Genomic DNA, 58669 nt, shown 5'->3' with positions numbered 1-58669 from the left:
GCAAAAGAAATAGTCTCAGTAGACTCAGTAAACATTTTTGAAATCTAAATTCTTGAAATTGAACTATTTCCACATGCTGTACCAGATGGTTGAGCAGCTTTCTGTAGTGTGGAATCACAAAGCCAGACAAACTGTAATATGATCCAGAGGACGCTTCAGGGGCTGGAGGAATTAAAAACGTTCATATTTGATTATTGGGGTGATTTTGTTTTTTTAGCTGCATGGATTAGGGAATAATTTGTGTGGGAGCTTTATAACCGGTAAATAGATTTGATTCATAAGTGAAAAACAGAATGACATCTGCAGTGAATTAATACAGCTGGTCATATGTTCTTAAAATGACACCTTACAAGGACTTTGGTGTTGCAACAGATTACCATACCACAGAAACGCAAAGCCAAACAACCACCTGCAAAGTGTATTGAAGGAAATCAAAAACATTCATCCTTGATTTTGAACTGCTGTTTGTAAGCCAGAAGTGGATTTGTTTATCCTTCATCATGCATTTAATATTGCAGCTTTCTCAGGCAAATGGTGGCTTAAATGCTCATCTTTCCCCTCTGCAACATGTTAATGATCAGCTGCAGAGACCCAGAGGCAAAGAAACAGAAGCACATTATCAAACTTGAACTATCTCAGATGAGGCAGCATCGTCCAAGTGTGTTCAAAATAAAGACGGAGCTTATGAAAGCAGTCAACTCTTGAGAGGAATTAGAGAAGGGAGATTTGGATGACTTGAACCCAGCCAAGTAAAACATTAGACAAACACATGCAGTTCCACTGCCTCTGTGTGTGTTTGTGTGTGTGTGTGTGTGTGTGTGTGTGTGTGTGTGTGTGTGTGAATTCCCAGGGAACAAATTTCTGTTGGCATGGTTGTAGAAACAAAAAATGGTCGTAAACTGCTGCTGGAAGTTTAGGACAGTTTGAACACTGACACCTCCCACACATCCAGCAGTGAGCCATTGGAAAATGTTCAGCTAGTGTAGGCTTGTCTAAACAAGCAACTCAAAGAAGTTAAGCTGCTTTTTTAGTGGTAGTGTTGGGGAATGCCCTAGGACTCTTCTCATTCCTGCTCATAATGTGGGGAGCCTACTATAATCCGACATGTTTAAGGTTTGACTCTCAGTGACAGGGTGATAAAAAGTAAAAGATATTACCTTTATATTCATACAGTATTTCCCTATAAGGACTTTAAGTGAATGTTGTGGGGCCACTAGCCTCAGGTATACTGTCCAAACAGGTAATTTAACAGTTACAAGCTATTTTTTTTGTTTTTTATATAGTGAACATGGGAATGTCCTAGCTATTGTTCATTCAGTCATACTGTGGGAAGCTATTTAAGGTTCGTCTCACACAGACGATGTAATAAAAAGCACTCATTCTATAATATCCCCATAAGGACTCAAAAGTGTCTTTGTTATGAGTCCTCAGTCTCAACAAGTAATTCAAAAAAGGTAAACAACTTTTATGTAATGCTGACCTTTGGGAATGCCCTAGCTACTGGACATGTTTATTGAGTTATTGTGTGAGTCACAGAGACTTGGTAATAAAAACCATAAACAATATAACTTATCAGTATCATTCAACTCATATTCTTATGACGTGCCTATTATTGAGACTTGCAGTTGGAATGTAGCTCATGTGATTGTATGGTGTCCTTGTTAACTCTTCTGCCTTCTTTCATGAGGAAAATAATTCGTTTTTTTTTACAACTTAAATCCTCTGGGAAGGAGTCTTTTAAAGGTTGAGTATGGAGTCTAAAACCACTAACCAGCCTATTGAAACGTCACAGATGGAAAATTGTCTTCTTTGAAAAGACTCCCAAAACATGCAGATGTGAGCTGCAGGCTACGTGGTAGTGTGACACTGTACGTGATTGGCGGGGAGGGTGTGTGTGTGTGTGTGTCTGGGAACCTGCTACTGGTTTGGTTTCCCACCCACACACACACACAGCCGCAGTCAGACGGTCTCTCCGCAAAAACGGCAACAGGGGAAACTCTCTTCTCTCCGCTTACAAACCAACAACAACTGTCGCAGAAGTGAAGTCGACACGATGTTGAACACGAAAGGCTACCGTTTAGTCTGACAAGACACCCAACGACGCGGAAGAGGCTGCTGAAAGTGGCTGAAGTGTGACAGCAGTTGGAGAAATTAACCGAGGGAAATTGAGGAGAGCCGCACGTGGATAAACCGCTGCTGAACACATCGGTAAGTAACGCTAACTCCAACCTCTGCCTCCGTTTGTTTAGAAAATTAAATTCATACATTGATAGTTTTCCCAATGGAAAGGTTTAATTGTTGCAGGAAGTGTGGTTGTTACGTTAATGATTAGCTTCTACACTGGTCAACAACCACTTACAGGTTGGATTCGGAACAAGTGTGCGCGCGCCTTAGCTCATTAACAGTTTGTGCACGTGTGCTCGTGTTGTACTAAGACATTTACTGTAGAGCCTACTGTTTTCTTTTTCAAATTTGTGTAAACTAAGCGTTGTTTTACAACATTCCTCTTTGGGAAGCAAACTTGGCGATGACGTGTGGTTCCCTTTGCTTTGACAAAATTAGCAGAATTCCAGATTATTGACTTTATTTGTCATGTTTTTAGTTTTATGGTGTTCACGTACATGTTTGGTCATTACAAACTGTTCGCTGTCACATCGTCCAGTATTTGAACATAACAAGTTTGACTCACGTCTTCACGTTATTCGAAAGTGCAAATATTCCAGTGAATTTCCCGTCAGCCCAGGCAAGTGAATTTGGGTGTAGTCCACCTTGAATATGAGTATTATGATTATAGGCTGTGCTTCTGTGTTTGCTCATGAAGCAATATGAGACACCTTTTTTTCACAAGACCACAATTATCACTTATATGATTTTAAAATCCCCACATAATGACATTATGGTCACATGCTATCTACCAAGGAAATCTAATGATGGTAGTTTGTGCTGGTGCAAATGAACCACATGCACTGAAAGTGTTGTAGACATAAATAATCATCCCTGATCCTGGAGAAAACAGTTAATCAATATATTTGATCAACATTAAAAGTTGAGTATTAAATACCTGGATCATTGCTTTTTGGAATGTATGTTTACAGGTTAACCCCTTGCATTTCCAAAATGTCTTCTCTTTGGAAACATCTTTTTTTTTTGGATGCATGGGGCTATTATCATTCAAAGTGTCCTACAATATTTGAGCATCACTAAAATTGAAGAAGCAAGGCTTGAATCTTCACATTGACCATTCAATTTGGAAGTCCTATACTCTGTAATATCATTTAACATATTTTCTTTCTTTTATAATCTTTTTTTTTTCTTGTACATAGTTATTCTTAGGCTCCAAAATGCTTGGGCTTGCTCTTTGTTAATTCGAAAGATAGAAAACAAGAGAACTTCCGAAGACCAATTAGCACATGTCTCCACCGCTGCATCTCTGTGACAGGTTGAGACGTTTGGTTCACATTATCTATGAGGCTCCTAATCCTACCCCTGTGCCTCCCAATGGCGTTAAGTAACCCACTTACATTAACATATAGTTTCTTTGCTATGCAGGAGTTCAGGGCTTAATTTGCTCTGGCATGCCATAAAAGATAAGATTATATCCTCCCCCATACTTCACTGTCCAATTACAGTCAGCATAATGTAAACCGTCAAGCTGGCTCCCTTCCTGTGTGTCCACCACATCAGCGTGTGCTGTTGTTGGACAGATACCGTTGCAGGCATACGGACATAAAGCGCCCGGTTTCTTTAGTGGATCTTACAACGAAAAGTGGAACAAAAACCAGCCCGTCAGTGTTTCTGGTGAAATGACACTATGGAACCTGTATCCTCCCGATGACTGTGGTTTCTCTCCCTGCATGCTCTCTTTGCTATGATCATAAGCATCATCTCTATCATCCATATGTCATCCAAATCTATTATTCTGGCTATTACGTATACTGACGCAGTGCTGTTGCTTTTAGCTCATCCTTATGCAAACTAATTATACAGTCACCTTTTGTCCTGTGAAGGCCTCGAGCCATTGTCCCGGTATATAAATGAGTCATTGTGGTAAAGTAGAACCGCAGTTGCGTTTGAGGCATCTATTGGTAAGTGCTCTTCTATATTTGCTTTTTCGCTATTTACCTACGACGGTCCTGTCCCTCCCAAATGTTTATTGCCAAAAGGTCCTCTGCTATAAAGAATGAGCTCATTTGGGGGCCTGGCATGTCATTCATTGATTCACGGTTATATATACCTCCATGGCACTGTACAATCCTCACTAGCAGCTGAGGAAAATGGATAGTTCCTCCCATATCTTTCTTTTTGAGGGAAAAGAGTCTAGACATATTCAACCTGCTGCTTTGAGTTAGAGACTTTCTTTTTTGTGATGAATGGTTTCCATTATTTCTTAGAACATGAAATAGACATCAGCAGGATGTGCAGTATCTATTCTGTACATTTACCTTTTGTCCCACAGTATACAATGTACATTGCTTGCCTCGCATATTATGAAGAGAAAAAGTGCTGCTCACAGTAAAGACATTAATTACTGAGGCAGGATGGAAAAAAGTGAATGAAATTATGAGAAGGATCCTAATCCGAAAGTGTTTGAGCCTCTCGTCCCTGACACTCCTCCTCGAAAGTGCTCCCCTCTCTGAGAGCATTTCAAACGAATTGTAGTTATGCTCCCTCGAGAATAACGCAGCCTACAAATTACAGTAGTAGCGTCTCTCAGAATAGCCAGTTGTGGGTGCTGACATGGGTTTCCCTGTCTATTATCTAAAAATCAGTTTGATCCCTTTGCTGAGCACAAGCTTTTCAGCTGTGCAAAACCTAGAATCTCTTTAGAGATTTTTAATTAGACAAACTTCTTAACTGTGATTTCTTGTCTTGTCCAACGCTGGCACGCACATAGTAAACTGTGGGATTTGCGACACAAAACGATTCTATCTAAGGATTTGGTTGTGAGGCTCTGCTGTCTCCAAAACTAAATGAGGAAAAATGACTGTTTTTCACCTGAGTGCTAGAATGCAGCGTGAGGAGAGCGCAGCTCATTACCTCAGTGTCAACAAAGACAACGCTGCGCTAGTGGCTGAATTTGGAGAACGTGGTTGAGTTGAAATAACTTCTAATGATATTGTTTAGTTTTCCACTCCTTCAGCTCTGTGTACTTTACTTGTTTTCAAACCCAGTCCTTATGTACTAAAACCTCACCGCAGATTTGACAGAATTAAGCATATTTGAAGATTACTGGACGTCTGAGATGGAAGAAGAAGTGTGTTAATGAGCTTTGCTGACCGGCATGCGCATTGAGTTGGTTCTGATTGAGGGATTTTGGTCGTGGATCTCAAAACTCGGAGGGTCAAATAAGGCCCGAAGTCTTATCCAGCTCGATTCAGCTGTCCTAACTTTGTGCTTGTTTTTTAGACTCGGTAACTGCTGTTCTGTTGTGCACTTTGTACAAGGATATTTCTGACAAAAAAAAATCTATGACTTAATGTTTCACAATCCAGCCTCAAAGTAAAGCTACCACAGAGATTTTTAGATTCCCCAAGTGCAGGTTTGGAGTAGTACATGGCAGAACTACTACAAACATGATGGACTCTCTTTCACTGACTTTCATTCCTCATGAAATACCAGAGAGAGTTTTTCCTCAGCGTGAACTGGAATGTGTAGAACATAATTCTTGCTGTTACTGGCTCTCATCATCCAACATGATACTTGTTAGTGACCTGTGACGCATGTCAAGACTTTGTCTGGTTTTTACGTAGCGTTGGATTTTAATGCACCACTGACTGGCGTTGACACCAGAAAACCAGCAGGGTAGACGTTTTAATCTCTCAATTATTTTATGGGAGGTAGCATTCACCATCTGTTCATGTGGCGATGTTGGATACCACTCATTCACAGTGTCGTGTGACATCACTCTCTAAACAGATGAAACACATGGAAGATGTGCATGAGAAGCTGCAGACGAGGCAACGTGTTTCATTTCTTTCAGACATCTTTGTGCAATGTGTGGAATGAAAGAATCTACTTTTGTCTTTGAAAGTTTCCAAAGTCAGTCAATTGTGAGTAAGAGTGTTCAGGGGATTAAATGCTGCTAGAGGATTATTTTATCTGTTTGAGTTGGTTATCTTGCCAAATATCATTATGTTCCAAACCCTTCTTTTGTACAGCCAAGGTTTGGTCTACACTCCAACTGCAAGTCATCTCTAACATTGCTTTCCCTTATGTTCTCTGCAGTTGATAGACACACTGTAGTTCCTTGTCTTGTTCCCCCCCGAGGGAAAAAAATGCTTGTTGACACACCAGTGCAGTTCACTTGTCTGTGTTTGCTGAACTTTTGTGTACCATTGCTCTGAAATACTGCACATGGTGCTCCACAAATACACTGAACACATGTTTGTCAGAGTACTAGTAGGGCTATCATTTAGATTTGGATTCTAAATAAAAAATTGATCAGAATGAGCTTTCGACACTGCGTAGCCAACCGCTCTGCACCTGCACTTTTCAAGACACCACGCAAACCTGCTGAAAAAGCTCCAGTTTGTAGGTTGCAGAAGATTTAAGAGACTGCAGCAACACACGTATGTGTGAGCTTTCCCTATAGTTGAAGCCGTCAGAATCTAAAAGGTAAATCATACAACAAGTTGATACGTTCTAATTCCCATTCTGTGGTGAGCGTTCTGTGAGAACTAAAGATAAGGCAGAGCAATGTGTTTTCCCATGCTTGTGTGAGGAATTTTAAGTTTTAAAGCATTCCTAGTGCTGGATTGTCACTCTTTCTGATGCATGCGCACACATACATGTTTGAATGCTTAACCCCTGCCCCTACCTTAACCGAAACCTAATTCTGTTCTCAGTCTTATGGTCGTAATTAAACTAATTTGTCCTCGCAGAGATACTAAAAGCTCACACACAGACAAAACATACACGTCACTGTAGGTTTCAGTCGTCCTTCAGTATGCCTCAGCTCACTAGTCCACATCCTTACTGGTAGTTCATATCTATGTGATCAATGTCTACTGGCTCACACTGTCACACGCTGCTATCAATTTAATTTTATGAGCAGAAGAGTTGGCAGTTCCTCACCAGGTGGATTTGTTTGCGTGTGCCAGCTGAAGACAATTTACTATAGCACGTCTATAGTTTTCGTTTGGAGACGCATAAATTGTCAACGCCTTGGATTGAGTGTGATGAGGCCTGTTTCATCCACCTGTCCCTTTCCTCTGCTTGTGCACCTTCTGCTACAGCGCCAGGTCCCAACGGGCTGGAGAGCAGGACTGTGTTGATGCTCAAAGAAGTGGCTGTGCAGCTAACTCAAAGGACCCCGCTCCAGCGAGGTTCCGGGAGAGCCCTGAGCACCGACTCAACAGATTTCACATTAACACACACTGGGCAAGAGGGGCGCAGGGAAACAGGGCTGCTCCTTTTTGACTGCTTGGCAATACACCACAGCCACAGTTAATGAAGTGTTTTGAAAGGGGCTCTGCTTGGAAATGGGGCGATAAGCAGCCGTGAAATAAATGTACGTCGTTTTCACTGCCACAGCGGCTCCTCGGCTCCCTCCAGTACATCTACTCGGCTCTGCGTTGTGAGCATTGCATAAGACTGCTCAAAGTCAAACCAGAAGCTATGCATTGTAGTTGGCTACATTTCACTGCCTGGAGGCTCCTGTCTCCCTCCTCCTCCTCTTCCTCCTTGTTTTCTTCCTTGCATCCCCTTATCCCTCCTTGCTGTCATGGTTCAGCGGGCCACCTAAGGGGGGGGTATGTGCTCCCTTTTGCCTGGTGACAGCTTGCGGGGAGATGTGGGCAGGCTTCCTTCTGAGCTGGAGGAGCAAAGGGAAGAAGGAGAGATGTTATGGATTAGGGCTTCCACAGAGAGGAACTCCGCTGGGCTGATTTGTTCCAGAGAGCAACAAGACGAGTGGCTTTTAATCTTAATTTTTCTGGTTTTGTTTTCTTTATTGTACCATTCAGTAACTGAGAAGGGAAGAATATATTAACAGTGAGGGTGTGTGAATTTAGTTGCTGTGCAAATGTAAATGAGTATGAATACAGATGTGGACAGTATAGCTATAGGTTAGTTGATGCGTGATATAATGACGAATGCCCCTCAACAAGGAAATCCTAATCTGAAAAGAACAGTCTCTCCTTTCTTCAAATTGTGTTGAAGCGCTGAAAGCTCTGATGCACACAAGAGTTTAAACTGTCCTTGGTAAAGATGTAAATTCTGGTTTCATTCTAAGCTAACCTCAGAAATGTGTTAACCTTTATTTAGTCAGGTAATCTCATTGAGAGACACGGGGGCTCATTCTCAAGGGAGACCTGGTCACGACACAACAGGACTGTGTATGTGTGAGTCTGATTATTCAGAGGACGTGATGTCCAAGTCTTTTGAGAGCTGTACTGTTGCTGCCCTTTGAGGTTGGACTGGCACAGTACAGGTTTTACAGTCTCTCTCAGAGTTCAGTATGACATGCACACACACACAGCTGGAAGCTTAAAAGGCTCCGATTGAAAGAGAGGGTTGTGTGCAAAACAAATTTGTGCTTGAGCATGGGTGTCGTATTTTTATTGGAAGGTTTAGGTCTTTTTTCCTAGCCAAAATGTTGGGAAGTTGGGCATCCTTTAAATTCCAAAGGCATATTTATTAGCCTCTCTAATTACTTTCCACAAAATCTTGGCCTGGATTTTTGTTTACTGTGAAGTCTTGAATTGCTGAAAGAGCGCAGAGGAAGGGTGATGGATAGAAAGAGTAGATACTCAATTCGACCATAAAGTGACTAAAACAGAATCAGGTGCACATAACAAAGTTTGTAGTACTAATGGAGTGAGTCTTTTCTATGTCTATCTGGGTCTTTTTAAAGGTACATGAACATGGGGCTATTGATTATATTGCAGCCAAGGTAATGTGAAAAGCTTTTGTGTTCCACTGCGGTTCAAGTGTTCTGGCCTGACGTAATCCTACTTCAACAATGACCACCAGTCAACAATGGCCGCCTTTCAGCCGCTAAGTTTGGGGGCGGAGAAGTTGGCTTGTGCACTTTTTTTACTGTCCATGTAAACCTTGTACTGCTTTTAGGAGTACCAGTGAACAAAACTTGCTGCGCCGTTACAAAACAACTTTGTGTTTGTGTTATTTATTAGCGAGCCAGTTTGATGAGGGCATTTTTTGGAGTCTGGCTGGCTTTGCCTCACAGTAGAGCAAGTAATTGACTGGTTGAGACTGACGGATAGATCGGTTCCAAAGAGTGGCCTGTGCGGTATGTGGTTGTGAGTACTTGTGTGTCTCAATTGAATGTGTGTATGGCTGAGAAAATGATTAAGCTTCATCGTCCTCATGAGAGCATTTGGACCTAATTAACTCGCTTCTTTATGACTGTATCCCGCATTCAAGCCCAGTTTTCCCTGACACCGTCAGACACACTGCTGTGTCTCCCATGGTATACTCCCAGTCACCAGGAAATGAATTCCCTAGCAGACACCGGCTGGTAATAATAGAAACATGATTGCTGCTCTGTATCAGTGAGACTTTCTAGTACTTTTAACAGCTTAAGCTGAAGTCATTTCATCGCTGCGTGTGGCAGTGCTTCCAAGAGGAACATCGACAACACATTTAAAGAGATGTAGCATTGAGAGACGTAACCGTTCTCCATTTTGGAGCCCTTTAACTCCCTCTGTCATTACTTTTAACATGCTATACACTGTGAGCAGTGGAGAGTGTATGGATTTAGATTGGCTGTGTGTACTTTTGGAGGCCGAGGGGAGTGATTGGCCCCAGGCTGAGGATGTGAACACACAGCTTTCTCCTGCTCACTTCATGCTCTTCGTGTTATCTTTACACAAGTGTTGATTCAAAAACAAGGAAAAAAAAACTATATTCTGCTTTACTGTATACTTGATTGTCCACCAAGGGGAGATTTCTTTCCACAGCACTGTACACATCCGACAGCAGTACATACAACAACACACAGTAACAACATACAATGTTGGACAACTATACAAACTCAGGGCTATTCAGATAATCACAGAAGTTGTATATTTAAATGAACAAATGCACCCAAAACGGTCTGGCTGGCCAGTAGAGGCAAGTGTGAATGTGTTTTTTTGGAAGTGAGGTCAGACTTTTGGGTACAATCATGTAAGTAGTTAGTCTGGTCTATCATTTCTACTAATTTAGTTTGCTGTTCTCTCCCCCCCTTCAGGAAGAGTGGATCTTGTCCTCTCCACTTATACTGTTCGCCAGCTGTTAACCCCTGCTTACTTCAAAGATGAGTGCCAAGTCAGCCATCAACAAGGTGGTATTCACACCCCATGACGAGAAGATGCTTGCTGCTGTGCAGGTGAAACGGAGGACCAAGAAGAAGATCCCCTTCCTGGCCACTGGTGGGCAGGGAGACTACATGACCTTCATCTGTGTCTCAGGTAGGGGACGAATGAAACTCTCTTCTCTCTGCTTTACTCTGCTCTCTTTGTTTGAATGGCTTTTATGTGTTTGTCTATCTATATATGTGTGTGTGTGTGTGTGTTGCTCGTGCTGTTGCGAGTCAAAGTCCCATTTCAGCGCGTCTTCCTTAATTCTCCCACTAATGTTTACACTGACGAGTGTTAACGTTTCCTTTGCCAAAAGAATGACACGCTAAATCAAATTACTGCTGGGCTTTAGGTCAATCCTTTTTAGATTAGATTTACCCTGAAATAGAATAATTGTTTCACCAGAAATTGAGGTTTTAATTATTTTGTTTTTTTCTCCCCTTATTTGAATGTTAGCTGAGATATTGCTTGTTAATTGAATTAGCCATGCATATTATTCATGAGGAGAATGACTAGAGCATATTAACGTCGGTGCCAGCAGAACTGCTTATGAAGATCAATGGCATTTCTTAATCCCACCATTTTAATGTGTGGTAAACTGTGCTTTGGCAGCAGCAGATTCTATCACTTAAAAGTTCAAAGTTGTTTAATTGTGACTAGGAGGAGTATGTCAGTACAGCACAAAGGCCTGTACAAACTCTCTGTGCAGATTCAAATTCAAGGTTTTCCTCTGGTAGCTACTCAACACTGACCTCCTTACACACTCGGGCTCAAACACATAAAAGCCATTTGTATCAAGCGCAAGTCACAATTAACCACAGGTTTCTGAAAGTGCACACTTTTTTTCCCTGAGGGGTTCAGAATGAGTAATTTCTCCCTTGATGTGGAAATGAGTGTTGCTTGATTTTCACTTGTCGTTACACCAATCTCATCACGTCCCCCAGCAGCTTTCACCTTTGTGCCTAATTTCAGCTTTGCTGCTCTAAAATCTGTTAAAGTCCCCGGATATCCTATACTGCTTAGTCTGCATGACATAATTGAAATGCATAAATTATCTGATCTTCTAGCCTCCTTGATTTTTTTTGACATTATATGGATACATTTTGAGATTAATCTCGAGTGGAAAGCTGTTGACTTGACTAATTGTTTGTAATTTTATTTCTCTCTCCTTTCCTGAAGTCTACTCTTCACTTTTTAATAACGGCAATAAATTCCTCCAAAATGAATCAATTAATCTTATATAACTCCGGACATACAAATATAACACAAATAATGCAAAATATGTATTTATCTAGGATTGCCCGTTCTTTATTTGGTAATTACACCCATAACATCAGATTGTGTCAGTGGGTCTGCTCGTCCTTTAACGAGCTGTGGTGATGCTGAGCAGTTTAAGTGTGTGTGTGTCAGTGTAACCTGGAGAAGGAACAGAGCCAGGGTCAGTCTTAAATCCTCTGTGAAGCGTTGAAGGGGGCCAATTTAAACTGCCTTAAAGTTGCGTTCAGTGAAGGATTTATTCCTCAGGTCTCTGCGTCTTCTGTTTGGAGCACGATAAGTTTGCTACTGTCAGTGACTCCAGCCTTGCTGTAAGGATGGAGGGGCCTAATGTTGGACTGTGTGACTAAAGGGACTGTGGGCTGTTGCATTCTTACCCACTGGTACTTTTTATGTAACCCAGCTGAATAGGTACATTTTATGTTTTGGTCTATGGGGGATGTAAGTGGGAGTCAAGGCAATTTTTTTTCCATAATTCATTCATTGCCATCTTTGCTTACTGTGAGCAGAGACATCAGAATATTCATCCTTCTGCTGAAGAGCCTTTGTTGATTGTTCATCATTTTCAAAGGAGGAACATTTTGTCTCCCATTCTCCTTTTGAATTACATGCTGTAAGTGTGAATGGAGTTACATAACGTTTCTAAAACAAATCGAGAAATTGCCACTAAAAGCATCATCACAATCACCCAAGTTAATGTCCTGCGTTAGTTAGCCTATTAGAAGTTGTTCAGCTCTATGGTAACAGTCTTCTGACTAAGCTGCTGTTGTGTATCACATGTGGGAGCACAGTAGTGAAGGCAAGCACTGTTGTGTAGTTCACTTAGTCATGTGGCCTTTCTTTAAGCCAGCCAAGCATTGTTCTGAGTTGTGTGTGTGTTTGTTTGTGTTCCTGTGCATGTACTGTATATCCAACCATGAGTGTGAAACCAGGCTTTTTGCCTCCCAGCGTACTGGAGATACAAAGCTGGTGTGACTTTGAGTGCTCGGCATATGCGTAAACTATGTGGAAGCACTGTGTGTGTATAAAAAGGTGGGGGAAGGGGGTCGCTGACAGTCTCATGGCTACAGTAGCAGATAGCTGAGGGATGGAGGGCCATACAGTGGCATAGTTGTGTAATCTGTGGTATGTCACTAAAGGAAGCCTTGAGGATGTGGAGCTGCACTGTAGAGGCCGCCATGGTCATTTCCCTCTCAAGCAGGGGGCCAGGATGAAACACCAGGCCATCGCTGCTGCTGTAACTCAAGGATCATATCTATAGTACCGTCATAAGGTCTGACTGAATACAAGAAAAATATATTTTCAACTCGTATGACTTATACCGGAAATACAGAAAATGACTTTCATGCATTCCTTATCTGTTTGAATTGGCGGAACACATGGCTTTTTGTTAGGTAGAGAGCTACGTCCATCAGTTGAACAACAAGGCTTGGACAGCTGCCACTTGAAGAGGAAGACAAGACTGGTTTGGCTCACATAGCTAACCGTTGCTATCAGTTGTTTGTCAGCAATGTTGTGTCTCTGTGTGTGAGAGAGTGTATGTATATCAATACTGAATTTTTGAAACCATCTAATACAAATTTTTGTGATCTGCAGGCTATACTCGATCTAGCACAGTCTAGGGTTGGGCGGTATGACCAAAAATGTATATCACGGTATTTTGTAAGATTATACCGGTTTCACTGTATATCATGTTTTTTTGTTTTTTTTTGAGTTAATGCATTAACTAATTAATGCCAAAAATTCGATTATCGAGCATTTAATTATTAAGCGGACATTTTTAACACAAGAACCGGCCGAGCAGTGAACAGCTGTTTGTGTGGCGTGTCTTCCGTCTCTTCCTGCTTCCTTCACCTACATTCCCCTGGGTCCTAAGTCCCTCCCTGTACAGCTTCTTATCACCCTCTATGTACCAACCACATTTATAACAAATACCACACATATTACAGTCTAATCAGCGTTACATATGTGTCTAACCAAAATACCCCAAAAAGCAAAAAAAAAAATATTAAAATTATTTTTTTAGAGTTAAGTGTTTTTGTTTGTAATATGTATAATAAGCATATCATTTAGTTATCGCTACTGATAATTTAACAAAAATAAAAACATGACGTACATAGGTTTGCAGTTTTCAAGGTGTAAATGTCAGATTGCATCCATGACACACATGAAAATAACTCACGTTTTCTGCTGAGGTGATGTAAGTTGCTCGTGTTACCACCAGCGGCATCAACAGTGGCTCCAAACTCGGATTTTTTAAAACCAAAACACTTCCAAACAGCAGACACAGCTCCTCTCTTGGGCACAGACTCTATTGGTGCATCTCCAGTCTCTCTTTGCTCCTCCTGCATCGCTGTTTTCTGTTCTTTAAGTAACGCGACGGAGCCTCTCCCAGCAGTTAGCAGACTGTTGTGCTAACGGGCTAGCTACAGAGCTGTACCCAGCATGCTGTTCGGCGGTGAAATTTTATAAATGTACAATTATTAGTGTTACAAATTGTTTATGTGTCACAAACTGTTGTGTACCGTGGTGTTGCCCTGTTAAAGAGTATTAGTTGTGGGTTATTAATTGTTGTGTTTTAAACTTATAACCATAATTTAGGGGTCCCTCTCACAACATAAGTAGCTCCAACCGTAGCACTCTTCGCGGCGAACAATATATTTTGCTTCCTGTTGAAGAGTGACAGCAGTTGTTTTGGCTATACCGGTATGACGGTATTTGAAAAATTCTTATCATACGGGAAATTAAATCCGGTATACCGCCCAGCCCTAGCACAGTCCGTCAAGAACAGTTACGTAAGTGCATTTTGACTTGTTTGTCATAAGCCAGTGTGAACCCAAAGCAGACTAGAGCTTTAATGCAACAATTGGTGATTGGTTACACAGCCTAAAGCATTTAAATGAGTTGCGTATCATTTATTGTATTTTTCGTGGCATCAAATGAACTTTGTCCAATCTGACTTGTTGTACCAAGTGTACAAAACAAAAATTTCAGCAGCCTTGCTCTGGTTTCACTTCACCTCTGTGGCCATTACATGCTCCTAACATGTGCTGTGATGAGAATTTTATGACTTTGATCTTATACACACATGCGTTCACACAGAGTTGCTAACCTACACACAGAAACATATGTTGGCGCTTTCACAACAACAACAGGGGTCTGAATGACAAAGGGGTGTGCTGGAGCGAAGCCAGAAGCTCAACATGGACCAAGTTGGTTAGTGAGCTTTCTCTTTGATCACTGGTATTCATGCGGTGCCTTTATGGCTGGACCCCAGGCTGAAACACTGGACCGCCCCCAGAATGTTTGGCAGGAGAGATGTGAAAGTTCACTGGAGTAGCCTATTAGTCTACGCGGTTTGTATTTCATTTTTTTCTGACCTGAAAGGAAAACATATTTTCTTCCTTTCCCATCCCAGTTCTCCTTCTTTTGACCCTTGTTTACGTCTGTGTTTGTATGTGTAACTGCTACGTGTGTGTGTGTGTGTGTGTGTGTGTGTGTGTGTGTGTGTGGGTGTGTGGGTGTGTGGGTGGGTGGGTGGGTGGGTGGGTGTGTATTTTCTAGTGTAAAACATAACTGGGACACTCCATCATAATCAGGATACTTTTGAGCATTTGAACTAGGGCTCGGGGGACTCATTGACATCATCAACTTTATTGATGAAGAAATACGTCAATCTTGCATAACATGCGTCGCAAGAAGTGTCTGCAGGGGAAAAGTTGATCGGGAGCCCTGTGTTCATATTTTAATTTTTCTAAGGGAAGCATGTGGGCAGCAATGTTTTATCCATGTGCACATGCACAGTGTGTTTATGCAGGCATGTTATTTTGTGGGTTGGTTTAAATTTTTTGCTTTATGCGTAGGCTGTGTCTTATGTATGTCACATGCTTGGAATCTCATGTTGTTGTTTGATTAGTTTGCATCTCTTTTTAGGTGGTTTGAAGTATTTTTATAAAATCTTTGTGTTTGTTTTAAAAAAAAATGTACTTCATAAAATAGAAAGGATGTACATAATCATGTGATGCACAGAGATTATTTTATTTGAAAAACTTTAGTAAGTGAATCATGACAACTATCACAATCAGCAATCACTCCCGTCTGTCATACGTCTTTGTTGGTGGGACAAAGATCTCTTACATTCAGTAACAGAGCCCAGTGTCAGTGTTTTCTCTAAGGCCATATAGACTATAGATTCCACAGTTACCACACCAGTTTGTGAAATGCACTTTCCACTTCACTTCATTCATCATCGGCGGCCTTGTGGCTATTGATTATATGGTAAGATGGATGGACTGTGTAACTCTCTGGTACATCTAAGCTGCTTATAAAGTTAGATCAGTTATAACCTTGGTTACTCAGTCCAGGAACACATCAGTCTCACTTTTTGCATTAATGTATATTAGGTTGTGGTGTGTTGTCACACAGATGGAAATGGACCATGGATGTGTATAAGGATCTGGGAGTTAACACTGCTTGAGTCCTCTCAAATATTAATGCACAAGTCTAAGAATTACTTTCAATACAGAACTCCAGAAAACATGTTTTACTTTGACTGACAAAAGCGACAAGCGATCCCACTGCCAGTTTGTCAGTTGACCATAATTTAAAAGAATTGTCTTTGCTTTCACTACTCAATTGACTGACATTGAGACAGACAAACATTATTTTGAGAAAATACTAGTTAATGCTACATTAAGGTGTAGGTGAACTGATTATGACTATAGTTCAGCATTTTGGGGGGAAAAAACAGGGAAACAGCTAGCCTGTGACATAACCCCCCCCGAAAAACTACAACTTACACCTTTTTTTTCAAAAATAAAATCCTTCTACCAGAATGTTCTTTTCAGCATTTTCTAGTTTAGTTTTACTTCCACATTGCATACACCCGATAGAACTTTTTCAAGCATTGCAGGGAGTCTGGACAAATGTTAGTTAACGAAGTTTAGTCAGGCGTGGGTGTGCGGGTGGTCTGTGCTCTGTTGTGAAGAATGTTGCCTTCTCACAGGGCCAGTGTAGTAGCAGTGACTGATGCTGGCCTCCCAGTATTTACTGAGAGCAGAGACATACAGCCCACTCACACAGGGCCAGATACATCAGCATGACATTAATACCTCATTCCCTGTTAAGGTGTGTGTGTGTGTGTGTGTGTGTGTGTGTGTGTGTGTGTGTGTGTGTGTGTGTGTGTGTGTGTGTGTGTGTGTGTGTGTGTGTGTGTGTGTGTGTGTGTGTGTGTGTGCCAAAACCTCTTTTTATCAGTGTGCTATGGCAGTCTTCATCTAGACTAATTAGGCTCTTTCAGCAGCAGCAGCAGCTCAGCTCATTTCTGGCCAGACTCTTTAAAACATGAACTGTCTTCAGCCCTCACTCTTGCCCCCTCTTATCACATCAGCCTCCACTCCTCGCCTCCAAACCCCCCAATGCTTGAGCGACCTGAGCTTGGGGCTAGGAGAGGAAAGCTGAGACAGAAGGTAAAAGGTAAGACAAGTGAAAGGCAGATGGCAAAATTAAAAGATTTAAGAGCTGGACTGGCAATCTGTTGGAAGCTTTGGAACGGTCTTGGGAAAAGACATCAAAATAAGCTAGGACATTGGTTCAAACGTGGGGAAAAAAATGTACTGCGCAATTATTTAGACTAGAAAGCAAACCGTGCTGACTGGATAATCAGGACACGGATGCGTCTGAGAAGCAGTGTGTGTTTAATATTTTGGGTTCTGCAATAGCCTTATCCTACATTGACATTACATCTAAGGACTACCCAGCTAGCTTGCCATTCAAGTGAAGCAGAGGCACCAGAAACGTGTGAATCAACGTCAACTGTAAAACCTTGTCTGACTGCCTAACTTTCTCCAGAAGCCTATAAAAATAAGGCTATATGGGTTATGTTCGAATGAATTTCTGTGCTACTTTGAATTAGTTTGAACCTGACTTTTTAAAAAATGACCATACACACAAAGACATCTCTTAAATATATTAAGACTTAAATTGGAATTAAATTCATTAAAGGCTTTTGTCCTGCTAGATAGTGTGTCCACTGAAATATTTTGGATTGCTACAACATACCTAGCCTTGATGCTTGAATGCCAGCAGATGTTTGGTCGTTATCTATTCCTATCACTTTCCAATGACACTTCAGCCTCCGATTATGTATCCAATGCGCCCATCCATTTCATTTGTTTGGGAACTATGTGTCCTCTCCTGTGGCTTTAACACAAGGCCTGACGTCAGACAAACAGTCTTTGGTTTCTGTTTTAATTCTACAGTCATAAGAATATTTTACTGTCATAGTTGTTAGGCTGGGCTACAATACGGTTCAGCGATATGTAGAAAATCCAATATCATTATATTTTTTTACTTTATACCTTTATTGATATTCGACGATATTATGGGGTTGACTGTTGTTGCTTTCACAATATTTACACAATAAGATGTTTTTACTAAATAATCATCAGTCAATAGTAGAACGGCTAGAGCATACTTGTAAGATCAAAGAATTACATCTCTTTACTGTAATACAGCCATTTACACCAGAAAAAGACAACTCTTATGCCATATTATGATATTACAATATATCAAGTCGTTTCAACCTGGGTACAAACACAAGGTTTTTTTCCCTTTTATTCAACTTAACAAATTTTAAGATGGAAAGCAAGAAAATATTTGTGAGAACGCCCCATTCACTTAAGACATGCAGTCAGGCCACTGCATAATCCAGTATGCAGGGTCTGTGGTATCGCTTTCACTTGCTCACTCATAACACACAGACACGCGTGCGCACACACACACACACACACACACACACACACACACACACACACACACACACACACACACACTCTCTGCAGGTGGATGGCTCAGGTTATTTTGATGGACTAAGTTGTGTGTGCTGTTGTGCATACAAAAACCTCCCTGAAACGTCCAGCATGTTTCATCCAGTCGAAAGAAAATGAATGAATGAGAGTGTGTGTGTGTGTGTGTGTGTGTGTGTGTGTGTGTGTGTGTGTTGAAAAATAAGCACATGCCCCAGTGGCTCTGACAGCTCTCTTCATAGTGCTTTTCTATACCGAAGCCAAACTGTCTGTCATCCTCCTGCATCAACCTGTTCTCTGTTCTTCACAGTCCAACTCAATCTGGTTGTCCTCTTTCCAAACAGCACTTTGGTTCATGGAGAGCTTGAGCTGCCGCTGCTTTTGTCTCGTGTGTGTGTGTGTCTTGTTTTCCAGCAGAAACCATCGGGTGCTTTCTTTCCAGCAGGATTCTGACGATTGGTGTGGTGGAGATAGTGTGTGTGTTTGTTAGTTTGGAAGACTCCCCTCAGCTCCCTTTAACGTCCCAATCAGTCTTTGGTTGCTTTTTGGTGCAGCTCCACTCCTTCTTTATGGTTCTGTTTAAAAACAGGAGGATTCCTGCTTCCACTGGAGACACACAGGAGATGGGAGATGGAGATAAGATAAAGCAAAGGACTGGGGTATTCTTTCATTGCACCTTGTGTTTGGAGACATTTATTTAGTTTACAGTTAATTCTAGATGTTGTGGTGTTGCAATGGATTTCCTGTTCTATATATATTCCTAAATTGAGTTAGTCTTGAGGAATTGTTGTGTTGGTAATGGATTTAGTCTGGCCACCTTCCTCTGGTGTACTGTTGTTGTTGCTCTGAATGTTGTGAAAGCGTTGATGGCACACGACAGCAAAAAATGGCTCAGAGAGATGAGGTGATGTGGCCACTTTGGGATCATTGAGGAAGTAATTATTCAAGAAGAGGACCACACCACACATGTTTTTGATACTGTGTACTCTGAGCATATGTATTGGCTCATTGATAGAGCAAAGACTGTGTCAACACAATTCCCTGCATACCTGGATGTAGTCACATTCGTGGTGTTCTCAGCTTTTGTGTTGTGCAAACGTTCATACTCCAGACCTTTCCTCTCATCTATGCAGTGTGAAATGAAGGGAAAAAGGGAGGAGAGGAGGAGAGAAGAGAGAGCTGTAATAAAAGAGCGAAGAACCCCGGCTTTGTAAAAGTCAGCCATCCATGTAATTAGCTGATGCTCTGCTCTTGTAAAACTGAGACTTCACAACGAAACATTTAATAACCAACTTCAGTGACTCAATCCAACTGACTTCCCAACACATTTCATTTGGCTGTCTTTGTAGATATTGGAAGTACAAATGGCCCATACGAAGAAAATATTATCTGTCTGTTGAAAAATAAGGCTTATTCCTCAATGTATTGACATTCCTTGATTATTACAAAATGTCATGACAGTGCATTTTAATTCTAGACACTTAGCAAAGCAATTTGTTTCAGTCTGTCACGGCAATTTGTAGATAATAACTCCTCCTTTAGGTCAAGGAGTTGCCTGTAATTCGTCCTTTGGTTTGAACTCGTCCTTTGGATGTATTACACCAAGCAGAGATGGGCAAAAATACATCAAAATGTATTTTGATACAAAATACAAAATACCCCTCAAATAAATGTATTAAAAGAAAATACAAAATACTGGTGCCAGAAAATGTAACAATGCAATGCATGTATTTTGTATTTAAAATATAGGAAATATTTTTCTGGATTTTCTGTTTTCTCACAATTTGGTATAGCAGAGCATTCAGGTTTGGGGTATATAATGTACACAAAGCTCTGGTGAACCCCACAAAAAGTCACAGAACATCAATGTAACTAAGCAAAGTTATTAAAAGACAACTTGATTGATTATATATATATATATATATATATATATATATATATATATATATATATATATATATATATATATACATACATTTATTAATGGGACTTAACAGCCCATAAACTTTGGCTTTGTATCAACAAGAAAATATTCATCACACATTAGGCCTATGTATACTATAAAAGCAAAATATAGAATTAAATTCAGTTGTACACAGGTAAAGAGCCTAAATAAATTACTGTACTGAGACATGTTGTCCACCTGGCCAACTGTAGAATGTATGAAATAATAAAACTAAGAATACTTTCATAATATGCCTTTTAAATAAAATAAATTGGATATTTAATCTTTTTTTGTTTTTTTAACAAATGGACATCTACTGTCATAGCCTGGCTATCTGTGAACTATATTATCTGCCAGTAATTGATATGACATTTTCCATTCACATTGAGAAAATACACCATAACATGTAATACAGTGCAAGATTAGATGGTCAGACGTCTCTTGATAAGGTTATCATGAACATACAAGCTCCCAATCTCCCTCTTCCTATAGCTAGCTACTCCACTGATAAGTTAACTTGCTAAACACTGGTTATGCACTAGCCTAGACAGCATGCTATCATTAGCATGTTAGCATCGATTGCTAGCTTGATATTATAACCATCACCATGTATATACAATAGGCTATGTAGCCAGATCCAGACATAAATTATACATCAAGCTAGTTGACATCTGTCACACTCAGATAAAATATTTACCTTGACAGACAATCCGTTGAACTTGAAGATCTGAAGACTGAACTCGTGAACTGTTTTTTGATCCATGGAGAAAGTATTTTGAGTATTTTAAATACAAAATTACTCCACTCTAAAGTATTTTGTTACAAATTACGTTTGATTTTTAATCGGCCCTATCAAATACAAATGACAAAATACTCAAAAGTAATTGAAATACATATTTCAAATACAAGTAATAGGAATACTGCCCATCTCTGACACCAAGATTAATGTGAGTGTAATTCATTATGGATCTTTTTTTATGTATGCAGTTATCTTCGGACAAAAGAAGGAAACTGAGGAAACTAGTTGCCATTTGTTTGTAGGCCTGGAAAACAGCGGTCACAGATTGCATCCTTACACTCTTGAGACCTCGTCTTTAGCCAATAATTCAAGCCCTCAGTCTTGTCTGGATCCTCTTTGCTACACTTGGCCCTCTTTCCACAACTGGATTTGACGTAGATTTGGAGAGGAAATCTTTCTGCAACAGTGAAGTCAGAGTCAATGTTCTGGATTGCTTGCTCGCTAACAGCTCTCTTCTGTCAACTTGTAAGATTGATTCCCCTTGCAGAATATTTCCTTCCATTCAGCTGACATACACTTTCTCCACTGTTTCTTTTCTGTGCAAAGGCCTGTTCTTCAAGCAGTAATTGAACAAACAGGACTTTAGTTTGTCCATGACTTCTGTGGGCTCAGGGAATCGGAGTATACATGAAATAGAGTATGAATTAAACATACTCGTATTCTAAATTAGCCTTATCCTATCCCACATTAATTTTCACAACTCAATCACATTGGACTTTTCAGGTTTTGTAGTATGTGGTTTTGCTGAAATATTTAAGCCAACTGCTCAAATAGGGCAAAACATTGACTGGCTGTAGTTCACTTACGAAAAACTCAATGTTCGTAAGTGAACTACAGCCAGTGAATCTCAAAAGCCCTCGCACTCTGTGATGAAAACTCTTTAAAAAAAAAAATGGAGCTTGGTAATGTGTTTTCCAGCGACCAGTACCATCCGTCTTTCAAGCCTTTACAAAGGCCCAAACCGAATGCTTTGTGTATTCAAGCAATTGATGTACCTGTCTCCGTTTGACTGCAGTGATTTAAGTGTACTTGATTGGGTCATTTGTTTGTTTGCAAGCAGAGGAAAGTAGATGATCAGTGCAATGAACTTTATCATTAGGGAGAGAATAGGTCAGGGATGGAAGGAAGGGATAAAAGGAAGAACCCGTGGGGGGGGGGAATGAAAATGTTGAAAATGTTTTGTAGTTTGTTTTGTAGAGAATTCACATTGTGTTGACCTTTTGATCAATAGTTTAATCTGCTCTCTGTTGGATGAAAGTCAGTGAACGGGGACTTACCGAAGTGAGTTTTGGCTTGAAAATTGACACTACACAATCATCCTGGCTTCATGCCTCCAGTACAGTTTGACAGCAGTTTGGCAGACAAAACTTTGGTCCATCTGCTTAAAGTATCCAGCTGTGTGAAAAGCATATGGCGAAAATGCTGCCAGATGGCACATTTAAAGATGCACAGTTTAAAAGGTAAAATGTACAAAAAGAATCAGTGTTGGTCTTGATGTGTACGCCTGAGTACACTGTGATGTTTACTTACATCACAAGATTTTTTTTCAACTTTTCCAAAATAATTATTTTGTATTTCTTAAGTTTTGATTGAAATAGTAACACGATTCGCAACACTTGCAATGGAAGACTTATTTGGGAGAGGCCATGAGCTTGAAAGCTACCATATTCCTATGAATAAAAGAGATTAATTTATTAAATGGCTGCAGTTCGTGGGGCTCTTTTTAGGTCTCCCCTACACACCCGTCAACCTACATGTGTGCATAAGTTCTACTCTTTGATGGATAGAAATTTAAGTTTGGCTGCATCTCCTGCATACTCTGTTCAGTCAAATACTGATTATTAGAGACTATCTGAGATACATGAAACTATCAGCCAGGAGGAAAGGATGACTATTCAGCAGAATTCACAGTGTTTACCCACTTAGACTGGGATAAGAGGAGACAGGGAGGAGCTGTTGGTAGTGGAGGAGACAGATATCTCGGTGGAGAAAGGGAGGGGCAAGATCTCAAGGGTCCTAACCTCTGATAGTCTTTACTGGAAAGAAGGAGGGTTTGAAATGGAAAGTAGAATTTGGAAAGCCGTTACCGTTATTACTCTGCCATGCCTCAGTTTTTCAAATGTAACGCATGATTCCTAATGATTAGGGTATTGCTGTGCTGATGCATTGTCTATGTCTAATTGTTTCACTTTAATCTTCTGCTCTCGATTTCCTCATCATTTAATACAGCTCAAAGCATACTGTATCTGAGCCAGCACGCAGACAAACACTTACATACAAAAAGCTGTAACACTGGAAACTGCATGCATTATCCTCGAGAGACTCATATGCCTGGCTGGAAAACTTCAAAGAGAAACATGCCATTCTTTTCCACTTCAGCTGGTACGCTCTCGCGAGCTGTCCAACTATCTCCAATTCAGAATTTTGGAACATAAATGAACACGGCTTATTCATAGCACATTAGAATCCCAGTATTTTGCAATACCCTGTGAGTGGATCTTCCAGCAGACAACAAAGAGTTAATGATGCCCCCCATGTCACCCCTGTCATTTTCCATGAATGTGTAAAAGAGAGAAATAAAATGGCCTTATCATCTTTTTTTAAGACCCCAAGTCTCTGCAATAAAATGGTGGTTCCATTTCTCAGGGAGAAGAACTGACTCCTTAACTGCCTGTAAGTGATTGAGGCAAGAATTATCGATTAAGCTCTTTTGCAGAAAATCTCTTGCTGCTGTCACTGTAAATGTTTGTTTGGCTCTCTCCCTCCAGCCCCGACGTTACAGAACAAGGCAGACTGCATACGCTGAATTATATACTTTGGAGAAGCAAACATTGAACAATTGAGAACACCCCCCCCACACACACACACACACACTCATAAATATAGAGACCATGTAGAACTGCTGATCCGTCTATTCCATCTATGCGATTCATGATCGCCTGCCAGGGCCGAGGTATAGCTATACATCTATTTTATCTCGTTTTTTTTTTTCTTTTTTCTCTTAATTCATGAATGTCCCAAACTGATACCTCGGCAGTTTCAAAGGATCCTATCGCTGGTATGTCTCACTTCTCATGAATTTCAACATGCATCTAGGCGATTTATATTATTATTTATTATTGGACGTTTGGTCTATTTGTAAACTGGGCATTCACTTCATGAATTTCCTCTGACATGCAGCCTTACCTGATGCCTCAGCTGCATCTTATCTCTCCTCTGACTGCATGATTAATCAAAGATGCATCTTCTTGTCCTGCAGGCTTTGAGCAAAGCTTATGTCTAATGGAATAGTTCTACCAAATTCCTGTAGAAGGCTTGTGGCATTCATTTGTGATAGGTTGTGAATGGAGAATAACATAATAATCCACATACATGCAGACAGCAACACAATATGGCCAAATGCTTTTCATAATAGTAGCATGCTGTACATACTGGCAGATGTGTAAAAACTTGTATTACATGTCTATTCTGCTCTTCAGTCACCTTTTGAAAATACACCTTAATATACTTGATTTTACCTGCTGGCTGCAGGTGATGGTTTTCTGAGGCTCCATTCATTATTCACTGTGTGCTGTGATGTACCTCAGTCGATTTTGAGGTTTTACTTCTTAGACTTGGCAGAAAATGTTCTCTGTCTCTGTTTGGTATGCTGTCAGACTGCAGCTTTTGAGAGAGAACGAGGAAGATTTAAAAGGAGTATAGTAAGAAAACCTTCTCTGTCAGGGGTTGTAATAAGGGGTAGCAGGATTGATACCATCAGATGTAATGAATTCAGTGCCGTATCCGATTCCACGGTTACATACTGGCTGAGCCTGATGATTCTTATATCATTTTAAAGCAGCTAGTATTGATTTTGAAGTGAGGCACATGGATTTGCTAAGCCAGTGTATCAGGAATTAATTCGATCAGTCACTTTAAATGGAGAGTGGATTTATCTACGGCCCAATACAGAGAGGAATTCTGCCTTCCAAGCAGATCTCCAGAGTCCAGCTGCAGAGAGATGAAGGGGCAGAGAGTTTGATTTGATACCGCACACCACCCTATTATATATTATTGCATGATATATTTTTTTTTATTAAAGAGGAGTTTCAGTGTTGTAAACGAGTAAGGAATGACTGTTTAAATCAACGGATCCCTAACAACTTTATTGTTGCACCTGCTTTAGTAGGGAGAGTGAACACGGAATGATTTGTGCTCCTTGAGCAACATGCACTCAAAAGTAAATCTACATGAACCAACTTAATTGCTCAACAGTGCGTGGTCCCAGACGGTCTCCTCGATGTCTGATTTAGTACTTTTCTAATCCTTTACCCCCTTAGTGGACACAAGCAAGCGAGTGACTGAGTGAGAACCGAAAGTAAGACCGGGGAGATTGAGTGACATTGTAGAGCTGTTGGAGAGGAAACCCAGTGCAGAGTTCAGGCAGCGCCAAAAGACAGACGCACAGCTTTGCAGGTCACTTGTCCAGTCTGCTGCTGGTTTCATGTGTGGCTGGTAGGCCAGAGTCCAGGTGTGCAGGCTACGTATGTGGACCGCCCCATGTTGGTCCATTACTGAATGCGGTTTTGTTTGAATGGTGGGAGTGTGTTTTTGTTTTTAGAGGCATCCTTGTGTGAATGGTTAGGTCAGCCCTGTTAGATGATGCGTCTCAGTTTTGATGCAAACAGACAGCACTGAATCTACTGAGCCTGAGTAATTGGACCTTGTGGGGAACATCAGACCCACTTTTGGAAAATACACACAGTCATGACAGCACTCACCCACACAAACATACACACACTGCTTCCCTTGATATCTCTTTTTGTCACAGTTATCAGATAAAAACCAGCCTGTTGTGAGATTAGAATAAATTGCTTTTTTAGACAAAGATTTTCCTCTTTGCCAGTAACAAATCTTGAGCATCGTCGGGGTCAAGCCAGACTCTAATCAGGAATCAGAAAGAGAGATCTCTTAGATAAGCCGCAGTCAGACTGAGCAGTGCTTTATTATGACAAAAGGGGGGGGGGGGGGCAAATTCTGGCCAACAGTTTCCTTTGGGGACTTACACCCCAGTGAAACATTTCACAGAAACATGTTAAAATGTCTAAAACCTTTGGACTGACTTTATCTCCATAATAGGTGATCTGCAACTCTTGGAGAGCAGCCAGATATACTTGATTTAATTTATTTAATGCGACTGACGAACATTTCCTTCATAAACTCAAGTAGTTGTTGCAGCTATCATCAAAATCAACCTGAACTAGGAAGATTTGTATATATGCAGTTGTTTTTAGGAATGTATTTTAGACAGTATATGCATGTTTAGGTGTGTCTAGAGTGTTTAGAGACAAAGTCAGAATTTGAGAAGTTTTAATAACTTGTGTAAAGGCCAAACCTACCCGTACCATGAATCTGTCTGTTGCTTCAGAGGGATTGTGGTTGGTAGCGTTCGACTCATTGTGGTGACAGTAAGGTTTCCTGACCGATTTGTTTACCCTCAGTTTTCAGGTTACACATTTCTATTGATTCTGAATTCCAGTCGTGGCCTCTTATTGTCTCTTTTAACCAAATGATTTACGTTGCTATGGGGTGGGGCAGTGTCTGTGTATTTTGAATTAAATTTTGAGAGTTTGGAAATAGATGTTTCTGTAATCACATTTGTAGTTTGTGTCATTAACTTATACAGATTTTCCTAAAATGTAAAAAGGAAAAGACATTTTTATCAGCTTTCCTCCACATAATTGGCAGGCATTGCTATGTCTGTTAAACACGAGTATGCTGTGCGGTTTTCAAACATGTTTTTTAATCAAGGAATTTCATGATGGTCAAGAAATGAACCAGGTCTTGCCAAAAGAAAGAACACAAAATTTAATTTGGACTTTTCTGATAAACTTATCAGACTTGTGAAATGAAATAATGAAAAAGTTATTTGATTACAATGCCAGAAATCCCCAACATCTACTCTCCAAACAATAGTGCTGCACAAATGCCTTTTGACTAACAAGTTCATGACACCATGCTGATTTTGTGTTGTTATGTACTCATTCGCAGTTGACGTATGAATTTTTCCAGAGCAGATCATGAGATGGAGTCCACCCAGCGGTTGTGAGGCTTTATTTTGACTTTTTCCTCCTTTCTCTGTGACCTTTGAATACATTAATGAAAGTTTAGATGCCGTTGACTTTCCATTTCTCTCTCTCCTCCCATGCAACCCTTAACTCTGAAGGAACTACTTGGGGCAAAAGAGATATGAGTATTCCTGCCTATAACTTTGATCTGTTGATCTTTCACTATCTTTTTCTGTCATGGCTCTTTTATCTATTCCTATCTCTTCCGCCCTCTTCTTTCATCATTCCTATTCCCTCTCACTTTCTTGACTTTCATATCTCTGACCTTCTCCTCGTTCTATTCAATATCTGTTCGTTTTCATCTCCCACCCCACCTTCATAAAGTACTTCCTCAATTTGGTTCTTATCTATCATAACGATGAGCTGGAGTGCTTTGGATTTGAAGCTAAGGAAGACAAATGGCCTCCTGTAGAGGCCCAGCTTGTGATGTCTGTGAGAAGTGTTTCATGTTGAAAACGACTATTAATACCTACCCATATTGCATAAGTAGGCTTCTTTCTTTTTAGTTTTATGAGTATACTATTTTGATCATCATTCAAGAACTAAAGGGTTTATGCTTGATACTTTAATAATGGTTTGACCTGAGGTGCTTGTTCATGTGTCACCTGCAGCTTTATAGAAACCATGGTGGTGTTAAGCCCTTTAGACTCTTAAGTTCTCTTGTTGACAGGAAGCCAAGTTTCACGTCAGAGAATAACACCACTGCAGGTTTTTTAAAAACCTGTCATGTTGTGCATGTTTTGAAGGAAATGTTTGTTTAGGAATTATTCAAAGATTTACAATTAAAAAAAAAAATAAAAAAATGAATAATGCATTTCACTGTCTCTAATTATATGTGCTTCAAATTTAGACCCTTGATTGAACCAGTTGTGTTTTTATAGTAAAATCAATAATGTTCAATTTGTTATATTTCAGTTCAGAGAGGTGGACCCAAATGCAGAACACCAGGCAGGCAGATTGAAGTAACAAAAGGCGAGCTTTGATAACAAAAAGCTCATTCCAAAAGACAAAAACAGGCTCACAACAAAACTGATGGAGCAGGGTGAGGCAAATCCAAGTTAAATAAACTAAACTGAGAACAACCGGTATGGCACGAGGAACACAAGAGAGAATACTGACGAGCGACACAAGCAACCAAAGCAGACAACCTGTAAACTGAAAGAGGGAAAGAACAGACTAAATACACAACGGACATGATTAACTAATTAAATGCAGATGATACTAACAAGCTGACCTCATTGAGTTGTGTTGAATTCCCCAATGCCGCTGTGGCTGCTGGGAGGTCAGAGAGAAGCAGAATGTGCTTTGTGTGTATTTATGTATTCATGAAGGTTTAATAACAACTGGGTGCTCCATAAAACGTGCAGTCATTTTCATCAACATTCATTGTTACGTTGAAAAAACATGCTAAAAATACACAATCACTGTTTTTACGCAAGATGTCATGTCCTTAAAGTGATAGTAAAACTTGAAATGTGGATAACAATCATGGCTGAAATGTGCTCTACCTATACAACCTGGTAGAGTTACTGTATTATTCCAAGCTAACAAGAAATTAGATGTATGTGACATCATGCCTGCTACTGCTTCATTGCAAAATCTTTAAAGCTGCACCTCTGCAGTTCATATCTGGCTTTTTCTAGAAATTAAGAAGGGTTTTTATTGTCACTTGATAAAAGTTGGTCTGCATCTATATTATTGCATCTTTCCGTGTTTCTTTTGTTGGCAGTTAAGTTACAGTTGAAACCAGAAGTTTACATACACTGCAAAAAGACACATAACAATTTTTTTTCTCACTGTCTGAAGCTATATCAGACTAAACCTCTTCTGTTTCAGGTCAGTTAGGATTACCAAAAGTATTTATTTTTGCTAAATGCCACAATAATGAGAGAGAGAATATTTTAGAGAATTTTTTACTACTTTCTTCAAGGTCAAAAGTTTACATACATTTCCTTAGTATTTAGTAGCATTGCCTTTGAACTACATGACTTGTGTCAAACGTTTTGGGTATCCTTCCACAAGCTTCTTACAGTACTCTGCTGGAATTCTGGCCGATTCCTCCTGACAGAACTGGTGTAACTGAGTCAGGTTTGTTGGCCGCCTCGCTCGCACACGCCTTTTCAGATCTGCCCACAAATTTTTGATGGGATTCAGGTCAGGGCTTTGTGATGGCCACTCCAAGACATTGACTTTGTTGTCCTCAAGCCGCTTTTTAACTATTTTGGCAGTATGCTTAGGGTCATTGTCCATTTGGAAGACCCATTTGCGCCCAAGTTTTAGCTTCCTGGCTGATGTCCTGAGATGTTGCCTTAATATTTCCAGGTAATGTTCTTTCTTCATGATGCCGTCTATTTTATGAAGAGCTCCAGTTCCTGCTGCAGCAAAACAGCCCCACAACATGATGCTGCCACCTCCATGCTTCACAGTTGGGATGGTGTTTTCAGGTCTACAAGCTTCCCCCTTTTTCCTCCAAATGTAACGGTGGTCATTATGGCCAAACAGCTCCACTTTAGTTTCATCAGACCACAGGACATGTCTCCAGAAGTTAAGGTCTTTGTCTTGGTGTCTTTTTGCAAACTGTAATCTGGCTTTTTTATGTTTCTTTAGGAGTAATGGCTTCCTTCTTGCTGAGTAGCCTTTCAGCCCATGTCGGTGCAGGACTCGTTTTACTGTGGATAATGACACTTTCTTACCAGCTTCAGCCATCATCTTCACAAGGTCTTTAGCTTTTGTTCTGGGGTTGATTTGCACATGTCGGACCAAAACACGTTCATCTCTGGGACACAGAGCCCGTCTCCTTCCTGAGCGGTGTGATGGCTGGACATTCCTATGATGTTTATACTTGCGTATAATTGTTTGCACAGATGAACGTGGCACCTTCAACCATCTGGAAATTGCACCCAAGGATGAACCAGACTTGTGGAGCTCCACGATTCTCTCCCTGATTTCTTTTGACTTTCCCATGATTTCAAATAAGGAAGCAGAGTGTTTGAGGTGTGGCCTTAAAATACATCCCCAGGTGTGCCTTCAATTAACTCACATGTTGTCAGTTAACCTATCAGGAGCTTCAAAAGCCATGACATCATCATCTGGGCTTGCCCACGTTGTTTAAAGACATAGTATTTTTGGTGTATGTAAACTTTTGACCTCAAAGAAAGTAATATAAAATTCTCTAAGAAATTCTCTTTCTCATTATTGTGACATTTAGCAAAAGTTAAATAATTTTGGTAATCCTAACGGACCTGAAACAGGAGAGGTTTAGTCTGATTTAACTTCAGACAGTGAGAAAAAAAGTGTTATGTGTCTTTTTGCATAGTGTATGTAAACTTCTGGTTTCAACTGTAGGTGTTGAGGGCTGGACTTTATTACAGCTCTGGTACAGCAGGCAGAGGGGGACCTGGAGCTGCCAGCTTTATGAGTCTCTGCATTGGTATGGTTGCCCTTTGCAATATGTTTATTGTGGGGATTCATATTGCAAGAACATTAAAAAGTCAAAACACTAGTGCAATTTAGCCTTTTTGAGGTTTCATGGGTCTTATGCAACAAGACATTGGTTGTGGATGTGCCCAATGACTCACTCACCCTGAAAGTGGGCACTGAAAGTGGGCACATTGAAAAAGACTAAGATATAGTATTAGTTAATTTTGCAATGATAAACAGTTGTATATCATTTCTCCATGTGCCACTTTAGATACATTCATGACCAAGTATATATAAAGTAATAATAATGTCAATCATTTGTTTTAATTAGTTTGGTTCACATAGTTTTGATGAACCCATATCTTAAACACTTTTTTTTTTTCTCATTGGGCAGCTGTGTCATGCCCCTCTGCCCATGCTTATGGTGCAGAATTCACACCAGACTTGCATGCCTGTGAGTGGCATGCATGTTAATTGTGCTAATGAAGGTCACCCAGAGGGGCAGCTGGAGTCCTTCTCTGTATCTACAACACACCCTGTTGGAAAGTTCCTGCCTGGCGTGAACCTCACCAGGACACTGAAAAACACCATATGCTCCCCACCCACCACCTCACACCTTTCCCAGGGTTTCAGACTGCCACTGAGAAATTCAATCACAGAGCCCGGAGACATCTGAAATGCTATGTGGTCCGCTGTCCAAACTAGGATCAAGTGAGAAAATGAATATCAAGACATTGCACTCTATTTAAAGTTGCTTTGAGTGTTTTTTGAACAATAATCAGAGAAAACACAACCTTGAGATAGACGATTGAAATGTTTGTCGAGCAGGTGTGGCTACAGTTATTTCAGCAGTCATTTTGCTTTCCAACTTAAACTTCTTGTTGGAGTTGTGTGTTTCTGACTTTGGGATGTCCTGGGATTATTCTCAGATTCTCAGCGCAAAGTGAACATTAAATATTAAATTGTGAAGTGTAGAGCGCCTTGTCTTGTGCTTCCTCATTCCAATGGGACTCCTATCCCCTTCTTACTGTCCTCTGAGACCACAAAGCTGGGTGTGTGTGTGTGTGTGTGTGTGTGTGTGTGTGTGTCGCTCATCCATTATAGGTCGCTCCATTGCCTCTTGTTGCTGTGATGGAAACCATCTATCTTCAAAATGACAACTTTTTACAAAGTAAGAAAAACAATCTTGTTTTGAGCAAGGCAACAATACATTTTTTTTTTTTAGATAATCCAAAGGATTTTGAAGCAGTTTTATGAGCCTTAGAATTTATGGAATTTCCTCAACCTGTAATCATTCCACCTAATCTTAAAATACAAGAATCATGAAATGCTGAGATGCCTGGATTTACTGGACAGCAGTGCCCTATAAAGATGTGTGTGAATCTTACCAATTGATAACCGCTGGCAGCCTGGCAAAATGTTTGCAACTGATCAGTTGCTGGTTGAGCACTCATACAGTAGTTTGTTTTGAGGTCAAATTAAGTGGTCACCTTGTACAAAGAGGTACATTTAGAGTAAAAGCGCATGTAATGATGTAGCAAAATGCTACTAATATATTTATAAAGACCAATTGTGGCAAACCGTTTGCTATAAGATGATGGGAGAAATTCTGCACAAAGAGCTTAATGTCGTAGTTGTAATGATACATACAGTACATTAATTACTTTCTCTTCACAAACCGTTGCTTAGACACCGCAGGGACTGTAGGGAATGCTTTATACAATGACTGTATTCATTATATAAAGATAATGTCTCGACACAGAACTTTTTCATAGCAGGTGTTTAGGTCATCACCAGGCAGTCAGGCAACTTTTAGTGTTCATCAGGATTTAAAGGTTAGATGAGATGTGGACTGGCACGTTGGCATCTCACTCTCTCCAGGCAGCTGTGTGGCTGAACAGCCCGGTGACAGCAGACTGCAGGGACTCTAGTTGTCTACTGTGGAGACTTCCTCTGTCAGGCGCTGGGTGGGCTCTGCTCTGGTATTTCACATTAAGGGCATGGCTCAGCACCCCTGCAGACTCCCTGACAGCGCTGTATCGGCACATGCTGTGTTATTGTGGGATGCCAAGCACACGCATATAAGAAAATGTGTCTCTGTTGGACATTGTATTTCATTTATGCATTTTTTTTGGTAGATGATGTCAGAATAACTGAGGATATTGTTTGAACAGTTTTACTTTTTAGTGCAGATATTGAAAGATGCTCATCTCACTTGTTAGTGAGTTTTACAAGTTGAACGGAAGCCAAAAGAGTTGAGGTTGTCATTCTTTTCCTCTTGCGCTTAATATTATGCTGAAGATGGAAAGAAAGGAAGAGTGATATCATAGCTTAATGTCATTCTCACAACCCCCAGCTGTTTTCCTGCTACATGGATCATCCACCCATGGAAGGACCAGATGGAAACCCGACGACTGAGGGAACAAATGAAACTTCCTGCATGTTCATGATCCATCCTGGCAGAGTAGCAATCTGTGCCCTTCAATGACTGTGTGTGTGTGTGTGTGTGTGTGTGTGTGTGTGTGTGTGTGTGTGTGTGTGTGTGTGTGTGTGTGTGTGTGTGTGTGTGTGTGTGTGCGCGTGCGTGCAAGAGTGTGTGAGTGAGAGAGAGAGTTCCTGTACTCTCTCTTTCACTCACACTTTTTGGGAATTTTTTATTTTTCTTATATATATATTTATATATATATATATATATTTATATTTATATATATATATATATATATTTATATTTATATATATATATATATATATATATATATATATATATATATATATATTTATATATATATATATATATATATATTTATATTTATATATATATATATATATATATATATATATATATATATATATATATATATGTGTGTGTGTGTGTTTGTCCAGGTGGTTTATGTACTGTACCAGATTCCCCCATATGTTTGTGTTTGCCAAGGACTTTGTCTCTAAGATGTGAGTTGAGCGAGAATACATTGTTCCTTTTCTTTTCTGGCACTTTCTCTTGAAGACAAATTAGAAGTTTGGTAAATCAGCCACACAGGTGTCCCTAATGAGGGAAGTGACTGAAAACCAATATAAATATCCAGTGAGTGAGCCAGCAGCCCTAATTGGATACTTGAAGAAAGTATTGATCTCAATTTCAGGTTTGTTATTGTTGCATTGGTGAGCTTTGCCAATATTTCACCGCTTTAGGGTCACTCCTATCTCCTTCATGTACTTACAGCAAGCTAGTTTTCATACTCTTTAGTAGCTCCAAATCATACATTAATCAATGTACAGATAAAGCAGAGATGTACCGATATCGGTCCGATACTGACTCAAATAGCTGGTTTGGGTTTAATTCATAACAATTCATTACATTTATATCTATGTATTTTTTTGTTACATTTTGTTTTTCAAAGTTAAAGCAATATTTAAGTCAAGCGTGATGTTGCCTTACACATAAAAGAATGATCCCTGTCACTTACACACAGCGAGGTATCCAGCTAATGTATTAAACACGAGTATCTGATTGCTATTCAGTATTGTCCGATACCCAAAGCCCAGGTATAAGTGTCTGTATCGGGACTGGAAAAGTTGGATTGGTGCATCTCTAAAATATAGTGAGACTCATTTACCCAGGGGCCTTCCTTTAGATTTTCAGTACTGCAGTTAACCTGTAGACACGTCTGCTGTCACAGTGATCAGATACATGTTGTGTTACACAGCCATATGTCACACTGAACCCTTCTTTGATATATCACTACACAAATGTGCTCCTGATGTACAATTGTATATTTAATACAGCCAGATCCTGTTCTCTTTGTTCTTTCCCATGACCCCTTTGTCACGAGTTCTGAATTATTCATCCTCCTCTCCCTCTTGACCAAATGTTCCAGAGAACAGGACTAATGGATTTAAAACAAGTGTAAAGGCTAACAGGAGATGGACATCCTGGTGCAGTAGAGTGTTAATAACCTCGTAAATGAAGTGACCCTCACGTTTGGGTTAGCCTTGCACTATTCCTTAGATTTCTTTCTACTGAACAAGTCATTTTGGGAGTGACGCATTAGTTAATTATCAATTTCCAGTTTAATACAATACACATGTGTCCTATGCACCTTTTAACTGCACACATATGTCACCATTGCGTCATTTTAGAGATCAGGTTATGTCATCTGTATCGTCTTTTAGATCACTATGGTGATTGTAGACAGGAAATTCTGTATGGGGCCAGTATGTGGGGAAGAGGCATACAATGGCATCCCCTGGGCTCCTAATATAGTGATCGTTTTAGCTGTTTAGCTACAGTTGGTAAAAGAAATAATCCAAAATGCTTGAATTAAAAATGCTTTTATAGTACCGCCATACATAATGGAGTTTAAAGGGATGCTTTTATAAATGTGTGGCTCAGTTGACTGTCTTCATGACCTTGATCCTACTGTAGTTTGGATTTCCGGTGAGGAAGACTGATGGATGCTCATTACCATCTAGCCCTCCTTGCTGACATGCCTCATTTATCATGTACCCCGAAACTTTGCCAAAGTCAAAAGCTTAAACAGGTATTGCTGCTGTGTGTTTTTTTTCTTGCAGAAAGATTTCCATGGCAGGTGTAGCAGTACAGTTCATCCACTTGTTTGCAGAGCCTTCAGCTTTTCAGCCTGTGTGGTGTTTTATCACCACACAGGCCGCCGCTGGACTTGTCTGCGGCGTTTGACACTGTGAACCATCAAATCCTCCTCTCATCCCTCGAGGGGATGGGCGTCTCAGGCTCTGCACTCTCCCTGTTTGCATCCTACCTGACGGGTCGATCCTACCAGGTGACCTGGAGGGGGGCCGTGTCGGAACCACGCATGCTGACTACGGGGGTTCCGCAAGGGTCAGTCCTGGGCCCCCTTCTCTTCTCGCTCTACACAACATCTCTGGGTTCTGTTATTGGCTCGCATGACTTCTCCTACCATTGTTATGCCGATGACACCCAGCTGGTCTTGTCATTTCCCCCCGGTGACACCCAAGTGGAGACGCGCATCGCTGCGTGTTTGGCTGACATCTCGAAGTGGATGACGACACACCACCTCAAGCTCAACCTAGACAAAACTGAGCTACTGTTCCTCCCGGGGAAGGGTTGCCCGCACCGGGACCTGTCCATCACCATTGATGATACCGTGGTGACGCCAACTCGGACTGCGAGGAACCTGGGTGTGACCCTGGATGACCAACTGTCATTCTCGGCAAACATTTCATCCGTTACACGCTCCTGCAGATTCCTGCTCTACAACATCAGGAGGATTCGTCCCTTCCTGACTGACGAGACGGCGCAGGTTCTCATCCAGGCTCTTGTCATCTCCCGCCTGGACTACTGCAACTCTCTACTCGCCGGAGCCCCGGCGTCGGCCATCAGACCTCTGGAGCTTGTCCAGAAAGCTGCAGCTCGCCTGGTGTTCAATCGCCCCAAGTTCTCCCACACAACTTCCTTTCTCCGTTCTCTACACTGGCTACCTGTAAGAGCTTGCATCCAGTTTAAGACTCTGGTGCTAGCCTACAGGGCAGTGAAAGGAACAGCTCCTTCCTATCTCCAGGCCATGGTCAAGCCTTACCACCCCGCCCGACCACTTCGCTCTGCTGCCTTGGGGCGATTGGTTGCCCCGTCGCTCAGAGGTCCTGGCGGCCGATCGACCCGGTCACGGCTGTTTTCTGTCCTGGCCCCACAGTGGTGGAATGAACTTCCCACTGACGTCAGGACAGCAGAGTCGCTGCCCATCTTTCGGTGCAGGCTGAAAACCCACCTCTTCAGGAAGTGCTACCCTGAGCCTTCCACTTAGCGCTTATTGTTTTCATACTAGCTTGTTGCACTTATTGTATTCGTACTACTTATAGCACTAACTGTTTTTCTTGTTTCTGCACTTTACTTTGGCTCTGAGTTATGCTCTGCTTCATGCTCTTAGATGCTTGTTTGGAAAAGGAAATGTACTTATGACTTCTGGTGACTAGTAGTTCTTTTGATTACCAATGTTGAATGCACTTATTGTAAGTCGCTTTGGATAAAAGCGTCTGCTAAATGACAGTAATGTATGTAATGTAATTGGAGGTTGGTTTTTAAGCATTAGCATTGTTGTCCCTGCTGATCACAGAGCCGGGGTCCAAAGATTTCATATAGATTTAGATTTTATAATTTGTGAACTTGTATTTACTCCACATGAAATATTGACCTCACCATATAATCCTGAGAAGGCATTTCAGGTGGGGATTTAATCCTGTCTGCAAACAGTACGTGGTAGGAATTGTGATTGCAACTATCATCCAAACACACTACTGTGTAGAGACTACTATATATGTTGATCAATACATAAGATATGTTATCCCCTTTGCCAAAGCACATCCTGAGACACAGACACAATAAATGCAGATGCTTTATCTTATGAAAAGTAGACAGGGTCTCAACGCTGAAGGAACAAAGTGCCCTGCTGTCATTTTATTAGCAATTCAAAAAATGCTTTCTGCTGTTATACTCTTTCTCTGAGTTTACCAATCAGAACCATGACAGGGAAACTTGTCTGCTTTCTTTAGGCATTCTTTAAAACCCAGCATGTACTGTATTCTTGAATATTTGAGATAGATTGTGCAATATTAGTCTCTATGTCTTTCCCTCCATATCAAATACAGACGGTTCTTCACTAAACCTTGTCTAAAAGAGAACAGATGGACCAGGAAATGAGATCTGGAAACAAGCCTGAACCGTAATGCTTTGATTCATCATTAGATTTCACTTTTTTCGGCTTAAGGTAGAATTCACTGGGGATGACTCACCAGTATTCAATCCAACTCCAACAAACGTTTCGGTAATAGCTCTGAACAATTTAAAATATTGGGATAATAGATACATTAGAGTAGTCAAATCGTAGGTTTGAATTTTCTAGATTGCTAACATCACAGAACCAAAAGCCAGACCACCCGGACAAGAGATAAATACTGCTGTATCTCCAGAGGGACCATTAGTAATGGAGGTTCGTTAGGGAGATACAATTACAGCAAGTTGGTATGAAGTCAGTGGTGACAGTACATTGTATAACCTTCAACGCTTCATATTGTTCTTCTTCCACTCCCAGCTTCAAGTATCCCAGAACACACACATTCAGTTTTTAATACCTGTACGGTGCAGTAAGAAATTAGGAAGCACTTGACAACATTATTTATTTAAATGGTGTAAGTGCAACAGAATAATTTGGGAATGTTAACAAAACTTTAAAAATTATAATTTATTTTTTAATTAGAAGAGAATTACAACAAAATTCATCGACAGCAGTTTAACAGTTTACAAGTGTGTTTAGGAAGTAAAAATGCGCACGCACACTGTTATCCCAGAAGAGTACATAGTTTGTTTGACCTGCTGTCTGAGTTGTTTGATTAAAATTGAACATCATGACAACTTATTTTGTCGGCAAACCTAGCTGGCAACCTCTCCTAAACATTAGCAGATGTATTTTCTTGATGGGTTGTTGTATGTGTTTGGCAGGCAGCTCTTGTCCCCTCTTCCCGGTACCAGCACTTAATCTTTTAGTGGTAAAGATATGTTTGAAGATTATGGTAAGACAGGCAGTGTATACGCTTTAACACATTTGACCTTGTGCGAATGATCAAAAAGCACTACCGTCTTGTTCCCACAAACAGGCTATCACTAACCATTTCTTTCTAAAAGTATGTGACCCAGGTTTGACACAGGTTGTTTTTTGTTTAAAGATTTCTGTTCCAGGCACATCAGTTTAGGTCATCTTGAAGAAGTAAGTGTTGAGGAATGTGCTTTGTTTTGACTGTTTGAAATACCGGCGCATACTATGATTATATCCAGATTAGGTTACAATGAGGTCTTCGTGTATTAACACTCACCAGAGTTTTGGCACACGCAGCAGGTTTTGTATGCATTGTATCTCTTGTACTTCAAAATAATGACCCGACACCACCTCTTTTGTCTCTCGCTTTAATTGACAGACATATTTACCTTATTTTATGTGTGTTTTGTTACTTATTCCTCCAATGAATAAATGCAAGCCAACAACCAAATATTTATGAGAATATTTCAGTTTTAGCTTTGAGCCTGGTAGAGTCCTGCTGCAACACAATCAGTTCAGGTTTTACATGACCAGTAGGGAGACATGAAAGGCTGATGGGAAGTCCGCTCTGTGGCATCAGAGTAGGGGAGAAGCCTCAGGTCGGTGCCCCAGTGTAATTAAATATTTCCTTTTATCCGTGGGCTCGGGCTCTAGAGGAATGTCTACTATGTGGGCTGGGGCTTAGCCTCAATAGCTGGGTTATTAAGTGGTCCATGGAGCACTGGGTGATGGACGAGCTCAGGGGGTCACAATGTGGAATACAGGCCTCACAAGAGACCTTGTGTTTCTCCCCTGGATGTGCACAGGAGCAGAAAGCTAGATGAGAAAGAGAAACCCAATGAGCTGCCTCAGTGGAAAGTGTGATTGCGTTACCTCTTTACCTCTGTGTTTTTCCTTGGTTTCTTTTCAAGAGGATTCTAAGATGTATTGCTTGTGATTAAATGTAGGTGTGAAACCATTTATCACTTGCTATAAGACAAACAAATATATATCCTGCATTGGATGTAGTCCTTTGTTTTTTCTAAGTGACATGGTTCAGCAAATCAGCATTCTTTGCCCCTGCTTTTCCAATGGCTTCCATTCCTCCTAAATGACCCTCATTTTCAGCATTTCTTTTTTTTATCTTCTTTCCTTTTCTTTATCTGCAGCTCTGATTTTACTCTGTGATAACTTCATGTTACTTCATTTATCAACTCCTCAAGCTGCAGTCGGCACGTCAGACATGTCTGAGTGATCAGTAGCATGTTTGCACTGTATCATAAGCTGTCAACGGGGCATCACATCACCCCAACACCAAAGTGTTGCTGTCTCAGCATGTTACAGTGCAGTTGATGTGATTCAAGTTTAGTGTAACTGTGATCTCAACAGAATAAAGAAACTAGAGCACTGAGATCACATTTAAATATTATTGTTTAGATTACACAAACCTTGTGGCAGTGCAGTAATGTAGTGAAACTATTTGTTTCAACATGAAATGACTGATTCTTTTAGTGTTTTGTTCAATCATATGACAGCTATTACATTTGGAGTAACCCATGTTGTGTTGCAGACAGGTAACTGGCTAAGTATTAATTTACAATGTCATATTATTGCTTACATATTGTGCATATACACTCCATACCTTTTTATCAATAAAATGGGGAGTAATACATTTGCTGATCATTCCAGTTCAGCCACAATCTTTAATAAATAGATTCTTAAATAAATAATGAATTTCTGAGTTGCTTTGATTCAAACTGAACTCAAAAAAAGCTTTTGTGCCTCAAATGCAAGTTTTCATTTTGGATGTCTGACGCACATGATTTGTCAAGCCTCCAGAATCCTTTTAAAGTGTTGTCCTTGGGTGAGTGTTATAATTGGATGGATAACAGATGTGACTGGAGGCGAATGGCAGCTATGTTTAAAAAAGCTCATTTGGGTTTTTAATTCTTACTGTTTAAGAGAACTCAGATGAAAGGGATGACTTTCAAAGGTTCCTTTCTGAACATATGGTTTGAAAAATTATACAAACATGGGGTCATAAATGCCATTTAAGTCATTATTCGGTTAATCACAATGCAAACTTTTTTATTTAATGTAAAAATTACATTTCTTTTTCAACGACTCCCAGTCGCCTCCTGGTGTTTTTTGTCATTTTAACAGCCATTAACAGTAACCTATTAAATATTCCCACTGTGAAGGTTTACAACTTAGATCAGTGGTGCATGAAAAAGTAGGAACGTTTCCTTGTAACATCACACTCAGTTGTCAGATTACTGTGACAGACAAATATATTTTTTGATCACTGCAATTTTGGTCGTGATTAAAATTGGATGGTTACTGTCTACTGCTCGCACACTAAAACAATTATTTTTATGGAATAAAGATTTTTAGCCATTTAGGATTTGAACTTTGAAAATCAAACTTAAAGTTGATATAAATTATACGACACTAAGGTTTATAGTAAGTCCGATTTTTTTTTTTAACTGTTCACTGCTCCATTGTTAGTGTTGTGTTAAGCACGTAGCGTCTGTATCTGCTGTAAGAGCACAAAGCTGATCTCTATTCTACAGCTATTATTCACCGTGCTATATGCACTCCTTTTTACTATTGGTGCCTTGCCACTGCATGGGCACTATCCTATCGGAGGCCAACTTGTACACAGCAGTCACTGTGTTTTCGAACACATGAATAGACTGTAGAGGCCTTTGTGCCGGGGTGTTGTTGCAAGTCTAGCCAGTGCCGTGGTTCATTCCAGTGACAGCTTCTTTCTGAAGATAACGGCGTGTTCCAGCTAAAGCAGAGCGGGAGCAACTTTAAAATAGACCTGTAATCATAGACCCAGGCAGGGAAAAGTGTTAGACAGGCTCTCGACAACAGCTCTAATGCAGCAACACAGCAAAATTCAACCTGTGATGCAAACTGTTTGAATATTTACCTTGCACCATGGTGTCCTTGCTACCAAGATACTTATAGCAGGATATCATTTCAAAAAACACTTAGTGGTTCAAACCCCCACTCTGCTTCTACATCAAACTCATCTAATATTTCCTAAACTTTTTAGAATCATCGTGTCCTGCATGAGGCTGATGATTCATGTGGAGTCAGCTGTTTAGTGTGTCCATACACATATGATCTATCCCTTTAAGTCATATCTGGCCTTCGTCCAAGCCCAACAAACAGTAGTACTTTTACCATTAGCATTTCCTACTGTCTTAATGAGATCCAAATGACTTTGAGTCAAAATTGCATGTGGACTGTCCTTACTCGCTGTCCCTGTATGAACTTGGCCAGGTGCCAGCCTCATCTTCTCAGGTGTCTTTTGTGCCATGCAAATGAGATTTGCCATGGCAACCTCACTGTCGGAGCACTGCAGAGCCAGTTGAGTGCTAACTGAGGATGGGTCTGATTTGTCAGGAGATCCTTAGCCCACCTGCTTGAGATATATGTTGTGAAAAGCTTCTTCAAAGTAGGACAGATGGGAGAGTCAAATGATTAAAAACATGACATCATCTTTTAAGCTTGATTAACCGGGTATCTTCAAACTGTAATTAGAAATTGTAATATAAATGTACAAATCTGTTTAGCAACACAATCACAGATGAGGATCTGTGGATACAAAGTTCAGTAAAGTTGTGACACTCAATATTAATTTCATTTTATGTTTTAAGAAGCAGCAAAAGTGGCTTTAAAGGCTTCATTTTGTCATGATGCTACAGTACTGACGATATGGATGTACTGTATGACATTCTATGATTTCCCAGCTAATGTTGGCTTGATGTATAAGCTGTGCAATGTACAAAATGTGTGTACAAGTGTAGTGTGCACTCCTCCACACTTTCAACTTGTGCATGAGTTACTTCACTTTTTCGAGCTGGGTGAGTCTTGGAATAACATATCCTTCCAAGGGCCACACAGTGCCTCCCTGACTGAACAGTTACACGTTATCTTCCATATCTGATGTGATCTTTTGTTATTCCGTGGTTTGGGTTTGTTCTCGGATGGCCCGAAGTCCTGATGTTTATCATATTTTTGGCTTGTGGATGGAGATTTTTGGTAAGCGTCAGTGTTGACATGAGAATTAAGTTGTATTATATCAGTGAAAGAAAGTTATTGATGTTATGCACATGAGGGTGGTCCTTAATATTCTGTTTGCTCTCATGGTGTCATTGGCAAGCTCCAATGTTTCTGCATTAATCCCATAGCTTTTCCATGCTCACTATAGCATTGGTTGTACTGGATTATATTTGTTTCCATAGTACTGTACTATATTAAACATTTCCATAAACGCTGTATGCATTCATAGTCGACAACCTGCACACTTCTCACATGATCCTATATGTCATTTCTGCTTTTGATAGAATTCCTCTTTGTTCTCACATTTTTCTATTAACCACAAGCTATGATAATATTTCCTTTAGGAAAAGCTGATCCTGAGAGAGTTTCGTCTCTGATGTCTGCAGTCTGTGACTAGTACAGTACGAGTTTTCTTTCAGGCCTCATAGCCAAAAATAACAAGGGACTGATTGACAGGAGGAAGTGAGAGCATGTCACCATCAGAGCACGACAAGGGAGCAGAACAGGAACCCCTTCCTTGGCCTTTCTCTGACAGCCCACATGGAAACAATGGCTTTGGCAGCCTCTCAATGGCTGTGGGCTTTCCTTGTTTTTAGATACATAATGTAGTGTTTTATTTCTCATTCTCATAACGTTTATTATGCTTTCACATTGTGTTCAGGGTGTGTTTGTGATTATTATGTTTGCTTTGTAAAAGTGAAACAAGTCCGGGGAACGTGTTGCATTACAGTTTCATATTTGATCCACTTCAGTTCAAGTACAGGAATGGGATCTGCATCTGCATATTCACTCGGTACAGAAGTTCCAGCTCAGGGAACTTTGGCCTGTGAATCTTAGTCTAAACTCATCAGCATTCAAATTCAAATTGCACATGTAGGAGTGGTGGTCTGGGTGTTGTCTGATTTAATAGTCTCGCTGAGCAACGTTACAAAATACAATATCAAAAAGAAGCTTACTGCAACAGTGGTGGTATAATGTCAGCATGTCTAATGACATGAAACTATTTTTTTACTCCCTTCTATGATTTTCTCATCAGTGGTTGTATCCCGGCTTGCCTCTGTCATTATTTTTCTTGAGATCTCTAAATTCATTTTTTTCTCCACACTCATAATATCATTTGCTGGTTGAATATATCATGAGAGAAACTTGAGGTTTCATTTTAGTAGGAGGGCTTGAGCGTACATTTTCTCACAGTCTTAGGCTTGATTGTTGTTCCAAAAAAGCCGTCTCTTTTAACTTTCAGTTTAATATGCAGAGGAGCAACTCAGACAAGGTGGAAGTCAACAACTGAATATGAAATGGATTTGAGAGGCACAAAGGTGTCTGGCAGTTTGATTAAGAACTCTGCGTTGATGTGTTGACAATTTAGCTCCATGGCCTTGAGACCGCAGTTCTTTCACATTTTCACTGAGGCATTTCAGCAGTCGGGCTCAGTGTAATGTCAGAATTTTATTGAACAAAAAACCCCGCCAAATGGTACTACCAGATTGCGACTGAACATGTCGTACATTTTCCTCCCCATGTGAGTAACGGATAATTAAAGTCAATATACTAATGCAGGAATGTGTTAGTCAAAGCCTCTCAGACTCAAGGGTCACACTCATTCATAATCATCATTGATATTTTCTTTTTTTATCTATTATGTTTTACGGTATGCTGTAAGAGCAAGCATTTGCAACCGTTGAGCCTTGACATGAATGGCTGCTACAGTAAAACTACTGTTACTGCATTTTTAGAATGTGAGTCGTGATATGTCATTCCCCTGCGGTGACTGATTGTTCTGCTTTGAGTCACAGTACATTTTGCTGTTAGCAAACATAGTCTGTGCTTGTGTACAGCTTGGCATATTCACCTTGGAAGGAAGAGCACACTTTTCACATAGGACTTGACTGAAACAGTTTGTTGATAAGTTATTTACTTTACAAAAAAGTCAAACATTCATTGGTTGGAGCTACTAAAATCTGACGATGTCCTGCTTTTGTCTGTTTGATTTTAGAGTTGTTTTGATACCGATTGTAGGAACGGAAATGCCTCAGGTACAGCCTAAAATGATGGCTGCCAATATCACATTACCATATCATATGTCAACACATTAATGCTACACAAGAACAACACGTGTCACCCGCTACCCGATCCGTACATCCTGGCCAATTGGTACTGCCCATGTGTAACTGTAAATTGAATATCTTTTTGTTTGTTCACAATTTATCAGACAAAACAAGCAATTTGAGCACATGAACTTGGACTCTGGGTACTTGTGATGGGCTTTTAGAGCATTTTGTGACATTTTATAAACTTGTCAAATTCATTCTGATGAAAATGATCATTAGTTCCAGCCCCATAGGGTTGGACATTTCTGGTAGAATAAGACAGAGGCAAGAGAAAGATGGTTTCTAGTTGAATTCATACTGCACTAGTCCTTCATCTCCCAGCTACCAGTCCTGCACTTATCAAGTGACCGCAATAAAACCTCCTTTCAACTGTATCAGTTTGGAGCAAGTAGTGTTTCTGTGCTATAGTATATCATCTGCCACAAATGTAGCTCAGAGACAAATTAGTCTCGCTGAGAATTGGTTGACCTTAGTTTCAAGACTCCTACTCTTCAACACACTGGTTCATTACATGCAGCTGTCACCCTGTACCCTTCATGACATTTTTTAGAGCTTCTATTGGCCCTCTGTGTGACCCAAGACTGATCTGATCACTCACTTCATCTGTTTGTCATGGTTCTGGCGGTCTGTTTGAGTAAAAATATATTCTCAAGAAAAGACTAGACAGAAATGACTGCCAATCTGTATTGTATCAGTTTGCCTGTGTCTGTCTGTTCCACCCTGCAGCCTCAGGCCAGCTCCTCAAGTATTAACAGCAGCTGTCTAAATGGATACACAAAACACATCAAAACACCCCTCCTCTCAGGGGAATTGTTTTACTGAATGTATCACCTGATGTAACATTCAGCCCTTCCTATATTTTCAAAATCCTTTCCAGAGAAATGAGGTGTGGTACATCTTTCAAAAAAATAAACCTGAACAAAAGGCAAAATGTAACATGGCAACCAGCAGGGATGCTCGTGGTTGTTTTGGAGAGATGAGAAGCAGAGGGAAGAGTGACAGCAGTGAAAATGACCCGAACACTTCACTGTTTCTGAGATGACACAATGGGAAATGTGGGAAAGTGGAAGTAGAGGTTCGCTGCCGGGGTTAAAAAAGCAACACGGGGGCATGTAAAAAAAGGGGATCAGTATCCAGCCACACACACATCCAGCAGTTCTGACACACGAGAGAACTATGAGCTTCGATGATCTGTAAACAATGGTTATGTCTGTATGTTAAGAGTCGTCAATGGGAATACAACTGAAAGTACTGCAATGCTGAGATGAATGGGGCTAAGGACACAATAATATTATTGGACAGGAGGTGAAAAGTCAGAAGCACCTCTGTTAGTTAATTCAATGTTTAGCATGTCACAAGTCCTGTAGGACAAGTGCATTAGGTCATATACCAAAGAACACAGAAGAATAATTTTTAAGTAACAAGACTTTTTTCTGAATTGTATAAATGTTATGAACCCTTATTTTTGTTTAGCATGATTGTTATTGCATCAACTGATGAAGCTCCTAATAACTGTAATGGAAGCACAATGTAACGCCACTGTTGGTTTGTGTTATCGTTATGTCCATTTTTCTGTTGTGACTTGTTTATACCTCCATGATTGAACACAGTGCAATTTGTTAACCACTTAGTCAGCAGAGCAGTAGAAGAAATCACCTTTCTTAGAGAGACATGAGTTGTGTCCAGCACAGTGTAAAAATACTCAGCAAGTTCTGCTTTGGCAGGAATAATGTAACCAAGAGTTTATGTTCTTTAAACCATTATGTGTGAAAAAAAACAACATTATTTATGTAACTGGAATAGAAGAGAAACTCATTGTGTAATGTATTTCATATACAAATATTGCACACAATTTAGCAGGATAAATGTATAAGCCACAGGGTTTGTCTGTTCATGGTTAGGCTGTGTCTTCTCATAGGAAATGTTGTCATGGTCTCTGTTGCTATTGGCTCCAAAAGTGAAATGTCCATTGTTAAAGGCTGCCTTTGTTTCTGCCGCCCACAGAAGGACCTTGTACTTTTGCTTGACTCGAATATTCCTCATCTTATGACCTGAACTTTCCATTCACCCTAATCCAAACCTTTCTAAGTACATAATAAACATTGAGGCTACAAGTTACACAGAAAGCTCATATTCTGGAATTTTATGTTGCTGTTAAATCTTATCTGGTGTGTTTTATTGTTTTTGTTCTCACAGTGACAAATAAGAAACCCTCCCATGTATCCATCACTAAGGTGAAGCAGTTCCAAGGATCTTCTGCCTTCGTAAAAAGGTCACAGTGGACAATCGACCAGTTACGACAAGTCAATGGCATTGACCCGAACAAAGTATGTTATTTCCCATCCCCTTCAACCATTGCTATACAACCAACTATTTCATAGCCAGGAGATTTTTTGGCGTTAACATGACTATTGGTAATACAAAAGTTTTGTACGCCTTTCACCATTTCTTTCCTTAATAGTTTCGATGTTTCTTTTCCCTGACCTCACACACTCACTTCCCACTCATGTCTCTCTCTCACTGTTATTCCTTCCAAGGACTGTCCAGAGTTTGACCTCATGTTCGAGAATGCTTTTGACCAGTGGGTTGCTGGTTCAGCAGGAGAGAAGTGCACCTTCATCCAGATTCTTCACCACACCTGCCAGCGCTACAGCGCAGCAAGGAAACCAGAGTTTGTCAACTGTCAGTCCAAACTGCTGGGGGGTAAGACGGTTAAAATAACACAGCTAACTGTCCTGGTTAATATTACTGTTCAGAACACAGTGGCTCTGCCTCACTCACTGCTGTCACACTGTGCTGTAAGCCAATTTGAATCTGATTATGTACAATGACAACCAGCACCTGGTGTGTATGAAAATGCATGCTTATTTCTCGTACACAGCATCTGTTGGGTGTTCTGCTGAAGTGAGGTCAGTGAGGATGGCCAACAAAATGTATCAGCTGTGACTCAAAGCTTCTGATACAGATCAACTGGTTTAAAGCACATAGAAATACTCAATACAACACTAAGTAATAATTTCCCCTAATTTATGTGATTTTGACACATTTCATTGTGTGTTTTAAGTGTGACACTCATTATTTTCAATTGGTTTCCACTCTTCAAAATAACATGAAATGCCACGGTAAGAGCTGTTAATTAAAAGCTAACTTCCCTCTTTAAAAGGAATATTTAATTCATGCCCGAATAATATGTGAAGACAGGCTGATCAAATAAGTCAAAGCACAACCAATTCCCAAATGTTTAAGACATGTAAAATGTGAATCTTAATTCACATATTTGATAATTTCCTGCCTGCAAATTGTGTGTTTGTTACACAGGAGGTGAAGGGCTGTGGTGTTGGCTGATGGTTTCCTCTACAGCGAAACCCAATAGGGAATGCAGCATCTTGAGCGGTTTATTCAGATATTGATCTGTTTACTCCCAACCCTCATCTTTAAACACCATTCGACCTGTTGTATTATTCATGGCATTATTTATGGGTACGCATTACAAACCTGACTCCTGCTGGGTGTCCATCTGCCCCACATACTCAAGAATCAATTACCGGATACATATTTTGAAGAGAAAATGGTTTACTTGTAATTAGATCTCCCTCCTACTTGGAAAACTATGTCCGTATTTAACTTGCTTAAACTGACCCTGGTGCATATTATAGTCTCTGTATGTGTAGGTGGGAAGGTAGTGCAGTCCCTGAGAGCACCGTACACAGGGGTCTTTAGAGTAGGATGGATTATGGAGTGCAATTGTTACAAATTGACCACACGCCTCCAGTAGATCTGAAAATTACACTTAGAGGCCCTCACGCATTGTTTTCGTGGATGATTATACGATACTTAGCACTGCCTCTGATAAAATGCTTCTAATATGAATGAATTTACCCACGAAAACTACATGTCCTATTTAAAATACAGTTTTTTGAAAGAAACAACCCTGTTTTGTAGTAAACAGCTATTGACACGTGCTCTAAGTCCATCTAGCCAATGATCTGATAATGAGCTCCTGGCTCTCAGTGAGTAGAGGATGTTGTGTGTGATAGACTTAAAAGTTGACCGTTCACCACGCACATTGTGACAGGAGAAACGGAAAGGATGCCAACCTGCTGCCAACTCTGTCCACTCCAGTTTAAGTCTCACACCAGTGCAAAACAAAGATCATGACGCTGCTCAGGTGTGGGACCATAACTGTGGAAGACTCTTATCTGCAGAATCCCCCGGGATGGCAACATCCGGAAAAGGTAGTTTGTATTAAACCACAATAATGTACATTAACTATTGAAACCATTGTTAAGGACCCTAGATGGACAAGATTGTTTTGCCACTCAAGATAGGGAGCATAAAATGATTGAACGCGATATTGGTTGTCAGTTTCTCCATGTCTTTTTGTAGGCCAACCCCAGAAGTTAACATTGCACTGGTTCCCTTGGCAAAAAGCCAATGAAATTTTTCCACTGGATTTTGGATGATTGCAGAAAATGAGCTCTGTGGTTAACACAAGTACATGATACTTAAAGCGTAAGAAGCAATCGACAAGTAAAAAGTCAACGCTAAACAAACTAAACCACTGTCTCATGACTTCACGTAACCACCACTAAGCTAAAGGCGGACTAGTGTTTGGCATGATGCCGTTTAGTAGTCTCATTCAGCCACTTTTTTAAAGATACTTAAACGCTTCTAAAATTCACAGATGGGGTATTTACTGACACATCTTATGCCCTAGAAAATGTTGAAATCTCTTTAGCTTTTGTTAGCCACAAACCTTATTTCAGGCATCTAACCAAAAACCCATTTAAAAAAAAAACGTTGACTTCGAGACGGGAAATTAAAAATTAAAAGTTAAAAATGATTGCTATGCAGACAGCAGTCAACTTATCCATGCATTGTATCAGTGAAGTAAAAATGTTAACACTTAATCATCAGGCGATATCACCCCGAGTCTTATAATGCTAAATATGTGATTGAGTCATAAAAGCACCTGTTAAATGAATTGTTGTTTAAATGGTTTGCACTATAATATCAACTCCACTCTAGATTTGAATTAAATTCAGGAAAGATATTTTGTAACATCTTTGATTTGTTCTTCTTGGTTTAACTCTAAGTGAAGTGATTTTGCAGAGTTTTAGACTGCTGTCAGAGCCGTATACAGTTTCTGATCCTTGATGGGGTATGTAATTGGTCCAGAAATAATAATTTGTTAATTGCCTTGTTATCAGTGCCGACTTGGGCTGCTGCCCACACTGTACCCTCCTGAGCTTTTCTATCTCACTGGCACGTATTCATGACTGGATTCTAAACACATTTTTAAATCTGTAAGAACTGTAATCTGTAACAACTGTAAGAACAGTTGTTTACGCTAAATGCTCTTGGGGAATTTTCATTGTTAGGAAGGTTTACAATCAATTGATGACTAATCAAACAGTTACCAGTTTCCCAGTTTTTGCATGACATTTACAACTGAACCCTCAATACTTAACTTGTGTATTAATAATTCAAAAAACGGTAACCCCTCTTGACTAATTTCCAAACTTGTTTTCAACATTAAAGCTAACTATGACGTTTGATATTTTCTCATCACAGAAGACCAAGCTGTAGATTCAGTCATTTTCCGTTGCAAGGTCTATTTGAACAGAATGCGGAAAGAATTTGTTGCACGCCACGGGCATCTACTAAGACGAGGTAAGCCAGTACAGTAAAGTATGCAAAAGTACTTGGAATAAATTGACCCTTACTAAAAAGTGTTGTAAGTAAGTAAGTAGAACATCTAAAGCAGTACTTGCACTTACAAGATCTGACTACACTAAATTAGGTCATGACACAATGTTGGATTTAAAAATAGTTTGAAACAAAGCCTTTCCCTGCCTTCTGAACTGAGGGCTCTGTGCTTGGCTCTCAGGGACTGTGTTGTCAAGTTTAAAGACATAGTGAAGTTAATATTTACACACACAGAGCTTGCCTCTGTATGCTCCCAGTGAGCACAAGGTCAACATTTCCCTGGTTTGTGTTTTCACTGTGGGGGTTGACCTCATGCTGAAAAGGATTTTAAGTTTACATCCAAAGGTTATGTGAGTTATGTTCACTGTCCTTGCCCCTTACTGTCAGACTGTGTGCAGAGTCACTGAGTAATGCTTTGCAGAGGTAAATCACGTTTTGACGTACGAGGGCAGTACAATGACAGAGTGCTTCTTCCCTAATGGCTTCCTCAGTATTCTGTACTTCTGTATATCATTTCACACATTAACATTTAAGCTTAGACAAGATTATGATGAAATTGATGACCGTTTAATGTATTGTGTGCTGCTGACATTTATCTGCTGATTAAAGCTACTGAGAATAGGCTGTTCATGAATGCCTATTAGCTATTTTTCTGCCAGTGACGGCGCGCCTCCCTTGTACATTCAGTACAGAATGTTCCACGTTTGTCCCCATTGGTGTCCTTACTTAATGCCTTGCTTTTTAACCAGCAAGACAGTGACTAAAGGCCGACTGAGCGATCGAGGTCAAGCCTTTCCCCTCATGAAATAATGTCAGGGCTGAGTGATGCCTTGCTTTTATCTGAGTGGTTAACCAATGGTTTTAAGGAGTCATTCAGGCCACGCATCTGCCTCACTCCAAAGTTAAAAAGTGCCTGTAGGACACATAAATATGTATTTCAAATTAAATAAAATGTATTTCAAGAAGAGCAAACACTATCTTTTCATATAATGAATTAATGACTATTTATAATAGGATAATTTGTCCCAAACCTCAGCACTGGATGACACATTTTACATTAACTATTGAATAATAGTGCAATGGATTTTATGTAGGCCAAAGATGATGCCAAGCAAGTCAAAGTCCTGAATGCCTTTGGTGGTGGGGAAGGGGAGGAGCAACATTGTGGTGATTATAAGAAAATGATATAATGAGGCACATACTTTGTGTGTATGCAGTTTGTATTTCACAGAGAGAGAGAGAGTGGTATCAGAGAATGACGGAAATGTACAGATTGCTTAATGATTTGGAAATGTAGAGGGTTTGGGAGTGACCATTGAAAGTGAGGAATGAAGAGAAAAGTGATTGGGGTTTCATTATGCTGCTGCAGATAATGTCAAGATTTGCATTAATGAAATGGCAGCAGGGTTTTTCTTGCTGCAGGAGGTGCATAGCTGTGTTTTTAGGCTCTTACGAAGTTGATTACGGTTGCTGTTTCTTGTTTTTTTTCTCATTTTATACATCATTATTTTACTGTACGCATAATCTGTTTGAAATTGCAAAGTAGCAGCAGTGATTCTTTAAGCCTCTGCTTTATTTATAATAGACTTGCATTTCTAGTTTTTTATGTACTCTGTAGCAAACGGACTCTTGCCCAATAGCATGTATCCTCACAACAATATATGATTTAAAGATAAATTAAAAGATGTTATTTTGTCACAGTTACACTGAAACTGTAAATACAGTTGTGGTTCAGGTGGAATTCATCATAAAATTGCAATTATCATACGGAACTGTATAATATTCCTTGCACTCTTCTTTGGTAACTTTTATGGCTGCCCGTTCTCTACTTTGTGATAACTTCTAGAAGCAGCAAAAGGGTTTTTTGCTGATTTAGGTTGAAAATGTTATTGTCTTATATATTGTATTATTATTATTATTATTATTATTGATACAATATTAAATGTTTAACATATTGAAACAGACACATTTGACATGATCCTGTATTCATTAATTTTAAATCAACCATAAATTGAAATATGTTCTCTTTTTTTAAAAGTATTTGACTGTATAGATCAGTTTTGTGCATTTTTTCCTGCTGTATACAGATTTAATGTGATTTTATACTTGAACTAGTACAGTAAAATGTAATCATGTTGCATGTCTTCTCTGTGACCTGGAAGTACAAAAATCTACAAGCAGAAACTTGGAAATTAAGGTCCAGGTTGAAAATAACTGCAATTACTGAGTACTTCAGAGTGGAGAGGCTCTCGGTAGGTAGGTGCAGCTATGTGAAGAGTTGGGATTACTTTCAGAAATTCTTAACAGAATGCTTCATATATTTCTTTGGATGACTAGCGAAATCCCTCTGGTAATATCAGGGTATTAAGGAGAATTATTGATGGAACTTGTCGAAGTGCAGTATGTGCTCGCTAATACTTAGGAAGTTATTATAAGACACTCTCTCCCTTCAAACACCCCCACATTATACCCCACACCATTATCCTGGAACAGTGATAATAGGATCATATACACTGCCAGAGTGAGCGTATTACAAGCACTGTGACATGTTCTGTACTGTTTGAATGGATCTTTTTGTGTAGGTGTGTTTGTTCTTGAAGGTAACCATTGAATCTAATCTATGCCATATACTTTGCGAGTAAGTGTGACTTGGCTGTCAGCGTCTCGTAAAGTGTAGCTGAAATGTTCCTGTTGATAACCATCAGTTTATTTTCATCAGCAGCACAGCCTGTGATCTTCTGCCTGCAGCAGAACTGGAAAAGGAGGGGTTTACTTTGAATGAACTCTCCCTTCATGTTATGTTTGTCTTTGCTTATAGTTTCTATTTTCTGGAATATTTTGTTTTTGTTCAGTCTCCATTGTTAAAGAAACCCTGGCTTGATATGATAGTATGGGATATGACAACAAAATTCCTCCTGCATTGTTGAGAGAGGCGTGCCATAGGACCAGCCTCGTACTATAGCTCATTCTTAATCAACAATGCAAGTTGACAAAAATCATCACAGAAAGCCCCTCTTGTAGATGTACCAGTCATCAGAATCATAACAGAAAAAATTCTCCTGCGTCATTAAAAGGACTGTAATATTATCAGTAAACCTCCAAAGTAACACGAGTAGCTGATAACATTGATAACACTGATCAGCTCCCATTTCAAGTTAAGAGTCACTAAGGCTCACAGCGAGGCCACCACATAACATAATTTACTCCTACATATCTTTCATTCACCTCCTGATGCTGCAGCCCTTTCATGAGCTTTCCAGAACATCTCCTTTTACTGTAATTACATTCTCCACTGGGGGAGCCCACGCTGCAGCCCGACACTGATCTCTGGTGAGAAGAAAGCCACCAGAGAAAGGAAAATAAGAGTGCAGACAAATGAAGGGAGATGTTCTCTGAGTGTATGGTGGGGAAGGGTTGTGAGAGTCGGGGTTATATTGAGGATGATGGCAGTATCACTCCCTGGGTTCTTCCTGAGGAGGAGGGAATAAAGAGGAATCTGTCTGAAGGTGAAAAGGTTTTTTTCTATAGTGGCAACCTAAAGCTTCTCAGTGAAAGTATTTTTTTTCAGGGATGTGTTTTAGCCTATGCAAACCAGAAAGCCCTTTTTAAATGTATGATAATTACACATGAACTTTGCTTTGCTTTCCCATAAAGTAAATATTACATTCACGCTGTAGTTGTAGACTATGGAGTTCTTGTATGCCGTATACTGCTACCAAAGGAAAAAGCAATCCTGACAGGTGTGAAGTGTATTTCATCATCTGTCAAGATGTGTTTGTCATGTGCAATGTGTCCTCCACTCTGTGGTTCATTTAAAGTAATCTCTGGAAAAAGAAAGGCCTTGTGTGTGCGTTTCCATTCTCTTTTGTGTGTGTAGCTGTGGGGATGAACATCTATACATCCGTCTGTGTGTCTGCAACACAGGTGTGTCTCTGCATGAACTGCTTTGACTTTATCAAGTTAACTTATTTTAAAGGAACACCAGCTGCTTTCGGGCTGTCATATAACCCTCTGCAGTAGCGCTAGCTGTCCCAATTATCTGTCACTCAGCCTACCTACTTTGATGCCATGGGACATACGCTCACTGTATTGCAATTTCCTGTGGGAGTAGATCGAATCTGGCTTGTCAAGTCTTAATACAGCCAGTACCATCAAGCTTTGATCGTTCCGTTTCTTCTCCTCAAACTCATTTGCTGTATTTCCAAAGATATAGACCCTGGAAAAATCAAATCTAGCTTATCTTTCCACTGGGTGTTTGTTGTGTTTTTCTTTATTATTTTTCACCTCATCACTTTTTAAAGTTAGGTAAGAGTTGACAGTGTAGTTGGGGATTTGACCATGCTGGACCGGCTTCACCAAATCAATAACCTGAAGATATCTGTTCTAGAAGGCAGAATATTGTTCCCCTAGTCATTTTTGGGGTTTTTCTTCTAAATGCTGGGAACCCTGTGGTGCCACTCTGGTGGTGTAATTAAAATGACATGTCAGGAACTTTCCACCGGATTGAAATGCTCTGTATTGCCTACAAAGAGAAAGCAGCATGAAGATTGCTGTTTTGAGGCTTGTTGCTAGCGTAGCGCATAACGGCAGTCCCGACGTGCGGTAGATTAATGGCTTGTCAGAGGAAACATCTGCAGGGCTGCCACAGTTATCGGAAGATGTGTTCTCTGTCTTATATCCACTACTGGATCTCAAGGGCTGCCCATGCAGCCAAGCTCATAGCATCTCTTTATTACAATATAGTGAGGAGGAGGGGAGGAGAGGAGAGGAATGACATGACATGCTTTCTTAAATCCGGTGTTGTTGTTGCTTGATTAAAAGGTTAATTCTACTTGATCTTTCCCTGAAGTAGATCAACTTTGAAGGAAACTCATTAGCCACCTTACCATGTTGCACCTGAAGGAAGCCATTTACTGCTTCATTTATTACAACTGGTCTCTTAAATTCAATTGTTCAACTAGGGAATCACAATTCTTTCCCCATTTGTCTTTTCTTTCCTCTTTCTCTTCCCACTTTTCTTCTTCACTTGTCTTGGCTCTGTCTTGCCTCTTCACCCCCAACCCTTATCTGCAGGTAACAGTATACTACACTCAGCGGCAGACAGTGTGACGAGTGCTGTACAAAAGGCCAGCCAGGCTCTGAATGAACGCGGCGAGCGATTAGGTCGGGCTGAGGAGAGGACTGCAGACATGATGAACAGTGCTGAACAGTTCTCTGTTACTGCACAGAAGGTGAGGCAATATGTTAGCAAGATACATTACAATGCATGGCATCAGGATGGCCTTACTGAATTTAATTTAATTCAGCACATGGTGGAATATCTTTTTAGAATCTTTAAGTCAATGTGTGTTCAGCTAAAATATCAAACATTTTACTTAAACCTGAGGATATTTGCTTCATTATGACATCCGCCTCTCAGCAGTGGTGCTCTCTGCCCTGTGGAGATAATAGTCTTTTTCTTCTTCCCTCATTTACTCTAACTTCAGTAGTGTTCCCTCATCCTACATCGATCCTCCCATATCTTCTTGTTTGTCAGCAAAACTAATTGCATGCTATTTAATAAGGCTATTGGCATAATATGTTTTTTTTTTTACTGCAAAACAAAAAACTCTATTGCTTTGTAATGAGCGCACTTGATTATGATCATATCTGTCTCTCTAATAGCACACAGTCTATGACTTTAATAGCGCATAGTATCTTGTATAAGATACTATGTCTTGTTGTTAGTGGATAGCCTTCACTGAGACATGTGCCATCTAAAGTGGGATGTCAATATCCTTTAATAGTACAGCTATCCATTGCCTACTGAATGTTTTGAACGATGCATAAAGCCAGGCTAGTGATGGTGGGTTAATTGGAAGACATTTCAAAAGCCTTGCATGGCCCTCTTACTGTTCAAAGATGAGCTTCCCCATTGGGATGTATTACAAAAACTGTGATAAGCAAAGCGAAATGCTAGGCTCTGGTGGTTTCAGGACTGTAGAACCCCTGTGTAGAACCCCTCATTTGCTGGCGTTTCTCATTTCACTTGCTGTCATTAGCTTTTATATATTTTTTGTGTTATCACTTATCATTTGTCTTGCACATTATAATCAATACTCATACTTTTGCATGTCTGTTAAAAGCTTTTGGTGGCCTTGCAGACAATTACTGATGAATTGACACAACCGTCTTTATTTTATCCATTCCTTTTTTCTTCTGAGGATTGCTTTTACAATGCATGTGTTGTAAGTAGCTTCAAATCATAGTGTCTGCAGTACTGTAAGAGGGTCACCTTGACTCTTTTTCTCTTAGTTCACTTCTGCAAATCCATCTCTGCGCCTCACTTTGTGTCAGCAGCCGATTTCACCGCTTTGCTTTTAAACATACCCGTCATCTCTGTGTGCTGCTCTACTGCCCCCACTTGCTCGATCTGTAGAATTCAGTTCTCCTACTCTACACTAACATACTCCATACTCTGCAGTGTGTAGCAGTCTGTGCCCTTCAATGACTGTGTGTGTGTGTGTGTGTGTGTGTGTGTGTGTGTGTGTGTGTGTGTGTGTGTGTGTGTCGTAGCTTTGTATTAGATCGGTGGCCCTGGCCATCTGTCTAACGAGCCTCCAGCTAAGCCCATTTAGAACTAAGAGATAAATGAAGTTGCATTGTCATTGCATTAATACAAAAATACCATCACCCCTGGCTGCCTTCCAGTACCTGTATAATAAACCCTCCTTAACAGCTTTTTCTCCTTGAGTGGAACTTTTCTAAAATATTAAATCAAATCTGTGCCTTTCCTGTTTTACTCACTGTGCTCGCTATTGCATGTATTGTTACAAATGCAGTACTTGGTGTTTTTAGCTAGCATTTGGCTGATGGGATAAATCAAAATTCTCATTGTATTATCTTGCAACCCCCCCACCCTGATTTTTCTACAGCTCGCCATGAAGCACAAGTGTTAGACCACTGCCAAAACCAACTGAGGGGTGGGGTTGGGGGGATGGGTCACCAATCGCCAGTCGCTGTACAGGAGAAGGATTCCAGATTTTATTCTTTTTAAAAGATTTAATATGATTACTATTGTTAACAATGTTAACATTTGAATGTTTTGGATTGTTGATTTCTGGCGCATCTTCTGATTGTGACGCTTTGAACTGGGGAGAGGAAGAGAGGTAACCAACGGTGCTGCAGACCGTCAGCAGAATGTTTCATGCTTCTGTTTGCCAAAAAAAGTCACAGGCCATGACTGTATTTGATAAACACCTTCCCTTTTCATATGCTCGAACATTTATGTAAGAGTATACATGCTGACAAGTCATTATCAGCAATCACTCCAAGATGAGGAACAGCTTGTCTCGTTATTAATTAATTGTTGACAGTTATTTATGAGCACTGCAGTGATTATGCAGTCTGATTTATGAGTAGCGGACCCTCTCATGGGTTTCACAGGTGTGACTGTGGATTTGGCCTGAACATCAATAAATCCCAAAGTGTTTATTTTCAATTTAATGTTTCCTTCGCTCTTCACTCTTGGACATTGTAGTCATTCGGTCTCTTGTTCCGTCCATCATTTCAAAAATGTATCAAAACAGTGTTAGTCAAAATGTTTTCAACATTATATTTCATAAACTGCTTATGATATAATATACAATATATAACAACCGGGAAATATACTAGTCCTCTGTCAGATTTGTCTACCATTCACAAACAACCAAAACTACATGGAATACAGTTACCAACATTTTTTGAAGTGTACTTGAAGAACTGTGTTTCGGACATAAGCTTTTTAGGTATAATAATTTATGTTAAATTCAGTAAACCAGCTTTGCATTGTAAAAAGCAAAACACGTATTTCTTCTAGTATCTCGTGTCTGTAGATCTAATTTGTCACATGAACATGGGATGTTTTGAAATGACTCTCGGCTGTGTTTCAACTTTTAACATTCAGTAGTAATACCTGATTCTTTTTTGGTAAAATTTGGGTTGGTCATTATAGAGATGTGTAAACTGATAAAAGACAAAATGTCTCGAATATGAGCAGCAGTGTGTACTAGTTTATTTTTTGTGTCTGTGCTCTCACCTTGACTGTAACTTTGGCTTCCTCACTTGCAAGATCCCGTCTTCACAATCGAGATGCATTTGATTATTTTCATGTTTTGAATTTTATAATTCATAATGTTATAATGCACTGACGACCTAATCTTGCAGAGCGCTGTTGAGTTCACGCTGAAACGTTCCAGTTGCCTAACTCTTAGTGTGCTTTTGTTCCTCTCTCTAACACTTTGGATGTTTATTGTTTTAATAAAGAAATGTATACAGATATTTTATATTATTGTCAGTGTCCTTTTTATAACTTTTCAACAGTTCCGTCAAACAATGGAATCAGAAGTTGTATATATATTTTTTGGGGTGTTCTTTATCATTGTTATTGCTTCTGATTCTCTATAATACTCCATAAATGCTGACTGTCATTTTGAGTCAAATGTTAACGCACGTTAATATGACTTCTTGTCTTTGTGTCTTAGATCTAGTTTTAGCGGTTTGATTATTTAAAAACTTTAGATAGTTAAATAGTATCTGC

The 58669-nt window shown here is 40.0% G+C and overlaps 1 protein-coding gene across 2 annotated transcripts; it reads left to right on the top strand.

Moving 5' to 3' along the window:
* Positions 1-1775: 1775 nt before the first annotated feature.
* On the top strand, positions 1776-58415 carry stxbp6 (syntaxin binding protein 6 (amisyn)). Of its 2 annotated transcripts, XM_068717881.1 has the most exons (7): positions 1776-2208; positions 10193-10412; positions 46600-46730; positions 46941-47106; positions 49978-50076; positions 55186-55343; positions 57027-58415. In XM_068717881.1, the coding sequence occupies exons 2-7, from the start codon at positions 10259-10261 to the stop codon at positions 57048-57050; spliced, it is 732 nt and encodes a 243-aa protein (XP_068573982.1). In that variant the 5' UTR covers positions 1776-2208; positions 10193-10258; the 3' UTR covers positions 57051-58415. The 2 variants fall into 2 exon arrangements, with proteins under 2 accessions (XP_068573982.1, XP_068573983.1); XM_068717882.1 differs by lacking the exon at positions 49978-50076 and having other exon boundaries at positions 1800-2208.
* Positions 58416-58669: the final 254 nt, after the last annotated feature.

The sequence above is a fragment of the Cebidichthys violaceus genome, unplaced genomic scaffold, assembly GCF_023349555.1.
Source record: "Cebidichthys violaceus isolate CVI_PGR_0920_01 unplaced genomic scaffold, fCebVio1.0.p SCAF_22, whole genome shotgun sequence".
Lineage (NCBI taxonomy): Eukaryota > Metazoa > Chordata > Actinopteri > Perciformes > Stichaeidae > Cebidichthys > Cebidichthys violaceus.
This window is presented reverse-complemented; position numbering and strand designations above follow the sequence as displayed.

Coding starts and splice junctions, on each gene's coding strand:
- stxbp6 (XM_068717881.1), top strand. CDS start 10,259: ATGAGTGCCAAGTCAGCCATCAACAAGGTGGTATTCACACCCCATGAC. Junction 47,107..49,977: donor TCAGTCCAAACTGCTGGGGG/GTAAGACGGTTA, acceptor TTCTCATCACAG/AAGACCAAGCTGTAGATTCA. Junction 50,077..55,185: donor CGGGCATCTACTAAGACGAG/GTAAGCCAGTAC, acceptor CCTTATCTGCAG/GTAACAGTATACTACACTCA.